This window comes from Petromyzon marinus, chromosome 76 (assembly GCF_048934315.1).
Source record: "Petromyzon marinus isolate PM22_M1 ecotype Great Lakes invasive population chromosome 76, UKy_Petmar_22M1.pri1.0, whole genome shotgun sequence".
NCBI classification, from domain to species: domain Eukaryota; kingdom Metazoa; phylum Chordata; class Hyperoartia; order Petromyzontiformes; family Petromyzontidae; genus Petromyzon; species Petromyzon marinus.
In genome coordinates, this window is record NC_133742.1 from 5,840,397 (window position 1) to 5,912,485 (window position 72,089).

General features: G+C 54.6%; 1 protein-coding gene and 1 long non-coding RNA gene across 3 annotated transcripts; one reads left to right on the plus strand and one right to left on the minus strand.

The window, feature by feature from the left end:
* The first annotated feature begins 1,766 nt into the window (after nt 1–1,766).
* LOC142907263 (CCR4-NOT transcription complex subunit 7) lies at nt 1,767–30,745 on the plus strand. 2 transcript variants are annotated; one of them, XM_076056554.1, is made up of 7 exons: nt 1,767–2,057; nt 9,108–9,385; nt 20,041–20,234; nt 20,782–20,943; nt 26,153–26,297; nt 28,639–28,749; nt 29,985–30,745. In XM_076056554.1, the coding sequence occupies exons 2-7, from the start codon at nt 9,269–9,271 to the stop codon at nt 30,150–30,152; spliced, it is 897 nt and encodes a 298-aa protein (XP_075912669.1). In that variant the 5' UTR covers nt 1,767–2,057; nt 9,108–9,268; the 3' UTR covers nt 30,153–30,745. The 2 variants fall into 2 exon arrangements, with proteins under 2 accessions (XP_075912669.1, XP_075912670.1); XM_076056555.1 differs by having other exon boundaries at nt 9,114–9,385.
* Nucleotides 30,746–32,440: 1,695 nt separating this feature from the next.
* On the minus strand, nt 32,441–33,446 carry LOC142907264 (uncharacterized). The gene is made up of 2 exons (XR_012930896.1): nt 32,974–33,446; nt 32,441–32,902 (listed from the first exon to the last, which is right to left on the minus strand). It is a non-coding gene; the product is annotated as an uncharacterized LOC142907264 (long non-coding RNA).
* Between the last annotated feature and the right edge of the window lie 38,643 nt (nt 33,447–72,089).

Below are 72,089 nucleotides of genomic sequence, written 5' to 3' on the forward strand. Positions count from 1 at the left end.
TCTCCGTGTCTCTTCTTCTCTCTCTACTAATATGTCTGTTTTTTGTGGCTCAACTTAACCTATAATTTAGCAACCTTTGAACTAACGTAATCAGCCAGACCATGCGTTCATTGTGTTTTGACCCACCCTCTGTGTCGCATTATATTGTTTCCAAATTTTACTAAATCTTGTTCGATTTGATGTGCTTCTCCATCTCTCTGTGTCTCCCCCTATATGCTAAGGCCTCTCTCTGTGTCCCATACGTTGTGTCTCTCTTTGTCTCTGTGCTAACTCCCTCTAATTAGGTGTCTGTATATATATCTGCGGTTCTGTGTTTCCTCTCTCTCTTAAATTTAGCTCTTCTGTGCCTGATGATGATTGCTTGCGTTGCAATCGAAACGCAGTACGCTATTATGTAATTTTATTATTGTTTCTATTTTTCTACGTGACTTTACCGAAAAAAATAAAGAGTAATTCCTGCATATTCTTAGCTCTTTCGGTAAAGTCACGTTGAAGGGAAACAATACAATAATTATATATATATAAAACAATAAAAAATAATTCCTGTAGTAACGAAAGCGCCAAATCAAGTTTAATGAAAAATTATTGTTGTCGATACCAATAAAGTTATTGACAATCCCTCAGGAGAGTACCAATAAAGTTATTGACAATCCCTCGGGATAGTACCAATAAAGTTACTCACAATCTCTCAGGATAGTACCAATAAAGTTACTCACAATCTCAGGATAGTGCCAATAAAGTTATTCACAAATCTCTTCGTAAGGTTACTAATAAAGCTATACGACAAGTGTGTTACATTTGATTGAAAGCTTTTTTTATATTATTGTTTCCCTTATACGTGACTTTACCGAAAGAACCAAGAATAAGTGTGCTACTTATAAAGCTATACAATAAGTGTGTAGACTAATAAAGCTATTTCAAAAAGTGTGTTACTAATAAAGTTATCTCGAGTCACGTGGAGACTAATAAAGTTTTACTAAATTTTGATTTAAAGCTTTCGTGACTGCAGTAATTCATATTCTTAGTTTTTTTCTTCGGTAAAGTCACGTTGAAGAGAAACAACAAAATAATATAATATATATAAAACAATAAAAATTCTCACGACGTTTCGACCATAACTCAAACGGTCATCTTCAGGTGTGTTGGTTTGCATAAATTTATTTTTAAACGGCGCATTTTTTTATTGTTTCCCTTATACGTGACTTTACCGAAAGAACCAAGAATAAGTGTGCTACTAATAAAGCTATACAACAAGTGTGTAGACTAATAAAGCTATTACAACAAGTATGTTACTAATAAAGTTATTTCGTTGTCACGTGGAGACTAATAAAGTTTTACTAGTCACGTGGTGACTAATAAAGCTAAACAAGTGTGCAGACTAATAAAGCTATACAAATAAAGCTATACAACACAAGTGTGCTACTAATAAAGTTATACTAATACAGTTATATAGCGTCACGTGCTACTAATAAAGTTATACAGAGTCACGTGTTACTAATATAGCTATACAACAAGTGTGTAAAATTGTGATTTAAAGCTTTCGTGACTGCAGAGATTCATGTTCTTGGTTCTTTCGGTAAAGTCACGTAGAAGGGAAACAATAAAATAATAAAAAAATATATTTAAAAATTCTCAATGAGAATTTTATTGTTTTTTATTTATTATTCTCACTGAAAATTTTATTGTTTCATATTTTTATTATTTATTGTTTCCCTTCTACGTGACTTTACCGAAAGAACCAAGAATATAACAGAGTGGGTAGACGAGCAAAGCTATACAAAATTACACAACACAAGTGTGCTACTAATAAAGTTTGTACAGCGTCACATGGTACTAATAAAGTTATACAGAGTCACGTGTTACTAATAAAGTTATTGAGGGGCGGTGCGCGCGCCAGGCGACTCGGGCCTTGCTGAGGCCTTGCTCGCGTCCGCAGTCAGCAAGGAGCTCGCCACCACCACAACATCAACAACAACATCATCAACAACAACAACATCAACAACAACAACATCAACAACAACAGGAGGAGCGAGAGAGCACCAAGAGTGTGAGGCGAGGTGCGTGAGGGAGACGCAGGGGCGGATTCGGGTTCATCTCTCGCTGTGTCTCTCTGTCTCACTCTGTCTCTCTCTGTGTCACTCTGTCTCGTCACTCTGTCTCTCTCTGTCTCACTCTGTCTCGTTATTCTGTCTCTGTCTCACTCTGTCTCTCTCTGTGTCACTCTGTCTCGTCACTCTGTCTCTCTCTGTCTCTCTCTGTGTCACTCTGTCTCACTCTGTCTCTCTCTGTCTCACTCCGTCTCTCTCTCTGTCTCTCTCTGTGTCACTCTGTCTCGTCACTCTGTCTCTCTCTGTCTCTCTCTGTGTCACTCTGTCTCTCTCTGTGTCACTCTGTCTCTCTCTGTCTCTCTCTGTCTCGTTATTCTGTCTCTGTCTCACTCTGTCTCTCTCTGTGTCACTCTGTCTCGTCACTCTGTCTCTCTCTGTCTCACTCTGTCTCGTTATTCTGTCTCTGTCTCACTCTGTCTCTCTCTGTCTCTCTCTGTGTCACTCTGTCTCGTCACTCTGTCTCTCTCTGTCTCACTCTGTCTCGTTATTCTGTCTCTGTCTCACTCTGTCTCTCTCTGTGTCACTCTGTCTCGTCACTCTGTCTCTCTCTGTCTCACTCTGTCTCGTTATTCTGTCTCTGTCTCACTCTGTCTCTCTCTGTGTCACTCTGTCTCGTCACTCTGTCTCTCTCTGTCTCACTCTGTCTCGTTATTCTGTCTCTGTCTCACTCTGTCTCTCTCTGTGTCACTCTGTCTCGTTACTCTGTCTCTCTCTGTCTCACTCTGTCTCGTCACTCTGTCTCTCTCTGTCTCTCTCTGTGTCACTCTGTCTCGTTACTCTGTCTCACTCTGTCTCGTCACTCTGTCTCTCTCTGTCTCTCTCTGTGTCTCTCTGTCTCACTCTGTCTCGTTACTCTGTCTCACTCTGTCTCTCTCTGTCTCTGTGTCACTCTGTCTCGTTACTCTGTCTCACTCTGTCTCTCTCTGTGTCACTCTGTCTCGTCACTCTGTCTCTCTCTGTGTCACTCTGTCTCGTTACTCTGTCTCACTCCGTCTCTCTCTCTGTCTCTCTCTGTGTCACTCTGTCTCGTTACTCTGTCTCTCTCTGTGTCACTCTGTCTCGTTACTCTGTCTCTCTCTGTCTCACTCTGTCTCGTTACTCTGTCTCTGTCTCTCTCTGTCTCTCTCTGTGTCACTCTGTCTCACTCTGTCTCTCTGTCTCTCTCTGTCTCACTGTGTCTCTCTGTCTCTCTCTGTCTCACTGTGTCTCTCTCTCTGTCTCTCTGTCTCACTCTGTCTCGTTACTCTGTCTCTGTCTCACTCTGTCTCTCTGTCTCTCTCTGTGTCACTCTGTCTCGTCACTCTGTCTCTCTGTCTCACTCTGTCTCGTTACTCTGTCTCTGTCTCACTCTGTCTCTCTCTGTCTCTGTCTCACTCTGTCTCTCTCTGTCTCTCTCTGTGTCACTCTGTCTCGTCACTCTGTCTCTCTCTGTCTCACTCTGTCTCTCTCTGTCTCTCTCTGTCTTACTCTGTCTCTCTCTGTCTCTGTGTCACTCTGTCTCGTTACTCTGTCTCACTCTGTCTCTCTCTGTCTCTCTCTGTTTTACTCTGTCTCGTCACTCTGTCTCTCTCTGTGTCACTCTGTCTCGTTACTCTGTCTCACTCTGTCTCTCTCTGTCTCTCTCTGTCTCACTCTGTCTCACTCTGTCTCGTCACTCTGTCTCTCTCTGTCTCACTCTGTCTCGTTACTCTGTCTCTGTCTCACTCTGTCTCTCTCTGTCTCTCTCTGTGTCACTCTGTCTCGTCACTCTGTCTCGTTACTCTGTCTCACTCTGTCTCGTCACTCTGTCTCGTTACTCTGTGTCTCTCTGTCTCACTCTGTCTCTCTCTGTCTCTCTCTGTGTCTCTCTGTCTCACTCTGTCTCTCTGTCTCTCTCTGTCTCACTGTGTCTCTCTGTCTCTCTCTGTCTCACTGTGTCTCTCTCTCTGTCTCTCTGTCTCACTCTGTCTCGTTACTCTGTCTCTGTCTCACTCTGTCTCTCTGTCTCTCTGTGTCTCTCTGTCTCTCTCTGTCTCACTGTGTCTCTCTCTCTGTCTCTCTGTCTCACTCTGTCTCGTTACTCTGTCTCTGTCTCACTCTGTCTCTCTGTCTCTCTCTGTGTCACTCTGTCTCGTCACTCTGTCTCTCTGTCTCACTCTGTCTCGTTACTCTGTCTCTGTCTCACTCTGTCTCTCTCTGTCTCTGTCTCACTCTGTCTCTCTCTGTCTCTCTCTGTGTCACTCTGTCTCGTCACTCTGTCTCTCTCTGTCTCACTCTGTCTCTCTCTGTCTCTCTCTGTCTTACTCTGTCTCTCTCTGTCTCTGTGTCACTCTGTCTCGTTACTCTGTCTCACTCTGTCTCTCTCTGTCTCTCTCTGTTTTACTCTGTCTCGTCACTCTGTCTCTCTCTGTGTCACTCTGTCTCGTTACTCTGTCTCACTCTGTCTCTCTCTGTCTCTCTCTGTCTCACTCTGTCTCACTCTGTCTCTCTCTGTCTCTCTCTGTGTCTCTCTGTCTCACTCTGTCTCGTTACTCTGTCTCACTCTGTCTCTCTCTGTCTCTCTCTGTGTCACTCTGTCTCTCTCTGTGTCTCTCTGTCTCACTCTGTCTCGTTACTCTGTCTCACTCTGTCTCTCTCTCTGTATCTGTGTCACTCTGTCTCGTTACTCTGTCTCACTCTGTCTCTCTCTGTCTCTCTCTCTCTCTCTCTGTGTCACTCTGTCTCGTCACTCTGTCTCTCTCTGTGTCACTCTGTCTCGTTACTCTGTCTCTGTCTCACTCTGTCTCTCTCTGTGTCACTCTGTCTCGTCACTCTGTCTCACTCTGTCTCTGTCTCGTCACTCTGTCTCTCTCTGTCTCACTCTGTCTCTCTCTGTCTCTCTCTGTGTCTCTCTGTCTCACTCTGTCTCGCTCTGTGTCTCTCTGTCTCACTCTGTCTCTCTGTCTCACTCTGTCTCTCTGTCTCTCTCTGTCTCACTGTGTCTATCTGTCTCTCTCTGTCTCACTGTGTCTCTCTGTCTCTCTCTGTCTCACTGTGTCTCTCTCTGTCTCACTGTGTCTCTCTCTGTCTCTCTGTCTCACTCTCTCTCTGTCTCTCTGTATCACTCTGTCTCTCTCTGTCTCGTCTCTCTGTCTCTCTGTCTCACAGTCTCACTGTGTCTCTGTCTCTCTCTGTCTCACTCTGTCTCTCTGTCTCACTCTGTCTTGTGTCTCTTCCCTGTGTCTCACTCTCTCTCTTTCTCTCTCGTGTCTCTCTTGTATCTCTATCTTGTCTGTCTTTGTCTCTCTGCTGTCTTTGTCAACCACCCACCAAACTACCCAACCACCCACCCACCCATCCACTCACTCACCCAACCACTCACCCACTCACCCAACCACCCAACCACTCACCCACTCACCCATCCACCCACTCCCCCATCCACCCACTCACCCATCCACCCACTCACCCATCCACCCACTCCCCCATCCACCCACTCACTCACCCAACCACTCACCCACTCACCCAACCACTCACCCACTCACCCAACCACCCACCCACTCACCCAACCACCCACCCACTCACCCAACCACTCACCCATCCACCCACACCCCCATCCACCCACTCCCCCATCCACCCACTCACCCATCCACCCACTCACCCATCCACCCACTCACCCATCCACCCACTCACCCAACCACTCACCCACTCACCCAACCACCCACTCACCCAACCACCCACTCACCCAACCACTCACCCACTCACCCAACCACTCACCCAACCACCCACCCACTCACCCATCCACCCACTCACCCACTCACCCAATCATCCACGCACCCAACCACTCACCCACTCACCCAACCACCCACCCACTCACCCAACCATCCACTCACCCAACCACTCACCCACTCAGCCAACCACTCACCCAACTACCCACCCACTCACCAACCCAGTCACCCACCCAACCACCCACTCACCCACCCACTCATCCACTCGCCCACCCACTCACCCAACCACCTACCCACTCACCCAACGACCGACCTTCTCACCCACCCACTCACCCACCTACTCACCCACCTACTCACTCACCGACCCACTCACCGACCCACTCAACCACCCACTCACCCACCCACTCACCGACCCACTCACCAACCCACTCAACCACCCACCCACTCACCCACCCACTCACCGACCCACTCATCCACCCACTCACCCACCTACCCACTCACCCACCCAACCACTCACCCACTCACCCACCCCCCTACCCACACACCCACCCACTCACCTACCCACCCACTCACCCACCCGCTCACCCACCCACTCACCCACCCCCCTACCCACTCACCCACCCACTCACCCACCCCCCTACCCACTCACCCACCCACTCACCCACCCACTCACCTACCCACTCACCCACCCACTCACCCACCCCCCTACCCACTCACCCACCCACTCACCCACCCCCCTACCCACTCACCCAGCCACTCACCCACCCCCCTACCCACTCACCCACCCACTCACCTACCCACTCACCCACCCACTCACCCACCCCCCTACCCACTCACCCACCCACTCACACACCCACTCACCTACCCACTCACCCACCCACTCACCCACCCCCCTACCCACTCACCCACCCACTCACCCACCCCCCTACCCACTCACCCACCCACTCACCTACCCACTCACCCACCCACTCACCCACCCCCCTACCCACTCACCCACCCACTCACCCACCCACTCACCTACCCACTCACCCACCCACTCACCCACCTCCCTACCCACTCACCCACCCACTCACCCACCCCCCTACCCACTCACCCACCCACTCACCCACCCCGCTACCCACTCACCCACCCACTCACCTACCCACCCACCCACCCACTCACCCACCCCCCTACCCACTCACCCACCCACTCACCTACCCACTCACCCACCCACTCACCCACCCCCCTACCCACTCACCCACCCACTCACCCACCCACTCACCTACCCACTCACCCACCCCCCTACCCACTCACCCACCCACTCACCCACCCACTCACCCACCCACTCACCCACCCACTCACCTACCCACCCACCCACCCACTCACCCACCCCCCTACCCACTCACCCACCCACTCACCTACCCACTCACCCACCCACTCACCCACCCCCCTACCCACTCACCCACCCACTCACCCACCCACTCACCCACCCACTCACCCACCCACTCACCTACCCACTCACCCACCCACTCACCTACCCACCCACTCACCCACCCCCCTACCCACTCACCCACCCACCCCCCTACCCACTCACCCACCCACTCACCCACCCCCCTACCCACTCACCCACCCACTCACCTACCCACCCACCCACCCACTCACCCACCCCCCTACCCACTCACCCACCCACTCACCTACCCACTCACCCACCCACTCACCCACCCCCCTACCCACTCACCCACCCACTCACCCACCCACTCACCTACCCACCCACTCACCCACCCCCCTACCCACTCACCCACCCACTCACCTACCCACTCACCCACCCACTCACCCACCCCCCTACCCACTCACCCACCCACTCACCCACCCACTCACCTACCCACTCACCCACTCACCCAACCACCCACCCACTCACCCAACCATCCACTCACCCAACCACTCACCCACTCAGCCAACCACTCACCCAACTACCCACCCACTCACCAACCCAGTCACCCACCCAACCACCCACTCACCCACCCACTCATCCACTCGCCCACCCACTCACCCAACCACCTACCCACTCACCCAACGACCGACCTTCTCACCCACCCACTCACCCACCTACTCACCCACCTACTCACTCACCGACCCACTCACCGACCCACTCAACCACCCACTCACCCACCCACTCACCGACCCACTCACCAACCCACTCAACCACCCACCCACTCACCCACCCACTCACCGACCCACTCATCCACCCACTCACCCACCTACCCACTCACCCACCCAACCACTCACCCACTCACCCACCCCCCTACCCACACACCCACCCACTCACCTACCCACCCACTCACCCACCCGCTCACCCACCCACTCACCCACCCCCCTACCCACTCACCCACCCACTCACTCACCCCCCTACCCACTCACCCACCCACTCACCCACCCACTCACCTACCCACTCACCCACCCACTCACCCACCCCCCTACCCACTCACCCACCCACTCACCCACCCCCCTACCCACTCACCCAGCCACTCACCCACCCCCATACCCACTCACCCACCCACTCACCTACCCACTCACCCACCCACTCACCCACCCCCCTACCCACTCACCCACCCACTCACACACCCACTCACCTACCCACTCACCCACCCACTCACCCACCCCCCTACCCACTCACCCACCCACTCACCCACCCCCCTACCCACTCACCCACCCACTCACCTACCCACTCACCCACCCACTCACCCACCCCCTACCCACTCACCCACCCACTCACCCACCCACTCACCTACCCACTCACCTACCCACTCACCCACCCACTCACCCACCTCCCTACCCACTCACCCACCCACTCACCCACCCCCCTACCCACTCACCCACCCACTCACCTACCCACTCACCCACCCACTCACCCACCCCCCTACCCACTCACCCACCCACTCACCCACCCACTCACCCACCCAACCACCCACTCACCTACCCACTCACCCACCGACTCACCTACCCACCAACTCACCCACCCCCCGACCCACTCACCCACCCAATCCCCTACCCACTCTCCCACCCACTCAACCACCCCCCTACCCACTCACCCACCCACTCACCTACCCACCCACCCACCCACTCACCCACCCCCCTACCCACTCACCCACCCACTCACCTACCCACTCACCCACCCACTCACCCACCCCCCTACCCACTCACCCACCCACTCACCCACCCACTCACCTACCCACTCACCCACCCACTCACCTACCCACCCACTCACCCACCCCCCTACCCACTCACCCACCCACTCACCTACCCACTCACCCACCCACCCACCCGTCGTGTGCTCAAGACACAGCTGTGCCGCGTGGAGCAGCGGCCCGTCGTGTCGTCACCGCGCTGGCGATATTTGGCTCCGCATCGGCGGGGAGCGGCGGTGGCGGCGGCGGCGGCGGTGGTGGTGGTGGTGGAGGAGGTGGTGGTGGTGGTGGTGGTGGAGGAGGTGGTGGAACCATGCCGGCTGCCAGCAGCGACTTCGGGCAAAGGATCTGTGAGGTGTGGGCCTTCAACCTCGACGACGAGATGAGGAGGATCCGGCAAGTGATACGCAAGTACAACTACGTCGCCATGGTGAGCCGACCGAGTGTGTGAGTGTGGGGGGTGTGTGTAGGTGTGTGGGTGTGTGTGTAGGTGTGTGTGGCGTCTGTGACCACCGCAGTGGCTAAACGTGGGCTCTGGACGGGTGCGAGGGGCTGGTAACCCCTCCACCTTCAATTAATTACCACTAAACTACGACTAAAATATGTAACTAATAAGCTTGTGCCGGAGGCCCCGGGGGGCCAGGCGTCTATGACGTCTCCTGGCCAAACCCCAATTGGTGGAGCCAGGAGATTGAATCTCTACCCTCGGGGCTCCTCCAGAAACAACGAAAAGCCACCACGGATGGCCACGTGGAACGATCGAACGCTCACTGCGGAGGAGAGGCTGCCACTCCTCTGTCGGGAGCTGGACCGGTACCTCCTGGATCTATGTGGCATTCAGGAGGTCCGGTGGACCGGTTCTGCCTCCTGCCACCATGAGGGGTGGACAGTTCTCTACTCTGGACAGCAGTGTGCCAAACAACAGGGTGTGGCTCTTCTTTTGAACAAAAGAATGAAGGGGGCGTGGGAGCGTTGCGGTGAGGTGTGGGAAGCTATAAGCCCCAGGCTACTTTGGGCTCACCTTCCCATCAACCGGAGGCGAGGAGTGGTGGTCGTGGTTATTTATGCCCCCCCCAAAAAGACGAACATCCGTGGAGGGATGCAGGCAAAGCCGATGAGTCAGATGCCTTCTATGACCTCCAGTCACAGTTGCTGGCTAAAGTGGCACCTCGGGATAGAGTCATCATGTTGGGTGACTTCAATGCCCGAGTTGGTCATGATGCTGGCACCTGGTCTGGAGTGATTGGAGGGCATGGGCCAGATCAGCTCAATAACAACGGTCGGAGGCTGCTAGATTTTTGTGCAGCCCATGGGCTTGTAATTACCAACACGCTGTTCCGGCATCGGCGCATCCACACAACATCATGGATGCATGCCGGTTCCAAGCAAGAACATCTGCTGGACTACATAGTGACGGACCAGCGGATGCGAGCCCATGTCCTTGACAAAAGGATCTACCGTGGAGCTGATCTGCCCTCTGACCATCGACTAGTCATCTGTAAGATGTGCCTGCCATTCTTCCACTCAGGTGGTGGGTGTACACCCAGGACCCCATTCCAACCTAAAGTGGCCTGGTCTCAGCTCATAAAAGTTTCAAGCGAGAATTTCATCATCGCTTGCGGCTGGGGTTGGCATCGTCCCCCACTCCTCCTGATGTCGAGGGTAAATTGGCGAGGTTTAGGACTGTGACTCATGCAGCTGCAATGGCTGCTTTGGGTACGCGGTCCAGACCTCCCCAGAGACCCTGGCTGACAGGAGGTGTTCAGGATGGTTGAGAAAAAGCGACAGGCCCACTGTCATCAGCTACAGAATTCCACGTCAGAGAATGAGGAGGCTTACCGCAACTTTCGTTCGGAGGTTCGGAGAGCCGTGAGGCGCTGCAAGGATGGGTGGTGGTCGCGGGTTGCTGAGGAGATGGAGTCTGCCTCAGTGGCCTGCGATCACAAATCTCTATTTAACTCCATCAAAAAAGTAACCTGCAGCGCCACACCTATTACCGTCATTAGGGGAAAAAACAGTGATCCAATCTCCGACCCCCAGGAACAGGTTTGCAGATTTGCTGAGCATTTCTGTGAGGTCCTGGGGGAGGGGAAATCCCACAGCCAGGAAAACATCGTGGCGCAAAGTGGGGATGACTCTGCTGAGGCTGCAATGCCTCAAATATTGGAAGAAGTCACCCCCTGTGAGTGGCTGGCTGAGGTGCCATCTGTTGAGGAAGTACTGAAGGCGATCCGGAGTCTCAGACCAAGAAAGGCACCGGGTAGAGACGATCTCCCAAGCGAAACGCTGAGGGAGGGTGGCGATTGTGCACAGACTGCCCTATATTACATCATAACAACAATTTGGACCACTGGACGGGTTTCGCAGGATTGGAAGGATGCCCTGGTGGTCCCCCTCTTTAAGAAGGGGGACCGCAAGACTATAACATCTACAGGGGCATCTCCCTCCTCAGTGTGCCGGGAAAGGTCCTGGCAAGGATTATTCAACATCGCCTTGCTAGGCACGCTGAGGAGAGGCTTGCGGTGCCCCAATGCGGTTTCAGGAAAGGGCGGTGCTGCACACATGCCATATTTTCTGTCCATCTGCTACAGCAGAGGTGTAGGGAATTCCAGCAAGACCTACATCTCTGCTTTATTGACCTGGTCAAGGCCTATGATACCATCAGTAGGCCTGGGCTCTGGGTTGTTCTTCGTGCTTTTGGAGTCCCTGACCCTCTGCTCACGATCATTAAGGACCTTCATGATGGTGAGCGGGCCCGGGTAAAACTACGTGGCCGGGAGTCGGAGCCATTCCCTTGGGGTGCGACAGGGATGTCCTCTGGCTCCCACATTATTTAACATCTATTTTTGACCACATAGTTCGTAAAGCCTTCAATAGCTGTACTGGGGGAATCTCCATTTGGTACAGATATAATGGGAGGCTGATCGATGCCCGGGTGCGGTCAAGGGATGGCTCCCTATTGCTCAACCACGTTATGTATGCCGATGATTTGGTAATAGCTGGTCATTCAGAGGAGTTGGAGATGCTGCTGCTGAGATTGGAGCATGCCACCAAGAGATGGGGCCTTACCATCAGCCCCACCAAAACTAAGCACCTGCCTGGGTGTTTTGTACCATCGGTCCGATCAACCCAACAACTCCAAATCGGTGATGGGGCAGTTGTTGAGCAAGTGGAGAGTTTCCCATACCTGGGCAGTGTGCTTATGACCGGCTCCAGTTTAACAGCAGAGGTCTCACTCCGAATCAGTCTAGCGGCAATATCTTTTTATCGATTGCGTAACGCTGTTTGGAAGCTACCTGGTCTGTCGCTCCGCACTAAGCTTCAGGTCTTCTCGGCCACGGTCACTCCCTCCCTTCTCTACGGTTGCGAAACGTGGACCCCCTTAATGGAGCATCTTCGCCGGTTGGAAACATTTAGGCTGGCCTGCCTACGATCCATCCTGGGTTTAACCAGGCTGGATTGTGTGAGGAGCTCACAAATTTTTGAAAGATGTGTTCAAGGTCCCATCGGTGAGCTCCTCCGTCAGGCAAGGCTGCGTTGGCTGGGTCATGTAGCCCACTTGCCAAGCCACCGCATGCCGAAACCGCTTTTGTTCCGCCTGATCGAGGGGGCTAAACGGGCGCGGCACGGGCTCGAGAAGAGATGGAGTGATGTGGTACAGGAGGACGTGGAGCTGAGTGGACTTAACTGGTACCAGCGGTGTCAAGATCGGCCTCTGTGGAGGAGGCTCGTGAAGGACGCTATTGGGCAGTTGGAGGCAGTCGCCCTCCAACAACAACGGAGGGCGGAGGAGCGACGCTTACAACAACGAGCGGAGCGCCGGGTGGCTAATGCACAGCAGGTTGGCACAGTAGGGGGCACAGGTGGTGTATCAGCCAGTCATCTCAGTCATCTTAGCCAGTCAACCAGTGGCACTTGGGTCTGCCCCGTGACCTCCTGCCCCCGGGCGTTCGACACTTCACGTGGCCTCAAGGTGCACATGGCCTGGCACAAGCGTCGTGGTGACGTCACCGCCACTTACTGGCGAATGGCGGTTGTTCTTGTTGTTGTGTGTGTAGGTACAGTGAGGGAAAAATGTATTTGATCCCCTGCTGATTTTGTACGTTTGCCTCCTGACAAAGAAATGATCAGTCTATAATTTTAATGGTAGGTTTATTGGAACAGTGAGAGACAGAATAACAACAACAAAATCCGGAAAAACATGTCAGAAATGTTATAAATTGATTTGCATTTTAATGAGGGAAATAAGTATTTGACCCCTCTGCAAAACATAACTAAGTACTTGGTGGCAAAACCCTTGTTGGCAATCACAGAGGTCAGATGTTTCTTGTAGTTGGCCACCAGATTTGCACACATCTCAGGAGGGATTTTGTCCCACTCCTCTTTGCAGATCTTCTCCAAGTCATTAAGGTTTCGAGGCTGATGTTTGGAAACTCGAACCTGCAGCTCCCTCCACAGATTTTCTATGGTATTAATGTCTGGAGATTGGCTAGGCCACTCCAGGAACTTAATGTGCTTCTTCTTGAGCCACTCCTTTGTTGCCTTGGCCGTGTATTTTGGGTCATTGTCATGCTGGAATACCCAGCCATGACCCATTTTCAATGCCCTGGCTGAGGGAAGGAGGTTCTCACCCAAGATTTGACGGTACATGGCCCCGTCCATCGTCCCTTTGATGCGGTGAAGTTGTCCTGTCCCCTTAGCAGGAAAACACCCCCAAAGCATGATGTTTCCACCTCCATGTTTGACGGTGGGGATGGTGTTCTTGGGGACATAGGCAGCATTCCTCCTCCTCCAAGCACGGCGAGTTGAGTTGATGCCAAAGAGCTCCATTTTGGTCTCATCTGACCACAACACTTTCACTCAGTTGTCCTCTGAATCATTCAGATGTTCATTGGCAAACTTCAGACGGGCATGTATATGTGCTTTCTTGAGCAGGGGGTCCTTGCGGGCGCTGCAGGATTTCAGTCATTCACGGCGTAGTGTGTTACCAATTGTTTTCTTGGTGACTATGGTCCCAGCTGCCTTGAGATCATTGACAACATCCTCCCGTGTAGTTCTGGCCTGATTCCTCACCGTTCTCATGATCATTGCAGCTCCACGAGGTGAGATCTTGCATGGAGCCCCAGGCCGAGGGAGATTGACAGTTCTTTTGTGTTTCTTCCATTTGCGAATAATCGCACCAACTGTTGTTACCTTCTCACCAAGCTGCTTGGCAATGGTCTTGTAGCCCATTCCAGCCTTGTGTAGGTCTACAATCTTGTCCCTGACATCCTTGGAGAGCTCTTTGGTCTTGGCCATGGTGGAGAGTTTGGAATCTGATTGATTGCTTCTGTGCACAGGTGTCTTTTATACAGGTAACAAGCTGAGATTAGGAGCACTCCCTTTAAGAGTGTGCTCCTAAGCTCATAGTTTAATAGTTTAATTTTTTTGGTATAGCCCTGTGAGCCATTCGGTTCTTGAATCGGGTGCAACCGCAACAAGCAAAAAACAAAAACATGAACAAGAAAACATCTTAAAGTGACTATGTGACTGTGCAAACAGAAAATCCAGGAAAAAAACATCAATATATTCCTGAAATAGCACCGTACACCAACGCTGTGTGCAAAAATCCCAGTGGGATGCAAGTCAAACAACAACAACAACCACAAGACAACTACGATTAAGGCCATCAGTCTAACTCCGTACTACAATAAACAAAAACATGGCCAAACCAAAAAACTTTTCGAAATCACCATTATTTCCCTCATTAAAATGCAAATAAATTTATAACATTTTTGACATGCGTTTTTCTGGATTTTCTTCTTGTTATTCTGTCTCTCACTGTTCAAATAAACCTACCATTAAAATTATAGACTGATCATTTCTTTGTCAGTGGGCAAACGTAGAAAATCAGCAGGGGATCAAATACTTTTTTCCCTCACTGTATGTGTGTGTGGGGACCTCCCCTAATGGAACATCTCTGCCGGTTAGGAACATTTAGGCTGGCCTGTCTACAATCCATCCTGGGTTTAACCAGACTGGATTGTGTGAGGAGCTTACATATCCCTGAAAGATCTGGACAAAGTCCCATTGGTGAGCTCCTCCGGCAGGCCAGGCTGCGTTGGCTGGGTCATGTAGCCCGCATGCCCAGCCACCGCATGCATAAACAGCTTTTGTTCGGCCGAATCGAGGGGGCTAAACGGGCGCGGCACGGGCTAGAGAAGAGATAGAGTGATGAGGTACAGGAGGACGTGGAGCTGAGTGGACTTGCCGATGACTGGTACCAGCGGTGTCAAGATCGGCCTCTGTGGAGGAGACTCGTGAAGGACGCTACTGGGCAGTTAGAGGCAGTCGCCCTCCAACAACAACGGAGGGCGGAGGAGCGACGCTCACAACAACGAGCGGAGCGCCGGGTGGCTAAAGCACAGCAAGTTTGCACAGTAGGGGGCACAGGTGGTGCATCAGTCAATCGACCCGTGGCACTTGGGTCTGCCCCGTGACCTCTTGCTAGCGGGCGTTCGACACTTCACGTGGCCTCAAGGTGCACATAGCCTGGCACATTCGCCGTGGTGATGTCACCGCCACTTAGTGGCGAATGGCAGTTGTTGTGTCTGTAGGTGTGTATGTGTATCGGTGTATCTCCTTGTTGGTGCCGGATGGTAACGCTGTGGTGAGCAGTACCATGGGGGGAGGGCCAACTTGAATTGGCCATTCCCCTCATGGCATTTGTAACCACCACAGCGGCCAAATGGGGGCTCTGGATGGGTTCGAAGGGCTGGTAACCCCTCCACCTTCAATTAATTACCACAAAACCACGTCTAAAATATCTAATGATTAAGCTTGTGCCGGAGGCCCCGGGGGGACAGGCGTCTATGACGTCTCCTGGCCAAACCCCATTATGCGGAGCCAGGAGACTGAATTCTTACCCTCGGGGCTCCTCCAGAAACAACAAAAAAACACTGCGGGTGGCCACATGGAATGTTCGGACGCTCACTGCGGAGGAGAGGCTGCTACTCCTCTGTCGGGAGCTGGACCGGTACCGCCTGGATCTCTGTGGCATTCAGGAGGTCCGGTGGACCGGCTCTGGCTGCTGCAACCATGAGGGGTGGACAGTCCTCTATTCAGGGCAGGAGACTGCCAAACAACAGGGAGTGGCTCATAGTGATGGAACAGCGGATGCGGGCCCATGTCCTAGACACCAGGACCTACCGTGGAGTTGATCTGCCCACTGACCATCGACTTGTCATCTGTAAGATGCGCCTGCCATTCTTCTACTCCGGTGGTGGGTGTACATCCAGGACCCCATTCAAACCCAAAGTGGCCTAGTCTCAGCTAGCTGATGAAAGTTGCAAGTGGGAATTTCATCATCGCTTGCGGCTGGGGTTAGCATCTCCCCCCACTCCTCCTGATGTCGAGGGGAAATGGGCGAGGTTTAAGACTGTGGCTCATGCAGCTACAATGACTGCTTTGGGTACACGGTCCAGACCTCCCCAGAGACCCTGGCTGACAGAGGAGTTGTTCAGGCTGGCTGAGAAAAGTGACAAGCCCACTCTCATCATCTACAGCATCCCACGTCAGAGAATGAGGAGGCTAACCACGGCCTTCACTCGGAGGTTCGGAGAGCCGTGAGGCACTGCAAGGATGGGTGGTGGTCGCGGGTTGCTGAGGAGATGGAGTCTGCCTCAGTGGCCCACGATCACAAATCACTCTTTATCTCCTGTCAGAAAAGTTACTTGCAGCGCTACACCTATCTCCATAATTAGTGGAAAGAATGGTGATCCATTCTCTGACCCCCAGAAACAGGTTTGCAGATTTTCTGAGCATTTCTGTGAGGTCTTGGGGGAGGGAAAATCCCTCGGCCTGGAAAACATTGTGGGGTAAAGTGGGGATGACCCTGCTGAGGCTGCGGTGCCTCAAATATTGGAGGAGGATGTCACCCCCTGTGAGTGGCTGGCTGAGGTGCCATCTGTTGAGGAAGTACTGAAGGCGATCCGGAGTCTGAGACCAGGAAAGGCACAGGGCAGAGATGATCTCCCAAGCGAAATGCTGAGGGAGGGTGGCGTTTGTCAACAGACTGCCCTACATGACATAATAACAACAGTCTGGACCACTGGACGGGTTCCGCAGGACTGGAAGGATGTCCTGGTGGTCCCCCTCTTTAAGAAGGGGGACTGCACAGACTGTAGCAACTACAGGGGCATCTCACTCCTCAATGTGCCGAGAAAGGTCCTGGCAAGAATTATTCAACATCGCCTTGCCAGGCTCGCTGAGGAGAGGCTTGTGGAGCCCTAATGCGATTTCAGGAAAGGGAGGTCCTACACAGATGCCATATTTTCTGTCCGTCTGCTACAGCAGAGGTGTAGGGATTTCCAACAAGACCTACATCTCTGCTTTATTGACCTGGTCAAGGCCTATGATACCATCAGTAGGCCTGGGCTCTGGGTTGTTCTTTGTGCTCTCAGAATCTGTGACCCTCTGCTCACGATCATTAAGGACCTTCATGATGGTGAGCGGGCCTGGGGAAAAACTACGTGGCCGGGAGTCAAAACCATTCCCTGTTCACCTTGGGGTGCGACAGGGATGTCCACTGGCTCCCACATTATTTAACATCATCTTCGACCACGTAGTTCGTGAAGCCTTTGATGGCTGTACTGGAGGAATTTCCATCTGGTACAGATACAATGGGAGGCTGATCGATGCCCCGGTGCGGGCAAGGGATGGTTCCCTATTGCTCACCCACGTTACAGTGAGGGAAAAAAGTATTTGATCCCCTGCTGACTTTGTATGTTTGCCCATTGACAAAGAAATGATCAGTCTATTATTGTAATGGTAGGTTTATTTGAACAGTGAGAGACAGAATAACAACAACAAAATCCGGAAAAATGCATGTCAAAAATGTTATAAATTGATTTGCATTTTAATGAGGGAAATAAGTATTTGAGCCCCTCTCAATCAGAAAGATTTCTGGCTCCCAGGTGTCTTTTATACAGGTAACGAGCTGAGATTAGGAGCACACTCTTAAAGGGAGTACTCCTAATCTCGGCTTGTTACCTGTATAAAAGACACTTGTCCACAGAAGCAGTCAATAAATCAGATTCCAAACTCTCCACCATGCCCAAGACCAAAGAGCTCTCCAAGGATGTCAGGGACAAGATTGTAGACCTACACAAGGCTGGAATGGGCTACAAGACCATTGCCAAGCAGCTTGGTGAGAAGGTGACAACAGTTGGTGCGATTATTCGCAAATGGAAGAAACACAAAAGAACTGTCAATCTCCCTCGGCCTGGGGCTCCATGCAAGATCTCACCTCGTGGAGTTGCCATGATCATGAGAACAGTGAGGAATCGGCCCAGAACTACATGGGAGGATCTTGTCAATGATCTCAAGGCAGCTGGGACCATAATCACCAAGAAAACAATTGGTAACACACTGCGCCGTGAAGGACTGAAATCCTGCAGCACCCGCAAGGTCCCCCTGCTCAAGAAGCACATATACATGCCCGTCTGAGCTTGCCAATGAACATCTGAATTATTCAGAGGACAACTGAGTGAAAGTGTTGTGGTCAGATGAGACCAAAATGGAGCTCTTTGGCATCAACTCAACTCGCCGTGTTTGGAGGAGGAATGCTGCCTATGACCCCAATAACACCATCCCCACCGTCAAACATGGAGGTGGAAACATGTTTTGGGGGTGTTTTTCTGCTAACGGGACAGGACAACTTCACCGCATCAAAGGGACGATGGACAAGGCCATGTACCATCAAATCTTGGGTGAGAACCTCCTTCCCTCAGCCAGGGCATTGAACATGGGTCGTGGATGGGTATTCCAGCATGACAATGACCCAAAATACATGGCCAAGGCAACAAAGGAGTAGCTCAAGAAGAAGCACATTAAGGTCCTGGAGTGGCCTTGCCAGTCTCCAGACCTTAATCCCATAGAAAATCTGTGGAGGGAGCTGAAGGTTCAAGTTGCCAAACGTCAGCCTCCAAACCTTAATGACTTGGAGAAGATCTGCAAAGAGGAGTGGGACAAAATCCCTCCTGAGATGTGTGCAAACCTGGTGGCCAACTACAAGAAACGTCTGACCTCTGTGATTGCCAACAAGGGTTTTGCCACCAAGGGCTAAGTCATGTTTTGCAGAGGGGTCAAATACTTTTTTCCCTCATTAAAATGCATTTTTGACATGCGTTTTCCGGATTTTGTTGTTGTTATTATTCTGTCTCTCTGTTCAAATAAACCTACCATTAAAATTTTAGACTGATTATTACTTTGTCAGTGGGCAAACGTACAAAATCAGCAGGGGATCAAATACTTTTTTCTCTCACTGTATGTATGCCGATGATTTGGTAATAGCTGCTCATTCAGAGGAGGAGTTGGAGACGCTGCTGAGACTGGAGCGTGCCACTATGAGATGGGGCATTACCATCAGCCCCACCAAAACTAAGCACCTGCCTGGGTATTTTGTACCATCGGACACTCCACCCCCACAACTCCCAATCGGTGATGGGGCAGTTGTGGAGAGAGTGGAGAGTTTCCCATACCTGGGCAGTGTGCTTATGACTGGCTCCAGTTTAACAGCAGAGGTCTCACTCCGAATCAGTCGAGCGGCAATATCTTTTCCTCGGTTGCGTAACGCTGTGTGGAAGCTACCTGGTCTGTCGCTCCGCACTAAGCTTCAGGTCTTCTCGGCCACGGTCATTCCCTCCCTTCTCTACGCTTGCTAAACGTGGACCCCTCCCTAATCGAACATCTTCGCCGGTTAGAAACAACGACGGAGGGGGGGGGGGAGGAGCGACGCTCGCAACAACGAGCGGAGCGCCGGGTGGCTAAAACACAACAAGTTGCCACAGTATGGGGCACAGGTGGTGCATCAGCCACCCACTCACTAACCCGCTCAACCACTTGCCCACTCGCTCAACCACCCGCCCGTACGCCCACTCGCCCACCCACCTACTCGTCCACCCATCCGCCCACCCACTCACTTACCCGCTCGCTCGCCCGCCCGCTCTCCCGCTCACTCGCCCACCCGCTCGCCCGATTGCCCACCCGCCCACTCACCCACTCGTTCGCCCGCCCGCCCGCCCGTCCGCTCCCCCACCACGCCAGGACACGGAGTTCCCCGGCGTGGTGGCTCGGCCCATCGGAGAGTTCCGCAGCACGGCCGAGTACCAGTACCAGCTGCTACGCTGCAACGTCGACCTGCTCAAGATCATCCAGCTGGGCCTCACCTTCATGGACGAGCTGGGGGAGTATCCCCACGGGACCTCCACCTGGCAGTTCAACTTCAAGTTTAACCTCACGTGAGGCTGCTGACCAACGCCGCTGCTGATCCACGCTGCTACTGACCACCGCAGCTGCTGATCAACGCCGCTGCTGATCAACGCTGCTGCTGATCAACGCTGCTACTGACCACCGCCGCTACTGACCACCACCACTGCTACTGACCACCGCTGCTACTGACCACCACCACTGCTACTGACCACCGCTGCTACTGACCACCACCGCTGCTGATCAACACTGCTACTGACCACCGCTGCTACTGACCACAGCTACTGATCACCACCACTGCTACTGACCACCACCGCTGCTACTGACCACCACCACTGCTACTGACCACCACCGCTACTGACCACCACCGCTGCTACTGACCACCGCTGCTACTGACCACCACTGCTACTGACCACCACCGCTACTGACCACCACCACTACTGACCACCGCTGCTACTGACCACCGCTGCTACTGACCACCGCTGCTACTGACCACCACCGCTGCTACTGACCACCGCCGCTACTGACCACCGCCGCCGCTACTGACCACCGCCGCTACTGACCCCCCGTGCCCCCCAGGGAAGACATGTACGCCCAGGACTCGATCGACCTGCTGCAGAACTCGGGGCTGCAGTTCAAGAAGCACGAGGAGGAGGGCATCGACACGGCCTGCTTCGCCGAGGTGCTCATGACCTCCGGCGTGGTGCTGTGCGACGGGGTCAAGTGGCTCTCCTTCCACAGGCACGGCACTCACGGCTAGAGAGCGTGTACACACAGCTGCACCGCGCGTACACCCGGGTACACGGCACGGCACAACACGGGACGATGAGGCTGACGCTGGCGATGCTGACGACGACGATGATGACTATGACGCTGACGACTATGACCCTGATGCTGATGATGATGCTGACGACTATGACGCTGACGACTATGACACTGCTGATGATGATGCTGAAGGCGATGTTGACGACTATGACGCTGATGACTATGACGCTGATGGTGACGACGATGCTGACGACGATGCTGACGACTATGACACTGCTGATGATGATACTAAAGGCGATGCTGACGACTATGATGCTGACGACTATGACGCTGACGACTATGACGCTAATGACTATGACGCTGACGACTATGACGCTGATGACTATGACGCTGACGACTATGACGCTGATGACTGTGACGCTGATGACTATGACGCTGACGACTATGACGGTGATGACTATGACGCTGACGACTATGACGCTGACGACTATGACGCTGACGACTATGACGCTGATGACTGTGACGCTGATGACTATGACGCTGACGACTATGACGGTGATGACTATGACGCTGACGACTATGACGCTAATGACTATGACGCTGATGACTATGACGCTGATGACTATGATGCTGACGACTATGACGCTGATGACTGTGACGCTGATGACTGATGCTGACGACTATGACGCTGATGACTATGACGCTGACGACTATGATGCTGATGACTATGATGCTGACGACTATGACGCTGACGACTATGACGCTGATGACTATGACGCTGATGACTATGACGCTGATGACTGATGCTGACGACTATGACGCTGATGACTATGACGCTGACGACTATGACGCTGATGACTATGACGCTGACGACTGAGGCTGATGACTATGACGCTGACGACTATGACGCTGACGACTATGACGCTGATGACTATGACGCTGACGACTATGACGCTGATGACTATGACGCTGACGACTATGACACTGATGACTATGACGCTGATGACTATGACGCTGACGACTATGACGCTAATGACTATGACGCTGATGACTATGACGCTGATGACTATGATGCTGACGACTATGACGCTGATGACTGTGACGCTGATGACTGATGCTGACGACTATGACGCTGATGACTATGACGCTGACGACTATGATGCTGATGACTATGATGCTGACGACTATGACGCTGACGACTATGACGCTGATGACTATGACGCTGATGACTATGACGCTGATGACTGATGCTGACGACTATGACGCTGATGACTATGACGCTGACGACTATGACGCTGATGACTATGACGCTGACGACTGAGGCTGATGACTATGACGCTGACGACTATGACGCTGACGACTATGACGCTGATGACTATGACGCTGACGACTATGATGCTGATGATGATGCTGACGACTATGACGCTGACGACTATGACGCTGATGACTATGACGCTGACGACTATGACGCTGACGACTATGACGCTGACGACTATGATGCTGACGACTATGACGCTGACGACTATGACGCTGACGACTATGACGCTGATGACTATGACGCTGATGACTGATGCTGACGACTATGACGCTGATGACTATGACGCTGACGACTATGATGCTGATGACTATGATGCTGACGACTATGACGCTGATGACTATGATGCTGACGACTATGACGCTGATGACTATGACACTGACGACTATGATGCTGACGACTATGACGCTGATGACTATGACGCTGATGACTATGACGCTGACGACTATGACGCTGACGACTATGACGCTGACGACTATGACGCTGACGACTATGACGCTGATGACTATGACGCTGATGACTATGACACTGACGGCTATGACGCTGATGACTATGACGCTGACGACTATGACGCTAACGACTATGATGCTGATGACTATGACGCTGACGACTATGACGCTGACGACTATGACGCTGACGACTATGACGCTGATGACTATGACGCTGATGACTATGACACTGACGGCTATGACGCTGATGACTATGACGCTGACGACTATGACGCTGACGACTATGACGCTGATGACTATGATGCTGATGACTATGACGCTGATGACTATGATGCTGATGACTATGACGCTGATGACTATGATGCTGATGACTATGACGCTGATGACTATGACGCTGATGACTATGACGCTGACGACTATGACGCTGACGACTATGACGCTGATGACTATGACGCTGATGACTATGATGCTGACGACTATGACGCTGATGACTGTGACGCTGACGACTATGACGCTGATGACTATGACGCTGATGACTATGATGCTGATGACTATGACGCTGATGACTATGACGCTGATGACTATGACGCTGACGACTATGACGCTGACGACTATGACGCTGACGACTGTGATGCTGACGACTATGACGCTGATGACTATGATGCTGACGACTATGACGCTGATGACTATGATGCTGATGACTATGACGCTGATGACTATGACGCTGATGACTATGACGCTGATGACTATGACGCTGACGACTATGACACTGATGACTATGACGCTGATGACTATGACGCTGACGACTATGACCCTGACGACTATGACGCTGATGACTATGACGCTGACGACTGTGATGCTGACGACTATGACGCTGATGACTATGACGCTGACGACTATGACGCTGACGCTGACGACTATGATGCTGATGACTATGACGCTGACGACTATGACGCTGATGACTATGACGCTGATGACTATGACCCTGACGACTATGACGCTGATGACTATGACGCTGATGACTATGACGCTGACGACTATGACGCTGACGACTATGACGCTGACGACTATGACGCTGATGACTATGATGCTGACGACTATGATGCTGACGACGATGACGCTGATGACTATGATGCTGATGACTATGACGCTGACGACTATGACGCTGACGACTATGACGCTGATGACTATGATGCTGATGACTATGACGCTGACGACTATGACGCTGACGACTATGACGCTGATGACTATGACGCTGACGACTATGACGCTGATGACTATGACGCTGACGACTATGACGCTGATGACTATGATGCTGATGACTATGACGCTGACGACTATGACGCTGACGACTATGACGCTGATGACTATGATGCTGATGACTATGACACTGACGACTATGACGCTGACGACTATGACGCTGACGACTATGACGCTGATGACTATGATGCTGATGACTATGACACTGACGACTATGACGCTGATGACTATGATGCTGATGACTATGACGCTGACGACTATGACGCTGATGACTATGACGCTGACGACTATGACGCTGACGACTATGACGCTGACGACTATGACGCTGACGACTATGACGCTGACGACTGTGACGCTGACGACTATGACGCTGACGACTGTGACGCTGACGACTATGACGCTGATGACTATGATGCTGATGACTATGACGCTGATGACTATGACGCTGATGACTATGACGCTGATGACTATGATGCTGATGACTATGACGCTGACGACTATGACGCTGACGACTATGACGCTGACGACTATGACGCTGACGACTATGACGCTGACGACTATGATGCTGATGACTATGACACTGATGACTATGACGCTGATGACTATGACGACTGTGACGCTGATGACTATGACGCTGATGACTATGACGCTGACGACTATGACGCTGACGACTATGACGCTGACGACTATGACGCTGATGACTATGACGCTGATGACTATGATGCTGACGACTATGACGCTGACGACTATGACACTGACGACTATGACGCTGACGACTATGACGCTGACGACTATGACGCTGATGACTATGATGCTGATGACTATGACGCTGACGACTATGACGCTGACGACTATGACGCTGACGACTATGACGCTGACGACTGTGACGCTGACGACTGTGACGCTGACGACTATGACGCTGACGACTATGACGCTGACGACTATGACGCTGATGACTATGACGCTGATGACTGTGACGCTGATGACTATGACGCTGATGACTATGACGCTGATGACTGTGACGCTGATGACTATGACGCTGATGACTGTGACGCTGATGACTATGATGCTGACGACTATGACGCTGACGACTATGATGCTGACGACTATGACGCTGATGACTGTGACGCTGACGACTATGACGCTGATGACTGTGACGCTGACGACTATGACGCTGCTGATGATGACGCTGATGACTATGACGCTGACGACTATGACGCTGCTGATGATGATGATGCTGCAGGCGATGCTGATGACTATGATGCTGATGACTATGACGCTGATGACTATGACGCTGACGACTATGATGCTGATGACTATGACGCTGACGACTATGACGCTGATGACTATGATGCTGATGACTATGATGCTGATGACTATGATGCTGATGACTATGACGCTGACGACTATGATGCTGACGACTATGACGCTGATGACTATGACGCTGATGACTATGACGCTGACCACTATGATGCTGACGACTATGACGCTGATGACTATGACGCTGATGACTATGACGCTGACGACTATGATGCTGACGACTATGATGCTGCTGACGACTATGACGCTGACGACTATGACGCTGATGACTATGACGCTGATGACTATGACGCTGACGACTATGACGCTGATGACTATGACACTGATGACTGTGACGCTGACGACTATGACGCTGACGACTATGACGCTGACGACTATGACGCTGACGACTATGACGCTGATGACTATGACGCTGACGACTATGACGCTGACGACTATGACGCTGATGACTATGACGCTGATGACTATGACGCTGACGACTATGACGCTGACGACTATGACGCTGACGACTATGACGCTGACGACTATGACGCTGACGACTATGACGCTGATGACTATGACGCTGATGACTATGACGCTGATGACTATGACGCTGATGACTATGACGCTGACGACTATGACGCTGACGACTATGACGCTGACGACTATGACGCTGACGACTATGACGCTGACGACTATGACGCTGATGACTATGACGCTGACGACTATGATGCTGATGACTATGACGCTGACGACTATGACGCTGATGACTATGACGCTGATGACTATGACGCTGATGACTATGACGCTGATCACTATGACGCTGATGCTGAAGGCGATGTTGGCGTTGGGTGCTGTGCAGTGGCTACGACTTTGGCTACCTCATCAAGGTGCTCACCGCGTCCCATCTCCCCGAGGAGGAGTCGGACTTCTTCGACATCCTGCGCATCTTCTTTCCCACTATCTACGATGTGAAGTACCTCATGAAGAGCTGCAAGAACCTCAAGGTACACCATGGCCAGGTCTCGCTAGGGGGTTCAGGTGTCACTAGGGGGTTCAGGTGTCACTGGGGGGTTCATGTGTCACTGGGGGGTTCAGGTCTCGCTAGGGGGTTCAGGTCTCTCTAGGGGGTTCAGGTGTCACTGGGGGGTTCAGGTCTCGCTAGGGGGTTCAGGTGTCACTGGGGGGTTCAGGTCTCGCTAGGGGGTTCAGGTCTCACTCGGGGGTTCAGGTCTCGCTAGCGGGTTCAGGTCTCTCTAGAGGGTTCAGGTCTCTCTAGGGGGTTCAGGTGTCACTGGGGGGTTCAGGTCTCACTGAGGGGTTCAGGGGTCACTGGGGGGTTCAGGTGTCACTGGGGGGTTCAGGTCTCACTGGGGGGTTCAGGTCTCTCTAGGGGGTTCAGGTCTCACTGGGGAGTTCAGGCCTCACTGGGGGGTTCAGGTGTCACTGGGGGGTTCAGGGGTCACTGGGGGGTTCAGGTCTCACTGGGGGGTTCAGGTCTCACTGGGGGGTTCAGGTGTCACTGGGGGGTTCAGGTCTCGCTGGGGGGTTCAGGTCTCTCTAGGGGGTTCAGGTGTCACTAGGGGGTTCAGGTGTCACTGGGGGGTTCAGGTCTCACTGGGGGTTCAGGTCTCTCTAGGGGGTTCAGGTGTCACTGGGGGGTCCAGGTCTCACTGGGGGGTTCAGGTGTCACTGGGGGGTTCAGGTGTCACTGGGGGGTTCAGGTCTCTCTAGGGGGTTCAGGTCTCACTGGGGGGTTCAGGTGTCACTGGGGGGTTCAGGTCTCACTGGGGGTTCAGGTCTCTCTAGGGGGTTCAGGTGTCACTGGGGGGTCCAGGTCTCACTGGGGGGTTCAGGTGTCACTGGGGGGTTCAGGTGTCACTGGGGGGTTCAGGTGTCACTGGGGGGTTCAGGTGTCACTGGGGGGTTCAGGTGTCACTGGGGGGTTCAGGTGTCACTGGGGGGTTCAGGTCTCACTGGGGGGTTCAGGTGTCACTGGGGGTTCAGGTATCACTGGGGGGTTCAGGTGTCACTAGGGGGTTCAGGTCTCACTCGGGGGTTCAGGTGTCACTGGGGGTTCAGGTGTCACTGGGGGGTTCAAGTCTCTCTAGGGGGTTCAGGTGTCACTGGGGGTTCAGGTCCCACTGGGGGGTTCAGGTGTCACTGGGGGTTCAGGTCTCTCTAGGGGGTTCAGGTGTCACTAGGGGGTTCAGGTGTCACTGGGGGGTTCAGGTGTCACTGGGGGTTCAGGTGTCACTGGGGGGTTCAGGTGTCACTGGGGGTTCAGGTCTCTCTAGGGGGTTCAGGTGTCACTAGGGGGTTCAGGTGTCACTGGGGGGTTCAGGTGTCACTGGGGGTTCAGGTGTCACTGGGGGTTCAGGTGTCACTGGGGGGTTCAGGTGTCACTGGGGGTTCAGGTCTCACTGGGGGGTTCAGGTGTCACTGGGGGGTTCAGGTGTCACTGGGGGGTTCAGGTGTCACTGGGGGGTTCAGGTGTCACTGGGGGGTTCAGGTGTCACTGGGGGGTTCAGGTGTCACTGGGGGTTCAGGTCTCTCTAGGGGGTTCAGGTGTCACTGGGGGTTCAGGTGTCACTGGGGGGTTCAGGTCTCGCTGGGGGGTTCAGGTGTCACTGGGGGTTCAGATGTCACTGGGGGGTTCAGGTCTCACCAAGGGGTTCAGGTCTCACTAAGGGGTTCAGGTGTCACTGTGGGGTTCAGGTGTCACTGGGGGGTTCAGGTCTCTCTGGGGGGTTCAGGTGTCACTGGGGGGTTCAGGTCTCTAGGGGGTTCATGTGTCACTGGGGGGTTCAGGTCTCTCTGGGGGGTTCAGGTGTCACTGGGGGGTTCAGGTCTCTCTGGGGGGTTCAGGTGTCACTGGGGGTTCAGGTCTCACTGGGGGGTTCAGGTGTCACTGGGGGGTTCAGGTGTCACTGGGGGGTTCAGGTGTCACTGGGGGGTTCAGGTGTCACTGGGGGGTTCAGGTCTCGCTGGGGGGTTCAGGTCTCTCTAGGGGGTTCAGGTGTCACTGGGGGGTTCAGGTCTCTAGGGGGTTCATGTGTGGCTGACGCGTGTGGTTGCTATGTGCGGTTGCTATGTGTGGTTGCTACGTGCGGTTGCTACGTGGGGTTGCTATGTGCGGTTACTATATGTGGTTGCTATGTGTGGTTGATATGTGCGGTTACTATATACGGTTGCTATGTGCGGTTGCTATGTGCGATTGCTGTATGTGGTTGCTATGTGCGGTTGCTATGCGCGGTTACTATATGTGGTTGCTATGTGCGGTTGCTATGTGCGGTTGCTACATGCGGTTGCTATGCGTGGTTGCTATGCGTGGTTGCCACGCGTCAGGGCGGGCTGCAGGAGGTTGCCGAGCAGCTGGAGCTGGAGAGGATCGGTCCCCAGCACCAGGCCGGCTCGGACTCCCTGCTCACCGGGATGACCTTCTTCCGCATGCGCGAGGTGGGGGGCCCGGGGGGTGGGGGGCCCGGGGGGTGGGGGGGCACGGGTGGAAGGGGTGGAGCTTGGCACCCCGGAGTACCCAAAATAATCCCAAAATTGTCCGAGTCAATGCAACACTTTATTTTTATTTCTGGGGACGCCGTGTTTGTTTGTTTGTTTGTCTTTGCCAGCGGTGTTACTCGACTCGGCTCCCCCCCCCGGCCACGAGGGGGTGGGGGTGTGGGGGGGGGGGTGGGGGTGTGGGGGGGGGTGGGGGTGGGGGGTGGGGGTGGGGGGTGTCAGTCGATCCGAAGCCGCTGCCGACTCGGCGATGGCGACACGCCAGACGGCGGCGTCACGATTGACGCGTCCTCGGGGAAGAAAAACAAATCAACTTCGCGGGGGTTTCGTCGTGCGCGGCTCGTCGAGACGAGTTCGGGGGTTGCCACGGTAACCCCCGGGGGGTGCCACGGTAACCCCCGGGGGTTGCCACGGTGACCCCCGGGGGTTGCCACGGTAACCCCCGGGGGTTACCACAGTGACCCCCGGGAGTTGCCACGGTAACCCCCGGGGGGTGCCACGGTAACCCCCGGGGGTTACCACAACTGCTACATCCACCACGGTAACCCCGAGGTTACCACGGTAACCCCGAGGTTACCACGGTAACCCCCGGGGATTACCACGGTAACCCCCGGGGGTTACCGCCACGAGGCTCAAATTGTGGGCGTGCAATGGCTACCCTCGTGTCTGTGTCGTTAACGCTACCGCCCCGCCCCCTGCCCCGCCCCCTTTCCCCCCGCCCCCTTTCCCCCCGCCCCCCCGCCCCCTTTCCCCCTGCCCCGCCCCCCTGGCTCGCCCCCCTGCCCCGCCCCCCTGCCCCACCCCCTGCCCCGCCCTCTGCCCCGCCCCCTTTCCCCTGCCCCGCCCCCCTGCCCTACCCCGCCCTCTGCCCTGCCCCCTTTCCCCCTGCCCCGCCCCCCTGCACCGCCCCCCTTGCCCCGCCCTCTGCCCCGCCCCCTGCCCCGCCCCCTTTCCCCCTGCCCCACCCCCTGCCCTGCCCCCTTTCCCCCTGCCCTGCCCACCCTGCCCCGCCCCCCCTGCCCGGCCCCCCCTGCCCGGCCCTCTGACCCGCCCCCCCTGCCCCGCCCTTTCCCCCTGCCCCGCCCCCCCTGCCCCGCCCTTTGCCACGCCCCCTGCCCCGCCCCCCTGCCCCCGCCCCATGCCCCGCCCCCTGCCCCGCCCCCCCCGCGGACCAGATGTTCTTTGAGGATCACATTGACGACGCCAAGTACTGCGGCCACCTCTACGGCCTGGGCCTTTCCTACGTGCAGAACGGCACGGGGAACCCCTACGACGAGGAGGGCGGCGGCGGCGGCGGTGGTGGCGGCGGTGGTGGCGGTGGTGGTGCCAAGGCCCAGGCCTGAGGCACAACAACTACCACAACAACAACTACCACCATCACAACAACAACCACCGCCACCACAACTCCTACAACGGGGAGGACGGCGGCGGCGGTGGTGGTGGTGGTGGCGGCGGCGGTGGCGGTGGTGGCGGTGGTGCCAAGGCCCAGGCCTGAGACACAACAACTACCACAACAACCACAACTATCGCCACCACTACTTCCCCCACCACGACCACAACCACCACAACTGCTACATCCACCACAACAGTGGCGAAGCGGGTGATGGTGGTGATGGTGATGGTGGTGATGATGGTGGTGGTGGTGGTGATGGTGGTGGTGGTAGTGATGGTGGTGGTGGTGATGATGGTGGTGGTGGTGGTGGTGATGATGGTGGTGGTGATGGTGGTGGTGATGGTGGTGGTGGTGGTGATGGTGGTGGTGGTGATGGTGGTGGTGATGGTGATGATGTTGATTGTACCAGAGAGCATCTGAAGGGAAACTAGAGTTTCAACCCACTCACCCACCCACCAACTCTTACACTTGTTAAACCACTCGCCTACCCACTCGCCTACCCAGTCAGCCACCAACCCACCCGCCAACTCGCCCACCCACCAACTCACCCACCCACCAACTCACCCATCCACCAACTCACCCACCCACCAACCCACCCACCAACTCGCCCACCAAATCACCTGCCCACTCACCCGCCCACTCGCCCAGCCATCGACTTACCAACCCACCCACCCACTCACCCAGCCACCCACTCACTCACCCAACCACCCACTCACCCACCCATCCACCCAGCCACCCACTCACTCACCCACCCACCCACTCACCCAACCACCCACTCACCCAACCACCCACTCACCCACCCACCCAGCCACCCACCCACCCACTCACCCACTCACCCACCCAGCCACTCACTCACCCACCCAACCACCCACTCACTCACCCACCCAACCACCCACTCACTCACTCACCCACCCACCCAACCACCCACTCACCCACCCAGCCACTCACTCACCCACCCACCCAACCACCCACCCAAACACCCACTCACCCAACCACCCACTCACTCACTCACCCACCCACCCACCCAACCACCCACTCACCCACCCAGCCACTCACTCACCCACCCACCCAACCACCCACCCAAACACCCACTCACCCAACCACCCACCCACCCAACCACCCACCCACTCACCCACCCAGCCACCCACCCTTTGCCCCAAGTCTCTGTCGCGATGCGATGTGGCGGCGGTGGTGGTGGCGGTGGTGACGGTTGTGGTGGTGGTGGCACCACCGGTTCCATGTGTTGCCGGCGATGCCAGTGTGGGGTGTAGTTATGGTGACGGTGATCGCGGTGCAGGCTGGCGTGCCACAAGTGTTTTACTGTTGGAGTCTTGGTTTAGTTTTTAGCTCCGTCTTGAACTCTTTGGGGGGAGATGGGGGAGGGAGGGGGGGGGAGGAAAGCGGAGGGGAGTGAGGGGAGGGATGGGAGTGGAGGGAGGGGAGTGAGGGGAGGGGAGGGATGGGAGTGTGTGGAGGGGAGGGATGGGAGTGAGTGGAGGGGATGGATGGGAGTGAGTGGAGGGAGTGACTGGAGGGGAGGGAGTGTAGAGCAAGCAGTGTGGTTAAAACCAAAAACAGAGGTGGTGCGGTGATGACCCCCGGTCAGCCCCCCGTGACCCCCGGTCAGCCCCCCATAACCCCTTAAACCCGTGACCCCCGGTCCGCCCGACTGACCCCTAAACCCGCGACCTCTAAATCCGTGACCCCTAAACCCGTGACCCCTACCCCCCCTCCGGCTTCGCCCGAGCCGAAAAAAACCTCATCCCAAATCTCTCACCCCGATCCCAAAGTCCAACCCACAAACCCCAAACCCGACTACCCCGAGCCCCTAGCCCCCTAACCCCTGACCCTATAAACCCTTACCCCTAACCATAGACCCTAACCCCTAAACCATAGTCCTAAACCTACTCCACTCCCTAACCCCTATCTCTACCCTTGTATGTGCGTGTGTGTCTGTGTGTATGTATGTGTCTGTATGTCTGTGTATGTATGTCTGTGTGTGTGTATGTATGTATGTCTGTGTGTATGTGTGTGTGTATGTATGTGTGTGTCTGTGTGTGTGTGTATATGTGTCTGTATGTGTGTCTGTGTGTGTATGTATGTCTGTGTGTGTGTGTGTGTCTGTGTGTTTCTGTGTGTCTGTGTGTGTATGTATGTCTGTGTGTGTGTGTTTCTCTGTGTGTCTGTGTGTGTATGTATGTCTGTGTGTGTGTTTCTCTGTGTGTGTATGTGTCTCTGTGTGTGTCTCTGTGTGTGTGTGGCTCTGTGTGTGTCTGTGTGTGTGTCTCTGTGTGTGTGTCTGTGCCGTGCGCGTGTCTCCGCGGTGTAGCTGTTACCGCGCCACGAACCCGACCGACGCGAGTTCGATCCCCGCTCACGGCCACCAAACGGCGGCCGCCGGCGACGGCGACTGTCCGAACCGCTCCTGGGCCCTCTACTCGGGTCGACTCTGACGCAGCCGCCCGGTCGCAGCGTCGCTCGCGGAGCCCCTGGGGAGGCCGCCCCCCAACCCCTGAGCCGCACGCCGTGACCGCTCCCTCGCTCGCTCCCTCGCTCGCTCCCTCGCTCGCTCTGCGGGTCGCCGGCGAACGCCCCCCTCCACCCACGCGCACACTCGCACCGGGGGGCACTGGCCAGTCCGGGATGGCCAGCCCGAGATAGCCAACCAAGATACCAGCCAGATACCAGCCAGGTACCAGCCTAGATACCAGCCAGATAGCCAGCAGGACAGCCAACCAAGATACCAGCCAGATACCAGGCAGACAGCCAGCCTAGATACCAGCCAGATAGCCAGCAGGACAGCCAGCCAAGATACCAGCCTAGATACCAGGCAGATAGCCAGCCTAGATACCAGCCAGATACCAGCCTAGATACCAGCCGGACAGCCAGCCAAGATACCAGCCAGATACCAGGCAGACAGCCAGCCTAGATACCAGCCAGATAGCCAGCAGGACAGCCAGCCAAGATACCAGCCTAGATACCAGGCAGATAGCCAGCCTAGATACCAGCCAGATACCAGCCTAGATACCAGCCGGACAGCCAGCCTAGATACCAGCCAGATAGCCAGCCTAGATACCAGCCAGACAGCCAGCCTAGATACCAGCCAGATAGCCAGCCCGGGATAGCCAGCCTGGATACCAGTCAGATAGCAAGCCTAGATACCAGGAAGATAGCCAGCCTAGATACCAGCCGGATAGCCAGCCTAGATACCAGGCAGATAGCCAGCTTAGATACCAGCCGGATAGCCAGCCTAGATACCAGACGGACAGCCAGCCTAGATACCAGGTGGACAGCTAGCCTAGATACCAGCCGGATAGCCAGCCTAGATACCAGCGGATAGGGGTGCCGGCTGGTAGCTGGTGGGCGAATGGGTGAACGGGTGGGCGAGCGCGTGAGTGGGTGACGGTGAGCGTGTGAGTGGGTGAGGGTGAGCGTGTGGGCGTGGAGCTTGTCTGGGTTTTAGTCACTGTGAGAGAATTGTTTTATCCGCTTTGTAAATAAAAACACTTCCTGTGTCCTGTCATGGCCACCCGGCCCCAGCGAGTGACTCTTCTGTCGTCGGCGAGGGATGTAGGAGAGAGGACTAATCTCCATCTGTTCCATCTCACTCCACCATCTACACCGTGTGTGGACTAATATCCATCTGTTCCATCTCACTCCACCTTGCCAGCCCGAGATAGCCAGCCAAGATCCCAGCCTAGATACCAGGCAGATAGCCAGCCGGACAGCTAGCCTAGATACCAGCTGGACAGCCAGCCTAGATACCAGCCGGATAGCCAGCCTAGTTACCAACCGGACAGCCAGCCTAGATACCTGCCAGACAGCCAGCCTAGATACCAGCCAGATAGCTAGCCTAGATACCATCCAGATAGCTAGCCTAGATACCAGCCAGATAGCCAGCTTAGATACCAACCAGATAGCCAGCCTACATACCAGCCGGACAGCCAGCCTAGATACCAGCCAGACAGCCAGCCTAGATACCAGCCAGATAGCTAGCCTAGATACCAGCCAGATAGCTAGCCTAGATACCAGCCAGATAGCCAGCCTATTTACCAGCCAGATAGCCAGCCTAGATACCAACCGGATAGCCAGCCAAGATACCAGCCGGATAGCCAGCCTAGATACCAGCTGGATAGCCAGCCTAGATACCAGCCGGACAGCCAGCCTAGATATTGCCTAGATACGAGCCAGACAGCCAGCCTACATACCAGCCAGACAGCCAGCCTAGACACCAGCCAGATTGCCAGCCTAGATTCCAGCCGGACAGCCAGCCTAGATACCAGCCACATAGCCAGCCTAGATACCAGCCAGATAGCAAGTCAGATAGCCAGCCTAGATACCAGCCAGACAGCCAGCCTAGATACCAGCCAGATAGCCAGCCTAAATACGAGCCAGATAGCCAGCCTAGATACCAGCCAGATCGCCAGCCTAGATACCAGCCGGACAGCCAGCCTAGATACCAGCCAGATAGCCAGCCTAGATTCCAGCCAGATAGCCAGCCTAGATACCAGCCAGATAGCCAGCCTAGATACCAGCCTAGATCCCCAGCCAGATAGCAAGACTAGATACCAGCCAGATAGCTAGCCTAGATACCAGCCGGATAGCCAGCCTAGATACCAGCCGGATAGGGGTGCCAGCTGGTAGCTGGTGGGCGAATGGGTGAACGGGTGGGCGAGCGCGTGAGTGGGTGACGGTGAGCGTGTGAGTGGGTGAGGGTGATAGTGTGGGCGTGGAGCTTGTCTGGGTTTTAGTCACTGTGAGAGAATTGTTTTGTCCGCTTTGTAAATAAAAACACTTCCTGTGTCCTGTCATGGCCACCCGGCCCCAGCGAGTGACTCTTCTGTCGTCGGCGAGGGATGTAGGAGAGAGGACTAATCTCTATCTGTTCCATCTCACTCCACCATCTACACCGTGTGTGGACTGATATCCATCTGTTCCATCTCACTCCACCTAGCCAGCCCGAGATAGCCAGCCAAGATACCAGCCTAGATACCAGGCAGATAGCCAGCTGGACAGCCAGCCTAGATACCAGCCGGACAGCCAGCCTAGATACCAGCCAGACAGCCAGCCTAGATACCAGCCGGATAGCTAGCCTAGATACCAGCCAGATAGCTAGCCTAGATACCAGCCAGATAGCTAGCCTAGATACCAGCCAGATAGCCAGCCTATATACCAGCCAGATAGCCAGCCTAGATATCAACCGGATAGCCAGCCAAGATACCAGCCGGATAGCCAGCCTAGATACCAGCCGGATAGCCAGCCTAGATACCAGCCGGACAGCCAGCCTAGATATTGCCTAGATACCAGCCAGACAGCCAGCCTACATACCAGCCAGATAGCCAGCCTAGATACCAGCCAGATAGCCAGCTTAGATACCAACCAGATAGCCAGCCTACATACCAGCCGGACAGCCAGCCTAGATACCAGCCAGACAGCCAGCCTAGATACCAGCCAGATAGCTAGCCTAGATACCAGCCAGATAGCTAGCCTAGATACCAGCCAGATAGCCAGCCTAGATTCCAGCCAGATAGCCAGCCTATTTACCAGCCAGATAGCAAGCCTAGATACCAACCGGATAGCCAGCCAAGATACCAGCCGGATAGCCAGCCTAGATACCAGCTGGATAGCCAGCCTAGATACCAGCCGGACAGCCAGCCTAGATATTGCCTAGATACGAGCCAGACAGCCACCCTACATACCAGCCAGACAGCCAGCCTAGATACCAGCCAGATTGCCAGCCTAGATTCCAGCCGGACAGCCAGCCTAGATACCAGCCACATAGCCAGCCTAGATACCAGCCAGATAGCAAGTCAGATAGCCAGCCTAGATACCAGCCAGATAGCCAGCCTAGATACCAACCAGATAGCCAGCATAGATACCAGCCGGATAGCCATCCTAGATACCAGCCAGATAGCCAGCCTAGATACCAGCCAGACAGCCAGCCTAGATACCAGCCAGATAGCCAGCCTAAATACGAGCCAGATAGCCAGCCTAGATACCAGCCAGACAGCCAGCCTAGATACCAGCTAGACAGCCAGCCTAGATACCAGCCGGATAGCCAGCCTAGATACCAGCCGGATCGCCAGCCTAGATACCAGCCGGATATCCAGCCTAGATACCAGCCAGATAGCCAGCCTAGATTCCAGCCAGATAGCCAGCCTAGATACCAGCCAGATAGCCAGCCTAGATACCAGCCTAGATACCAGCCAGATAGCAAGACTAGATACCAGCCAGATAGCTAGCCTAGATACCAGCCAGATAGCCAGCCTAGATACCAGCCAGACAGCCAGCCTAGATACCAGCCAGATAGCTAGCCTAGATAACAGCCGGACAGCTAGCTTAGATACCAGCCAGATAGCCAGCCTAGATACCAGCCGGACAGCTAGCCTAGGTACCAGCCAGATAGCCAGCCTAGATACCAGCCGGATAGCTAGCCTAGATAGCAGCCAGTTAGCCAGCCTAGACAACAGCCAGATAGCCAGCCTAGATACCAGCCGGTCAGCCAGCCTAGGTACCGGCCGGATAGCTAGCCTAGATACCAGACGGACAGCCAGCCTAGATACCAGCCAGATAGCCAGCCTAGATACCAGCCAGATAGCCAGCCTAGATACGAGCCGGACAACCAGCCTAGATACCAGCCACATAGCCAGCCTAGATACCAGCCAGATAGCCAGCCAGATAGCCAGCGTAGATACCAGCCGGATAGCCAGCCTAGATACCAGCCAGATAGCCAGCCTAGATACCAGCCAATTAGCCAGCCTAGATTCCAGCCAGATAGCCAGCCTAGATACCAGCCGGACAGCCAGCCTAGATACCAGCCGGACAGGCAGCCTACATACCAGCCAGATAGCCAGCCTAGATACCAGATGGCCAGCCTGGATACCAGCCAGATAGCCAGCCGGGATACCAGTCAAATAGCCAGCCTGGATACCAGTCAAATAGCCTAGATACCAGCCGGACAGCCAGCCTAGATACCAGCCAGATAGCCAGCCTAGATACCAGCCAGATAGCCAGCCCGGGATAGCCAGCCCGCGATAGCCAGCCTGGATACCAGGCAGATAGCCAGCCTAGATACCAGCCGGATAGCCAGCCTAGATACCAACCGGATAGGGGTGCCGGCTGGTAGCTGGTGGGCGAATAGGTGAACGGGTGGGCGAGCGCGTGAGTGGGTGAGGGTGAGCGTGTGAGTGGGTGAGGGTGATAGTGTGGGCGTGGAGCTTGTCTGGGTTTTAGTCACTGTGAGAGAATTGTTTTATCCGCTTTGTAAATAAAAACACTTCCTGTGTCCTGTCATGGCCACCCGGCCCCAGCGAGTGACTCTTCTGTCGTCGGCGAGGGATGTAGGAGAGAGGACTAATATCCATCTGTTCCATCTCACTCCACCATCTACACCGTGTGTGGACTGATATCCATCTGTTCCATCTCACTCCACCTAGCCAGCCCGAGATAGCCAGCCAAGATACCAGCCTAGATACCAGGCAGATAGCCAGCTGGACAGCCAGCCTAGATACCAGCCGGACAGCCAGCCTAGATACCAGCCAGACAGCCAGCCTAGATACCAGCCGGATAGCTAGCCTAGATACCAGCCAGATAGCTAGCCTAGATACCAGCCAGATAGCTAGCCTAGATACCAGCCAGATAGCCAGCCTATATACCAGCCAGATAGCCAGCCTAGATATCAACCGGATAGCCAGCCAAGATACCAGCCGGATAGCCAGCCTAGATACCAGCCGGATAGCCAGCCTAGATACCAGCCGGACAGCCAGCCTAGATATTGCCTAGATACCAGCCAGACAGCCAGCCTACATACCAGCCAGATAGCCAGCCTAGATACCAGCCAGATAGCCAGCTTAGATACCAACCAGATAGCCAGCCTACATACCAGCCGGACAGCCAGCCTAGATACCAGCCAGACAGCCAGCCTAGATACCAGCCAGATAGCTAGCCTAGATACCAGCCAGATAGCTAGCCTAGATACCAGCCAGATAGCCAGCCTAGATTCCAGCCAGATAGCCAGCCTATTTACCAGCCAGATAGCAAGCCTAGATACCAACCGGATAGCCAGCCAAGATACCAGCCGGATAGCCAGCCCAGATACCAGCTGGATAGCCAGCCTAGATACCAGCCGGACAGCCAGCCTAGTTATTGCCTAGATACGAGCCAGACAGCCACCCTACATACCAGCCAGACAGCCAGCCTAGATACCAGCCAGATTGCCAGCCTAGATTCCAGCCGGACAGCCAGCCTAGATACCAGCCACATAGCCAGCCTAGATACCAGCCAGATAGCAAGTCAGATAGCCAGCCTAGATACCAGCCAGATAGCCAGCCTAGATACCAACCAGATAGCCAGCATAGATACCAGCCGGATAGCCATCCTAGATACCAGCCAGATAGCCAGCCTAGATACCAGCCAGACAGCCAGCCTAGATACCAGCCAGATAGCCAGCCTAAATACGAGCCAGATAGCCAGCCTAGATACCAGCCAGACAGCCAGCCTAGATACCAGCTAGACAGCCAGCCTAGATACCAGCCGGATAGCCAGCCTAGATACCAGCCGGATCGCCAGCCTAGATACCAGCCGGATATCCAGCCTAGATACCAGCCAGATAGCCAGCCTAGATTCCAGCCAGATAGCCAGCCTAGATACCAGCCAGATAGCCAGCCTAGATACCAGCCTAGATACCAGCCAGATAGCAAGACTAGATACCAGCCAGATAGCTAGCCTAGATACCAGCCAGATAGCCAGCCTAGATACCAGCCAGACAGCCAGCCTAGATACCAGCCAGATAGCTAGCCTAGATAACAGCCGGACAGCTAGCTTAGATACCAGCCAGATAGCCAGCCTAGATACCAGCCGGACAGCTAGCCTAGGTACCAGCCAGATAGCCAGCCTAGATACCAGCCGGATAGCTAGCCTAGATAGCAGCCAGTTAGCCAGCCTAGACAACAGCCAGATAGCCAGCCTAGATACCAGCCGGTCAGCCAGCCTAGGTACCGGTCGGATAGCTAGCCTAGATACCAGACGGACAGCCAGCCTAGATACCAGCCAGATAGCCAGCCTAGATACCAGCCAGATAGCCAGCCTAGATACGAGCCGGACAACCAGCCTAGATACCAGCCACATAGCCAGCCTAGATACCAGCCAGATAGCCAGCCAGATAGCCAGCGTAGATACCAGCCGGATAGCCAGCCTAGATACCAGCCAGATAGCCAGCCTAGATACCAGCCAATTAGCCAGCCTAGATTCCAGCCAGATAGCCAGCCTAGATACCAGCCGGACAGCCAGCCTAGATACCAGCCGGACAGGCAGCCTAGATACCAGCCAGATAGCCAGCCTAGATACCAGATGGCCAGCCTGGATACCAGCCAGATAGCCAGCCGGGATACCAGTCAAATAGCCAGCCTGGATACCAGTCAAATAGCCTAGATACCAGCCGGACAGCCAGCCTAGATACCAGCCAGATAGCCAGCCTAGATACCAGCCAGATAGCCAGCCCGGGATAGCCAGCCCGCGATAGCCAGCCTGGATACCAGGCAGATAGCCAGCCTAGATACCAGCCGGATAGCCAGCCTAGATACCAACCGGATAGGGGTGCCGGCTGGTAGCTGGTGGGCGAATAGGTGAACGGGTGGGCGAGCGCGTGAGTGGGTGAGGGTGAGCGTGTGAGTGGGTGAGGGTGATAGTGTGGGCGTGGAGCTTGTCTGGGTTTTAGTCACTGTGAGAGAATTGTTTTATCCGCTTTGTAAATAAAAACACTTCCTGTGTCCTGTCATGGCCACCCGGCCCCAGCGAGTGACTCTTCTGTCGTCGGCGAGGGATGTAGGAGAGAGGACTAATCTCCATCTGTTCCATCTCACTCCACCATCTACACCGTGTGTGGACTAATATCCATCTGTTCCATCTCACTCCACCTAGCCAGCCCGAGATAGCCAGCCAAGATACCAGCCTAGATACCAGGCAGATAGCCAGCCGGACAGCCAGCCTAGATACCAGCCAGACAGCCAGCCTAGATACCAGCCAGACAGCCAGCCTAGATACCAGCCGGATAGCTAGCCTAGATACCAGCCAGATAGCTAGCCTAGATACCAGCCAGATAGCTAGCCTAGATACCAGCCAGATAGCCAGCCTATATACCAGCCAGATAACCAGCCTAGATATCAACCGGATAGCCAGCCAAGATACCAGCCGGATAGCCAGCCTAGATACCAGCCGGATAGCCAGCCTAGATACCAGCCGGACAGCCAGCCTAGATATAGCCTAGATACCAGCCAGACAGCCAGCCTACATACCGGCCAGATAGCCAGCCTAGATACCAGCCAGATAGCCAGCCTAGATACCAGCCAGATAGCCAGCCTAGATACCAGCCGGACAGCCAGCTTAGATACCAGCCGGACAGCCAGCCTAGATACCAGCCACATAGCCAGCCTAGATACCAGCCAGATAGCCACCTAGATACCAGCCAGATAGCCAGCCTAGATACCAGCCGGATAGCCAGCATAGATACCAGCCGGATAGCCAGCCTAGATACCAGCCAGATAGCCAGCCTAGATACTAGTCAGCCAGCCTAGATACCAGCCCGATAGCCAGCCTAGATACCAGCCGGACAGCCAGCCTAGATACCAGCCAGACAGCCAGCCTAGATAACAGCCAGGCAGCCAGCCTACATACCAGCCAGACAGCCAGCCTAGATACCAGCCAGATAGCCAGCCTAGATACCAGCCAGATAGCCAGCCTAGATAGCAGTCACATAGCCAGCTTAGATACCAGCCAGAAAGCCAGCCAGATAGCCAGACTAGATACCAACCAGATAGCCAGCCTAGATACCAACCAGATAGCCAGCCTAGATACCAGCCAGATAGCCAGCCTAAATACGAGCCAGATAGCCAGCCTAGATACCAGACAGATAGCCAGCATAGATACCAGCCGGATAGCCAGCCTAGATACTAGTCAGCCAGCCGAGATACCAGCCGGACAGCCAGCCTAGATACCAGCCAGACAGCCAGCCTACATACCAGCCAGACAGCCAGCCTAGATACCAGGCAGATAGCCAGCCTAGATACCAGTCAGATAGCCAGCCTAGATCCCAGCTGGACAGCCAGCCTAGATACCAGCCACATAGCCAGCTTAGATACCAGCCAGATAGCCAGCCAGATAGCCAGCCTAGATACCAACCAGATAGCCAGCTTAGATACCAGCCAGATAGCCAGCCTAGATACCAGACAGATAGCCAGCCTAGATACCAGCCAAATAGGTAGCCTAGATACCAGCCGGACAGCTAGCCTAGAAACCAGCCAGAGAGCCAGCCTCGATACCAGCCGGATAGCCAGCCAAGATACCAGCCAGATAGCCAGCCTAGATACCAGCCGGACAGCCAGCCTAGATACCAGCCACATAGCCAGCCTAGATACTAGCCAGATAGCCAGCCACATAGCCTGCGTAGATACCAGCCGGATAGCCAGCCTAGATACCAGCCAGACAGCCAGCCTAGATACCAGCCGGACAGCCAGCCTAGATATTGCCTAGATACCAGCCAGACAGCCAGCCTACATACCAGCCAGATAGCCAGCCTAGATACCAGCCAGATAGCCAGCCTAGATACCAGCCAGATAGCCAGCCTAGATACCAGCCAGATAGCAAGCCTAGATACCAGCCGGACAGCCAGCTTAGATACCAGCCGGACAGCCAGCCTAGATACCAGCCACATAGCCAGCCTAGATACCAGCCAGATAGCCAGCCTAGATACCAGCCAGATAGCCAGCCTAGATACCAGGCGGATAGCCAGCATAGATACCAGCCGGATAGCCAGCCTAGATACCAGCCAGATAGCCAGCCTAGATACTAGTCAGCCAGCCTAGATACCAGCCCGATAGCCAGCCTAGATACCAGCCGGACAGCCAGCCTAGATACCAGCCAGACAGCCAGCCTAGATAACAGCCAGGCAGCCAGCCTACATACCAGCCAGACAGCCAGCCTAGATACCAGCCAGATAGCCAGCCTAGATACCAGCCAGATAGCCAGCCTAGATAGCAGTCACATAGCCAGCTTAGATACCAGCCAGATAGCCAGCCAGATAGCCAGCCTAGATACCAACCAGATAGCCAGCCTAGATACCAACCAGATAGCCAGCCTAGATACCAGCCAGATAGCCAGCCTAAATACGAGCCAGATAGCCAGCCTAGATACCAGACAGATAGCCAGCATAGATACCAGCCGGATAGCCAGGCTAGATACTAGTCAGCCAGCCTAGATACCAGCCGGACAGCCAGCCTAGATACCAGCCAGACAGCCAGCCTACATACCAGCCAGACAGCCAGCCTAGATACCAGCCAGATAGCCAGCCTAGATACCAGTCAGATAGCCAGCCTAGATCCCAGCTGGACAGCCAGCCTAGATACCAGCCACATAGCCAGCTTAGATACCAGCCAGATAGCCAGCCAGATAGCCAGCCTAGATACCAACCAGATAGCCAGCCTAGATACCAGCCAGATAGCCAGCCTAGATACCAGACAGATAGCCAGCCTAGATACCAGCCAGATAGGTAGCCTAGATACCAGCCGGACAGCTAGACTAGAAACCAGCCAGAGAGCCAGCCTCGATACCAGCCGGATAGCCAGCCTAGATACCAGCCAGATAGCCATCCTAGATACCAGCCGGACAGCCAGCCTAGATACCAGCCACATAGCCAGCCTAGATACTAGCCAGATAGCCAGCCAGATAGCCTGCGTAGATACCAGCCGGATAGCCAGCCTAGATACCAGCCAGACAGCCAGCCTAGATACCAGCCGGAGAGCCAGCCTAGATACCAGCCAGATAGCCAGCCTAGATACCAGCCAGATAGCCAGCCTAGATACTAGCCAGATAGCCAGCCTAGATACCAGCCAGATAGCCAGCCTAGATACCAGCCAAATAGCCTGCCTAGATACCAGCCAGATAGACAACCTAGATACCAGCCAGATAGATAGCCTAGATAACAGCCAGATAGCTAGCCTAGATACCAGCCAGATAGCTAGCCTAGATACCAGCCGGATAGCTAGCCTAGATACCTGCCGGACAGCTAGCCTAGATACCAGCCAGATAGCCAGCCTAGATACCAGCCGGATGGCTAGCCAAGATACCAGCCAGATAGCCAGCCTAGATACCAGCCGGAGAGCTAGCCTAGATACCAGCCAGACAGCTAGCTTAGATACCAGCCGGATAGCCGGCCTAGATACCAGGCAGATAGCCAGGCTAGATACCAGCTGGACAGCCAGCCTAGATACCAGCCGGACAGCCAGCCTAGATACCAGGCAGATAGCCAGGCTAGATACCAGCCAGACAGCTAGCCTAGATACCAGCCTGACAGCCAGCCTAGATACCAGCCAGATAGCCAGCCTAGATACCAGCCAGATAGCCAGCCTAGATAGCAGCCAATTAGCCAGCCTAGATTCCAGCCAGATAGCCAGCCTAGATACCAGCTGGACAGCCAGCCTAGATACCAGCCGGAGAGCCAGCCTAGATACCAGCCGGACAGCCAGCCCAGATACCAGCCGAACAGCCAGCCTAGATACCAGCCACATAGCCAGCTTAGATACCAGCCAGATAGCCAGCCAGATAGCCAGCCTAGATACCAACCAGATAGCCAGCCTAGATACCAGCCAGATAGCCAGCCTCAATACCAGCCGGATAGCCAGCCTAGATACCAGCCAGATAGCTAGCCTAGATACCAGCCGGACAGCTAGCCTAGATACCAGCCAGAGAGCCAGCCTCAATACCAGCCGGATAGCCAGCCTAGATACCAGACAGACAGCCAGCCTAGATACCAGCCAGACAGCCAGCCTAGATACCAGCCACATAGCCAGCCTAGATACTAGCCAGATAGCCAGCCAGATCGCCAGCGTAGATACCAGCCGGATAGCCAGCCTAGATACCAGCCAGACAGCCAGCCTAGATACCAGCCGGAGAGCCAGCCTAGATACCAGCCCGATAGCCAGCCTAGATACCAGCCAGAGAGCCAGCCTAGATACTAGCCAGATAGCCAGCCTAGATACCATCCAGATAGCCAGCCTAGATACCAGCCAAATAGCCAGCCTAGATACCAGCCAGATAGACAACCTAGATACCAGCCAGATAGCTATACTAGATAACAGCCAGATAGCCAGCCTAGATACCAGCCAGATAGCCAGCCTCAATACCAGCCGGATAGCCAGCCTAGATACCAGCCAGATAGCCAGCCTAGATACCAGCCGGACAGCTAGCCTAGATACCAGCCAGAGAGCCAGCCTCAATACCAGCCGGATAGCCAGCCTAGATACCAGCCAGACAGCCAGCCTAGATACCAACCAGACAGCCAGCCTAGATACCAGCCACATAGCCAGCCTAGATACTAGCCAGATAGCCAGCCAGATCGGCAGCGTAGATACCAGCCGGATAGCCAGCCTAGATACCAGCCAGACAGCCAGCCTAGATACCAGCCGGAGAGCCAGCCTAGATACCAGCCAGATAGCCAGCCTAGATACCAGCCAGAGAGCCAGCCTAGATACTAGCCAGATAGCCAGCCTAGATACCAGCCAGATAGCCAGCCTAGATACCAGCCAAATAGCCAGCCTAGATACCAGCCAGATAGACAACCTAGATACCAGCCAGATAGCTATCCTAGATAACAGCCAGATAGCTAGCCTAGATACCAGCCAGATAGCTAGCCTAGATACCAACCGGATAGCTAGCCTAGATACCAGCCGGACAGCTAGCCTAGATACCAGCCAGATAGCCAGCCTAGATACCAGCCGGATGGCTAGCCAAGATACCAGCCGGATTGCCAGCCTAGATACCAGCCGGAGAGCTAGCCTGGATACCAGCGAGACAGCTAGCCTAGATACCAGCCGGATAGCCAGCCTAGATACCAGGCAGATAGCCAGGCTAGATACCAGCCGGACAGCCAGCCTAGATACCAGCCGGACAGCCAGACTAGATTCCAGCCAGATAGCCAGCCTAGATACCAGCCGGACAACCAGCCTAGATACAAGCCGGACAGCCAGCCTTGATAACAGCCGAACAGCCAGCCTAGATACCAGCCACATAGCCAGCTTAGATACCAGCCAGATAGCCAGCCAGATAGCCAGCCTAGATACAAACCAGATAGCCAGCCTAGATACCAGCAAGATAGCTAGCCTAGATACCAGCCGGACAGCTAGCCTAGATACCAGCCAGAGAGCCAGCCTCGATACCAGCTGGATAGCCAGCCTAGATACCAGCCAGATAGCCAGCCTAGATACCAGCCAGACAGCCAGCCTAGACACCAGCCACATAGCCAGCCTAGATACTAGTCAGATAGCCAGCCAGATCGCCAGCGTAGATACCAGCCGGATAGCCAGCCTAGATACCAGCCAGACAGCCAGCCTAGATACCAGCCGGATAGCTAGCCTAGATACCAGCCGGACAGCTAGCCTAGATACCAGCCAGATAGCCAGCCTAGATACTAGCCGGATAGCTAGCCAAGATGCCAGCTGGAGAGCTAGCCTAGATACCAGCGAGACAGCTAGCCTAGATACCAGCCGGATAGCCAGCCTAGATACCAGGCAGATAGCCAGGCTAGATAACAGCCGGACAGCCAGCCTAGATACCAGCCGGACAGCCAGCCTAGATTCCAGCCAGATAGCCAGCCTAGATACCAGCCGGACAACCAGCCTAGATACAAGCCGGACAGCCAGCCTAGATACCAGCCGAACAGCCAGCCTAGATACCAGCCACATAGCCAGCCTAGATACCAGCCAGATAGCCAGCCAGATAGCCAGCCTAGATACAAACCAGATAGCCAGCCTAGATACCAGCAAGATAGCTAGCCTAGATACCAGCCGGACAGCTAGCCTAGATACCAGCCAGAGAGCCAGCCTCGATACCAGCCGGATAGCCAGTCTAGATACCAGCCAGATAGCCAGCCTAGATACCAGCAAGACAGCCAGCCTAGATACCAGCCACATAGCCAGCCTAGATACCAGCCAGATAGCCAGCCATAACGCCAGCGTAGATACCAGCCGGATAGCCAACCTAGATACCAGCCAGACAGCCAGCCTAGATACCAGCCGGAGAGCCAGCCTAGATACCAGCCAGATAGCCAGCCTAGATACCAGCCAGATAGCCAGCCTAGATACTAGCCAGATAGCCAGCCTAGATACCAGCCAGATAGCCAGCCTAGATACCAGCCAGACAGCCAGCCTAGATACCAGCCGGAGAGCCAGCCTAGATACCAGCCAGATAGCCAGCCTAGATACCAGCCAGATAGCCAGCCTAGATACTAGCCAGATAGCCAGCCTAGATACCAGCCAGATAGCCAGCCTAGATACCAGCCAAATAGCCAGCCTAGATACCAGCCAGATAGACAACCTAGATACCAGCCAGATAGCTAGCCTAGATAACAGCCAGATAGCTAGCCTAGACACCAGCCAGATAGCTGGCCTAGATACCAGCCGGATAGCTAGCCTAGATACCAGCCGGACAGCTAGCCTAGATACCAGCCAGATAGCCAGCCTAGATACTAGCCGGATGGATAGCCAAGATTCCAGCCGGATAGCCAGCCTAGATACCAGGCAGATAGCCAGGCTAGATACCAGCCAGACAGCTAGCCTAGATACCAGCCGGACAGCCAGCCTAGATACCAGCCGGATAGCCAGCCTGGATACCAGCCAGATAGCCAGCCTAGATGCCAGCCGGATAGCTAGCCTAGATACCAGCCAGATAGCTGGCCTAGATACCAGCCAGATAGCTAGCCTAGATTCCAGCCAGATAGCCAGCCTAGATTCCAGCCAGATATCCAGCCTATATACCAGCCAGATAGCCAGCCTAGATATCAACCGGATAGCCAGCCAAGATACCAGCCGGATAGCCAGCCTAGATACCAGCCACATAGCCAGCTTAGATACCAGCCAGATAGCCAGCCAGATAGGCAGCCTAGATACCAACCAGATAGCTAGCCTAGATACCAGCCGGATAGCCAGCCTAGATACCAGCCAGATAGCCAGCCTAGATACCAGCCAGACAGCCAGCCTAGATACCAGCCACATATCCAGCCTAGATACTAGCCAGATAGCCAGCCAGATCGCCAGCGTAGATACCAGCCGTATAGCCAGCCTAGATACCAGCCAGACAGCCAGCCTAGATACCAGCCAGATAGCCAGCATAGATACCAGCCGGATAGCCAGCCTAGATACCAGCCAGATAGCCAGCCTAGATACCAGCCAGATAGCCAGACTAGATACCAGCCAGATAGCCAGCATAGATACCAGCCGGATAGCCAGCCTAGATACCAGCCAGATAGCCAGCCTAGATACTAGTCAGCCAGCCTAGATACCAGCCAGATAGCCATCCTAGATACCAGCCGGACAGCCAGCCTAGATACCAGCCAGACAGCCAGCCTACATACCAGCCAGACAGCCAGCCTAGATACCAGCCAGATAGCCAGCCTAGATACCAGCCAGATAGCCAGCCTAGATAGCAGTCACATAGCCAGTTTAGATACCAGCCAGATAGCCAGCCAGATAGCCAGCCTAGATACCAGCCAGATAGCCAGCCTAAATACGAGCCAGATAGCCAGCCTAGATACCAGACAGATAGCCAGCATAGATACCAGCCGGATAGCCAGCCTAGATACCAGCCAGATAGCCAGCCTAGATACTAGTCAGCCAGCCTAGGTACCAGCCGGATCGCCAGCCTAGATACCAGCCGGACAGCCAGCCTAGATACCAGCCAGACAGCCAGCCTACATACCAGCCAGACAGCCAGCCTAGATACCAGCCAGATAGGGAGCCTAGATACCAGCCAGATAGCCAGCCTAGATCCCAGCCGGACAGCCAGCCTAGATACCAGCCACATTGCCAGCTTAGATACCAGCCAGATAGCCAGCCAGATAGCCAGCCTAGATACCAACCAGATAGCCAGCCTAGATACCAGCCAGATAGCCAGCCTAGATACCAGACAGATAGCCAGCCTAGATACCAGCCAGATAGGTAGCCTAGATATCAGCCGGACAGCTAGCCTAGAAACCAGCCAGAGAGCCAACCTCGATACCAGCCGGATAGCCTGCCTAGATACCAGCCAGATAGCCAGCCTAGATACCAGCCGGACAGCCAGCCTAGATACCAGCCACATAGCCAGCCTAGATACTAGCCAGATAGCCAGCCAGATAGCCTGCGTAGATACCAGCCGGATAGCCAGCCTAGATACCAGCCAGACAGCCAGCCTAGATACAAGCCGGAGAGCCAGCCTAGACACCAGCCAGATAGCCAGCCTAGATACCAGCCAGATAGCCAGCCTAGATACTAGCCAGATAGCCAGCCTAGATACCAGCCAGATAGCCAGCCTAGATACCAGCCAAATAGCCAGCCTAGATACCAGCCAGATAGACAACCTAGATACCAGCCAGATAGCTAGCCTAGATAACAGCCAGATAGCTAGCCTAGATACCAGCCAGATAGCTAGCCTAGAAACCAGCCGGATAGCTAGCCTAGATACCAGCCGGACAGCTAGCCTAGATACCAGCCAGATAGCCAGCCTAGATACCAGCCGGATGGCTAGCCAAGATACCAGCCGGATAGCCAGCCTAGATACCAGCCAGAGAGCTAACCTAGATACCAGCCAGACAGCTAGCCTAGATACCAGCCGGATATCCGGCCTAGATACAAGCCGGACAGCCAGCCTAGATACCAGGCAGATAGCCAGGCTAGATACCAGCCAGACAGCTAGCCTAGATACCAGCCGGACAGCCAGCCTAGATACCAGCCGGACAGCCAGCCTAGATACCAGCCGGACAGCCAGCCTAGATACCAGGCAGATAGCCAGGCTAGATACCAGCCAGACAGCTAGCCTAGATACCAGCCGGACAGCCAGCCTAGATACCAGCCGGATAGCCAGCCTGGATACCAGCCAGATAGCCAGCCTAGATACCAGCCAGATAGCCAGCCTAGATAACAGCCAATTAGCCAGCCTAGATTCCAGCCAGATAGCCAGCCTAGATACCAGCCGGACAACCAGCCTAGATACAAGCCGGACAGCCAGCCTAGATACCAGCCGGACAGCCAGCCTAGATACCAGCCACATGGCCAGCTTAGATACCAGCCAGATAGCCAGCCAGATAGCCAGCCTAGATACCAACCAGATAGCCAGCCTAGATACCAGCAAGATAGCCAGCCTAAATACGAGCCAGATAGCCAGCCAAGATAGCAGACAGATAACCAGCCTAGATACCAGCCAGATAGCTAGCCTAGATACTAGCCGGACAGCTAGCCTAGATACCAGCCAGAGAGCAGCCTTGAAACCAGCTGGATAGCCAGCCTAGATACCAGCCAGATAGCTAGCCTAGATACCAACCAGATAGCCAGCCTAGATACCAGCCGGATAGCTAGCCTAGATACCAGCCAGATAGCCAGCCTAGATCCCAGCCGGACAGCCAGCCTAGATACCAGCCACATAGCCAGCTTAGATACCAGCCAGATAGCCAGCCAAATAGCCAGCCTAGATACCAACCAGATAGCCAGCCTAGATACCAGCCAGATAGCCATCCTAGATACCAGCCGGACAGCCAGCCTAGATACCAGCCAGACAGCCAGCCTACATACCAGCCAGACAGCCAGCCTAGATACCAGCCAGATAGCCAGCCTAGATACCAGCCAGATAGCCAGCCTAGATAGCAGTCACATAGCCAGCTTAGATACCAGCCAGATAGCCAGCCAGATAGCCAGCCTAGATACCAGCCAGATAGCCAGCCTAAATACGAGCCAGATAGCCAGCCTAGATACCAGACAGATAGCCAGCATAGATACCAGCCGGATAGCCAGCCTAGATACCAGCCAGATAGCCAGCCTAGATACTAGTCAGCCAGCCTAGGTACCAGCCAGATCACCAGCCTAGATACCAGCCGGACAGCCAGCCTAGATACCAGCCAGACAGCCAGCTTACATACCAGCCAGACAGCCAGCCTAGATACCAGCCAGATAGCCAGCCTAGATACCAGCCAGATAGCCAGCCTAGATCCCAGCCGGACAGCCAGCCTAGATACCAGCCACATAGCCAGCTTAGATACCAGCCAGATAGCCAGCCAGATAGCCAGCCTAGATACCAACCAGATAGCCAGCCTAGATACCAGCCAGATAGCCAGCCTAGATACCAGACAGATAGCCAGCCTAGATACCAGCCAGATAGGTAGCCTAGATAGCAGCCGGACAGCTAGCCTAGAAACCAGCCAGAGAGCCAGCCTCGATACCAGCCGGATAGCCAGCCTAGATACCAGCCAGATAGCCAGCCTAGATACCAGCCGGACAGCCAGCCTAGATACCAGCCACATAGCCAGCCTAGATACTAGCCAGATAGCCAGCCAGATAGCCTGCGTAGATACCAGCCGGATAGCCAGCCTAGATACCAGCCAGACAGCCAGCCTAGATACAAGCCGGAGAGCCAGCCTAGATACCAGCCAGATAGCCAGCCTAGATACCAGCCAGATAGCCAGCCTAGATACCAACCAGATAGCCAGCCTAGATACCAGCAAGATAGCCAGCCTAAATACGAGCCAGATAGCCAGCCAAGATAGCAGACAGATAACCAGCCTAGATACCAGCCAGATAGCTAGCCTAGATACTAGCCGGACAGCTAGCCTAGATTCCAGCCAGAGAGCAGCCTTGATACCAGCTGGATAGCCAGCCTAGATACCAGCCAGATAGCTAGCCTAGATACCAACCAGATAGCCAGCCTAGATACCAGCCGGATAGCTAGCCTAGATACCAGCCAGATAGCTGGCCTAGATACCAGCCAGATAGCTAGCCTAGATTCCAGCCAGATAGCCAGCCTATATACCAGCCAGATAGCCAGCCTAGATATCAACCGGATTGTCAGCCAAGATACCAGCCGGATAGCCAGCCTAGATACCAGCCGGATAGCCAGCCTAGATACCAGCCGGACAGCCAGTCTAGATATTGGCTAAATAGCCAGCCTAGATACCAGCCAGATAGCCAGCCTAGATACCAGCCGGACAGCCAGCCTAGATACCAGCCACATAGCCAGCTTAGATACCAGCCAGATAGCCAGCCAGATAGCCAGCCTAGATACCAACCAGATAGCCAGCCTAGATACCAGCCAGATAGCCAGCCTAAATACGAGCCAGATAGGCAGCCTAGATACCAGCCAGATAGCCAGCCTAGATACCAGCCAGATAGCCAGCCTAGATACCAGCCGGACAGCTAGCCTAGATACCAGCCAGAGAGCCAGCCTCAATACCAGCCGGATAGCCAGCCTAGATACCAGCCAGATAGCCAGCCTAGATACCAGCCAGATAGCCAGCCTAGATACCAGCCACATAGCCAGCCTAGATACTAGCCAGATAGCCAGCCAGATCGCAAGCGTAGATACCAGCCGGATAGCCAGCCTAGATACCAGCCAGACAGCCAGCCTAGATACCAGCCGGAGAGTCAGCCTAGATACCAGCCAGATAGCCAGCCTAGATACCAGCCAGATAGACAACCTAGATACCAGCCAGATAGACAACCTAGATAACAGCCAGATAGCTATCCTAGATAACAGCCAGATAGCTAGCCTAGGTAGCAGCCAGATAGCTAGCCTAGATACCAGCCGGATAGCTAGCCTAGATACCAGCCGGACAGCTAGCCTAGATACCAGCCAGATAGCCAGCCTAGATACCAGCCGGATGGCTAGCCAAGATACCAGCCGGATTGCCAGCCTAGATACCAGCCGGAGAGCTAGCCTAGATACCAGCGAGACAGCTAGCCTAGAAACCAGCCGGATAGCCAGCCTAGATACCAGGCAGATAGCCAGGCTAGATACCAGCCGGACAGCCAGCCTAGATACCAGCCGGACAGACAGCCTAGATACCAGCCAGATAGCCAGCCTAGATACCAGCCGGACAACCCGCCTAGATACAAGCCGGACAGCCAGCCTAGATACCAGCCGAACAGCCAGCCTAGATACCAGCCACATAGCCAGCTTAGATACCAGCTAGATAGCCAGCCAGATAGCCAGCCTTGATACAAACCAGATAGCCAGCCTAGATACCAGCAAGATAGCTAGCCTAGATACCAGCCGGACAGCTAGCCTAGATACCAGCCAGAGAGCCAGCCTTGATACCAGCCAGATAGCCAGCCTAGATACCAGCCAGATAGCCAGCCTAGATACCAGCCAGACAGCCAGCCTAGATACCAGCCACATAGCCAGCCTAGATACTAGCCAGATAGCCAGCCAGATCGCCAGCGTAGATACCAGCCGGATAGCCAGCCTAGATACCAGCCAGATAGCCAGCCTAGATACTAGCCAGATAGCCAGCCTAGATACCAGCCAGATAGCCAGCCTAGATACCAGCCAAATAGCCAGCCTAGATACCAGCCAGATAGACAACCTAGATACCAGCCAGATAGCTAGCCTAGATAACAGCCAGATAGCTAGCCTAGACACCAGCCGGACAGCCAGCCTAGATACCAGCCGGACAGCCAGCCTAGATACCAGGCAGATAGCCAGGCTAGATACCAGCCAGACAGCTAGCCTAGATACCAGCCGGACAGCCAGCCTAGATACCAGCCGGATAGCCAGCCTGGATACCAGCCAGATAGCCAGCCTAGATACCAGCCAGATAGCCAGCCTAGATAACAGCCAATTAGCCAGCCTAGATTCCAGCCAGATAGCCAGCCTAGATACAAGCCGGACAGCCAGCCTAGATACCAGCCGGACAGCCAGCCTAGATACCAGCCACATGGCCAGCTTAGATACCAGCCAGATAGCCAGCCAGATAGCCAGCCTAGATACCAACCAGATAGCCAGCCTAGATACCAGCAAGATAGCCAGCCTAAATACGAGCCAGATAGCCAGCCAAGATAGCAGACAGATAACCAGCCTAGATACCAGCCAGATAGCTAGCCTAGATACTAGCCGGACAGCTAGCCTAGATACCAGCCAGAGAGCAGCCTTGATACCAGCTGGATAGCCAGCCTAGATACCAGCCAGATAGCTAGCCTAGATACCAACCAGATAGCCAGCCTAGATACCAGCCGGATAGCTAGCCTAGATACCAGCCAGATAGCCAGCCTATATCCCAGCCGGACAGCCAGCCTAGATACCAGCCACATAGCCAGCTTAGATACCAGCCAGATAGCCAGCCAGATAGCCAGCCTAGATACCAACCAGATAGCCAGCCTAGATACCAGCCAGATAGCCATCCTAGATACCAGCCGGACAGCCAGCCTAAATACCAGCCAGACAGCCAGCCTACATACCAGCCAGACAGCCAGCCTAGATACCAGCCAGATAGCCAGCCTAGATACCAGCCAGATAGCCAGCCTAGATAGCAGTCACATAGCCAGCTTAGATACCAGCCAGATAGCCAGCCAGATAGCCAGCCTAGATACCAGCCAGATAGCCAGCCTAAATACGAGCCAGATAGCCAGTCTAGATACCAGACAGATAGCCAGCATAGATACCAGCCGGATAGCCAGCCTAGATACCAGCCAGATAGCCAGCCTAGATACTAGTCAGCCAGCCTAGGTACCAGCCGGATCGCCAGCCTAGAAACCAGCCGGACAGCCAGCCTAGATACCAGCCAGACAGCCAGCCTACATACCAGCCAGACAGCCAGCCTAGATACCAGCCAGATAGCCAGCCTAGATACCAGCCAGATAGCCAGCCTAGATCCCAGCCGGACAGCCAGCCTAGATACTAGCCACACAGCCAGCTTAGATACCAGCCAGATAGCCAGCCAGATAGCCAGCCTAGATACCAACCAGATAGCCAGCCTAGATACCAGCCAGATAGCCAGCCTAGATACCAGACAGATAGCCAGCCTAGATACCAGCCAGATAGGTAGCCTAGATAGCAGCCGGACAGCTAGCCTAGAAACCAGCCAGAGAGCCAGCCTCGATACCAGCCAGATAGCCAGCCTAGATACCAGCCGGACAGCCAGCCTAGATACCAGCCACATAGCCAGCCTAGATACTAGCCAGATAGCCAGCCAGATAGCCTGCGTAGATACCAGCCGGATAGCCAGCCTAGATACCAGCCAGACAGCCAGCCTAGATACAAGCCGGAGAGCCAGCCTAGATACCAGCCAGATAGCCAGCCTAGATACCAGCCAGATAGCCAGCCTAGATACTAGCCAGATAGCCAGCCTAGATACCAGCCAGATAGCCAGCCTAGATACCAGCCAAATAGCCAGCCTAGATACCAGCCAGATAGATAACCTAGATACCAGCCAGATAGCTAGCCTAGATAACAGCCAGATAGCTAGCCTAGATACCAGCCAGATAGCTAGCCTAGAAACCAGCCGGATAGCTAGCCTAGATACCAGCCGGACAGCTAGCCTAGATACCAGCCAGATAGCCAGCCTAGATACCAGCCGGATGGCTAGCCAAGATACCAGCCGGATAGCCAGCCTAGATACCAGCCAGAGAGCTAACCTAGATACCAGCCAGACAGCTAGCCTAGATACCAGCCGGATATCCGGCCTAGATACCAGGCAGATAGCCAGGCTAGACACCAGCCGGACAGCCAGCCTAGATACCAGCCGGACAGCCAGCCTAGATACCAGGCAGATTGCCAGGCTAGATACCAGCCAGACAGCTAGCCTAGATACCAGCCGGACAGCCAGCCTAGATACCAGCCGGATAGCCAGCCTGGATACCAGCCAGATAGCCAGCCTAGATACCAGCCAGATAGCCAGCCTAGATAACAGCCAATTAGCCAGCCTAGATTCCAGCCAGATAGCCAGCCTAGATACCAGCCGGACAACCAGCCTAGATACAAGCCGGACAGCCAGCCTAGATACCAGCCGGACAGCCAGCCTAGATACCAGCCACATGGCCAGCTTAGATACCAGCCAGATAGCCAGCCAGATAGCCAGCCTAGATACCAACCAGATAGCCAGCCTAGATACCAGCAAGATAGCCAGCCTAAATACGAGCCAGATAGCCAGCCAAGATAGCAGACAGATAACCAGCCTAGATACCAGCCAGATAGCTAGCCTAGATACTAGCCGGACAGCTAGCCTAGATACCAGCCAGAGAGCAGCCTTGATACCAGCTGGATAGCCAGCCTAGATACCAGCCAGATAGCTAGCCTAGATACCAACCAGATAGCCAGCCTAGATACCAGCCGGATAGCTAGCCTAGATACCAGCCAGATAGCCAGCCTAGATCCCAGCCGGACAGCCAGCCTAGATACCAGCCACATAGCCAGCTTAGATACCAGCCAGATAGCCAGCCAGATAGCCAGCCTAGATACCAACCAGATAGCCAGCCTAGATACCAGCCAGATAGCCATCCTAGATACCAGCCGGACAGCCAGCCTAGATACCAGCCAGACAGCCAGCCTACATACCAGCCAGACAGCCAGCCTAGATACCAGCCAGATAGCCAGCCTAGATACCAGCCAGATAGCCAGCCTAGATAGCAGTCACATAGCCAGCTTAGATACCAGCCAGATAGCCAGCCAGATAGCCAGCCTAGATACCAGCCAGATAGCCAGCCTAAATACGAGCCAGATAGCCAGCCTAGATACCAGACAGATAGCCAGCATAGATACCAGCCGGATAGCCAGCCTAGATACCAGCCAGATAGCCAGACTAGATACTAGTCAGCCAGCCTAGGTACCAGCCGGATCGCCAGCCTAGATACCAGCCGGACAGCCAGCCTAGATACCAGCCAGACAGCCAGCCTACATACCAGCCAGACAGCCAGCCTAGATACCAGCCAGATAGCCAGCCTAGATACCAGCCAGATAGCCAGCCTAGATCCCAGCCGGACAGCCAGCCTAGATACCAGCCACATAGCCAGCTTAGATACCAGCCAGATAGCCAGCCAGATAGCCAGCCTAGATACCAACCAGATAGCCAGCCTAGATACCAGCCAGATAGCCAGCCTAGATACCAGACAGATAGCCAGCCTAGATACCAGCCAGATAGCCAGCCTAGATACCAGCCGGAGAGCCAGCCTCGATACCAGCCGGAAAGCCAGCCTAGATACCAGCCAGATAGCCAGCCTAGATACCAGCCGGACAGCCAGCCTAGATACCAGCCACATAGCCAGCCTAGATACTAGCCAGATAGCCAGCCAGATAGCCTGCGTAGATACCAGCCGGATAGCCAGCCTAGATACCAGCCAGACAGCCAGCCTAGATACAAGCCGGAGAGCCAGCCTAGATACCAGCCAGATAGCCAGCCTAGATACCAGCCAGATAGCCAGCCTAGATACCAACCAGATAGCCAGCCTAGATACCAGCAAGATAGCCAGCCTAAATACGAGCCAGATAGCCAGCCAAGATAGCAGACAGATAACCAGCCTAGATACCAGCCAGATAGCTAGCCTAGATACTAGCCGGACAGCTAGCCTAGATACCAGCCAGAGAGCAGCCTTGATACCAGCTGGATAGCCAGCCTAGATACCAGCCAGATAGCTAGCCTAGATACCAACCAGATAGCCAGCCTAGATACCAGCCAGATAGCTAGCCTAGATACCAGCCAGATAGCTGGCCTAGATACCAGCCAGATAGCTAGCCTAGATTCCAGCCAGATAGCCAGCCTATATACCAGCCAGATAGCCAGCCTAGATATCAACCGGATTGTCAGCCAAGATACCAGCCGGATAGCCAGCCTAGATACCAGCCAGATAGCCAGCCTAGATACCAGCCGGACAGCCAGTCTAGATATTGGCTAAATAGCCAGCCTAGATACCAGCCAGATAGCCAGCCTAGATACCAGCCGGACAGCCAGCCTAGATACCAGCCACATAGCCAGCTTAGATACCAGCCAGATAGCCAGCCAGATAGCCAGCCTAGATACCAACCAGATAGCCAGCCTAGATACCAGCCAGATAGCCAGCCTAAATACGAGCCAGATAGGCAGCCTAGATACCAGCCAGATAGCCAGCCTAGATACCAGCCAGATAGCCAGCCTAGATACCAGCCGGACAGCCAGCCTAGATACCAGCCAGAGAGCCAGCCTCAATACCAGCCGGATAGCCAGCCTAGATACCAGCCAGATAGCCAGCCTAGATACCAGCCAGACAGCCAGCCTAGATACCAGCCACATAGCCAGCCTAGATACTAGCCAGATAGCCAGCCAGTTCGCCAGCGTAGATACCAGCCGGATAGCCAGCCTAGATACCAGCCAGACAGCCAGCCTAGATACCAGCCGGAGAGCCAGCCTAGATACCAGCCAGATAGCCAGCCTAGATACCAGCCAGATAGACAACCTAGATACCAGCCAGATAGACAACCTAGATACCAGCCAGATAGCTATCCTAGATAACAGCCAGATAGCTAGCCTAGGTACCAGCCAGATAGCTAGCCTAGATACCAGCCGGATAGCTAGCCTAGATACCAGCCGGACAGCTAGCCTAGATACCAGCCAGATAGCCAGCCTAGATACCAGCCGGATGGCTAGCCAAGATACCAGCCGGATTGCCAGCCTAGATACCAGCCGGAGAGCTAGCCTAGATACCAGCGAGACAGCTAGCCTAGATACCAGCCGGATAGCCAGCCTAGATACCAGGCAGATAGCCAGGCTAGATACCAGCCGGACAGCCAGCCAAGATACCAGCCGGACAGCCAGCCTAGATTCCAGCCAGATAGCCAGCCTAGATACCAGCCGGACAACCAGCCTAGATACAAGCCGGACAGCCAGCCTAGATACCAGCCGAACAGCCAGCCTAGATACCAGCCACATAGCCAGCTTAGATACCAGCTAGATAGCCAGCCAGATAGCCAGCCTAGATACAAACCAGATAGCCAGCCTAGATACCAGCAAGATAGCTAGCCTAGATACCAGCCGGACAACTAGCCTAGATACCAGCCAGAGAGCCAGCCTCGATACCAGCCGGATAGCCAGCCTAAATACCAGCCAGATAGCCAGCCTAGATACCAGCCAGACAGCCAGCCTAGATACCAGCCACATAGCCAGCCTAGATACTAGCCAGATAGCCAGCCAGATCGCCAGCGTAGATACCAGCCGGATAGCCAGCCTAGATACCAGCCAGATAGCCAGCCTAGATACTAGCCAGATAGCCAGCCTAGATACCAGCCAGATAGCCAGCCTAGATACCAGCCAAATAGCCAGCCTAGATACCAGCCAGATAGACAACCTAGATACCAGCCAGATAGCTAGCCTAGATAACAGCCAGATAGCTAGCCTAGATACCAGCCAGATAGCTAGCCTAGAAACCAGCCGGATAGCTAGCCTAGATACCAGCCGGACAGCTAGCCTAGATACCAGCCAGATAGCCAGCCTAGATACCAGCCGGATGGCTAGCCAAGATACCAGCCGGATAGCCAGCCTAGATACCAGCCAGAGAGCTAGCCTAGATACCAGCCAGACAGCTAGCCTAGATACCAGCCGGATATCCGGCCTAGATACCAGGCAGATAGCCAGGCTAGACACCAGCCGGACAGCCAGCCTAGATACCAGCCGGGCAGCCAGCCTAGATACCAGGCAGATAGCCAGGCTAGATACCAGCCAGACAGCTAGCCTAGATACCAGCCGGACAGCCAGCCTAGATACCAGCCGGATAGCCAGCCTGGATACCAGCCAGATAGCCAGCCTAGATACCAGCCAGATAGCCAGCCTAGATAACAGCCAATTAGCCAGCCTAGATTCCAGCCAGATAGCCAGCCTAGATACCAGCCGGACAACCAGCCTAGATACAAGCCGGACAGCCAGCCTAGATACCAGCCGGACAGCCAGCCTAGATACCAGCCACATGGCCAGCTTAGATACCAGCCAGATAGCCAGCCAGATAGCCAGCCTAGATACCAACCAGATAGCCAGCCTAGATACCAGCAAGATAGCGAGCCTAAATACGAGCCAGATAGCCAGCCAAGATAGCAGACAGATAACCAGCCTAGATACCAGCCAGATAGCTAGCCTAGATACTAGCCGGACAGCTAGCCTAGATCCCAGCCACATAGCCAGCTTAGATACCAGCCAGATAGCCAGCCAGATAGCCAGCCTAGATACCAACCAGATAGCCAGCCTAGATACCAGCCAGATAGCCATCCTAGATACCAGCCGGACAGCCAGCCTAGATACCAGCCGGATAGCCAGCCTAGATACCAGCCAGATAGCCAGCCTAGATACCAGCCAGACAGCCAGCCTAGATACCAGCCACATAGCCAGCCTAGATACTAGCCAGATAGCCAGCCAGATAGCCTGCGTAGATACCAGCCGGATAGCCAGCCTAGATACCAGCCAGACAGCCAGCCTAGATACAAGCCGGAGAGCCAGCCTAGATACCAGCCAGATAGCCAGCCTAGATACCAGCCAGATAGCCAGCCTAGATACCAACCAGATAGCCAGCCTAGATACCAGCAAGATAGCCAGCCTAAATACGAGCCAGATAGCCAGCCAAGATAGCAGACAGATAACCAGCCTAGATACCAGCCAGATAGCTAGCCTAGATACTAGCCGGACAGCTAGCCTAGATACCAGCCAGAGAGCAGCCTTGATACCAGCTGGATAGCCAGCCTAGATACCAGCGAGATAGCTAGCCTAGATACCAACCAGATAGCCAGCCTAGATACCAGCCGGATAGTTAGCCTAGATACCAGCCAGATAGCTGGCCTAGATACCAGCCAGATAGCTATCCTAGATTCCAGCCAGATAGCCAGCCTATATACCAGCCAGATAGCCAGCCTAGATATCAACCGGATTGTCAGCCAAGATACCAGCCGGATAGCCAGCCTAGATACCAGCCGGATGGCTAGCCAAGATACCAGCCGGATAGCCAGCCTAGATACCAGCCAGAGAGCTAACCTAGATACCAGCCAGACAGCTAGCCTAGATACCAGCCGGATATCCGGCCTAGATACCAGGCAGATAGCCAGGCTAGACACCAGCCGGACAGCCAGCCTAGATACCAGCCGGACAGCCAGCCTAGATACCAGGCAGATAGCCAGGCTAGATACCAGCCAGACAGCTAGCCTAGATACCAGCCGGACAGCCAGCCTAGATACCAGCCGGATAGCCAGCCTGGATACCAGCCAGATAGCCAGCCTAGATACCAGCCAGATAGCCAGCCTACATAACAGCCAATTAGCCAGCCTAGATTCCAGCCAGATAGCCAGCCTAGATACCAGCCGGACAACCAGCCTAGATACAAGCCGGACAGCCAGCCTAGATACCAGCTGGACAGCCAGCCTACATACCAGCCACATGGCAGGCTTAGATACCAGCCAGATAGCCAGCCAGATAGCCAGCCTAGATACCAACCAGATAGCCAGCCTAGATACCAGCAAGATAGCCAGCCTAAATACGAGCCAGATAGCCAGCCAAGATAGCAGACAGATAACCAGCCTAGATACCAGCCAGATAGCTAGCCTAGATACTAGCCGGACAGCTAGCCTAGATACCAGCCAGAGAGCAGCCTTGATACCAGCTGGATAGCCAGCCTAGATACCAGCCAGATAGCTAGCCTAGATACCAACCAGATAGCCAGCCTAGATACCAGCCGGATAGCTAGCCTAGATACCAGCCAGATAGCCAGCCTAGATCCCAGCCGGACAGCCAGCCTAGATACCAGCCACATAGCCAGCTTAGATACCAGCCAGATAGCCAGCCAGATAGCCAGCCTAGATACCAACCAGATAGCCAGCCTAGATACCAGCCAGATAGCCATCCTAGATACCAGCCGGACAGCCAGCCTAGATACCAGCCAGACAGCCAGCCTACATACCAGCCAGACAGCCAGCCTAGATACCAGCCAGATAGCCAGCCTAGATACCAGCCAGATAGCCAGCCTAGATAGCAGTCACATAGCCAGCTTAGATACCAACCAGATAGCCAGCCAGATAGCCAGCCTAGATACCAGCCAGATAGCCAGCCTAAATACGAGCCAGATAGCCAGCCTAGATACCAGACAGATAGCCAGCATAGATACCAGCCGGATAGCCAGCCTAGATACCAGCCAGATAGCCAGCCTAGATACTAGTCAGCCAGCCTAGGTACCAGCCGGATCGCCGGCCTAGATACCAGCCGGACAGCCAGCCTAGATACCAGCCAGACAGCCAGCCTACATACCAGCCAGACAGCCAGCCTAGATACCAGCCAGATAGCCAGCCTAGATACCAGCCAGATAGCCAGCCTAGATCCCAGCCGGACAGCCAGCCTAGATACCAGCCACATAGCCAGCTTAGATACCAGCCAGATAGCCAGCCAGATAGCCAGCCTAGATACCAGCCAGATAGGTAGCCTAGATACCAGCCGGACAGCTAGCCTAGAAACCAGCCAGAGAGCCAGCCTCGATACCAGCCGGATAGCCAGCCTAGATACCAGCCAGATAGCCAGCCTAGATACCAGCCGGACAGCCAGCCTAGATACCAGCCACATAGCCAGCCTAGATACTAGCCAGATAGCCAGCCAGATAGCCTGCATAGATACCAGCCGGATAACCAGCCTAGATACCAGCCAGACAGCCAGCCTAGATACAAGCCGGAGAGCCAGCCTAGATACCAGCCAGATAGCCAGCCTAGATACCAGCCAGATAGCCAGCCTAGATACCAACCAGATAGCCAGCCTAGATACCAGCAAGATAGCCAGCCTAAATACGAGCCAGATAGCCAGCCAAGATAGCAGGCACATAACCAGCCTAGATACCAGCCAGATAGCTAGCCTAGATACTAGCCGGACAGCTAGCCTAGATAGCAGCCAGAGAGCAGCCTTGATACCAGCTGGATAGCCAGCCTAGATACCAGCCAGATAGCTAGCCTAGATACCAGCCAGATAGCCAGCCTAGATACCAGCCAGACAGCCAGCCTAGATACCAGCCACATAGCCAGCCTAGATACTAGCCAGATAGCCAGCCAGATCACCAGCGTAGATACCAGCCGGATAGCCAGCCTAGATACCAGCCAGACAGCCAGCCTAGATACCAGCCGGAGAGCCAGCCTAGATACCAGCCAGATAGCCAGCCTAGATACCAGCCAGATAGACAACCTAGATACCAGCCAGATAGACAACCTAGATACCAGCCAGATAGCTATCCTAGATAACAGCCAGATAGCTAGCCTAGGTACCAGCCAGATAGCTAGCCTAGATACCAGCCGGAGAGCTAGCCTAGATACCAGCCGGACAGCTAGCCTAGATACCAGCCAGATAGCCAGCCTAGATACCAGCCGGATGGCTAGCCAAGATACCAGCCGGATTGCCAGCCTAGATACCAGCCGGAGAGCTAGCCTAGATACCAGCGAGACAGCCAGCCTAGATACCAGCCGGATAACCAGCCTAGATACCAGGCAGATAGCCAGGCTAGATACCAGCCGGACAGCCAGCCTAGATACCAGCCGGACAGCCAGCCTAGATTCCAGCCAGATAGCCAGCCTAGATACCAGCCGGACAACCAGCCTAGATACAAGCCGGACAGCCAGCCTAGATACCAGCCGAACAGCCAGCCTAGATACCAGCCACATAGCCAGCTTAGATACCAGCTAGATAGCCAGCCAGATAGCCAGCCTAGATACAAACCAGATAGCCAGCCTAGATACCAGCAAGATAGCTAGCCTAGATACCAGCCGGACAACTAGCCTAGATACCAGCCAGAGAGCCAGCCTCGATACCAGCCGGATAGCCAGCCTAGATACCAGCCAGATAGCCAGCCTAGATACCAGCCAGACAGCCAGCCTAGATACCAGCCACATAGCCAGCCTAGATACTAGCCAGATAGCCAGCCAGATCGCCAGCGTAGATACCAGCCGGATAGCCAGCCTAGATACCAGCCAGATAGCCAGCCTAGATACTAGCCAGATAGCCAGCCTAGATACCAGCCAGATAGCCAGCCTAGATACCAGCCAAATAGCCAGCATAGATACCAGCCAGATAGACAACCTAGATACCAGCCAGATAGCTAGCCTAGATAACAGCCAGATAGCTAGCCTAGATACCAGCCAGATAGCTAGCCTAGAAACCAGCCGGATAGCTAGCCTAGATACCAGCCAGACAGCTAGCCTAGATACCAGCCAGATAGCCAGCCTAGATACCAGCCGGATGGCTAGCCAAGATACCAGCCGGATAGCCAGCCTAGATACCAGCCAGAGAGCTAACCTAGATACCAGCCAGACAGCTAGCCTAGATACCAGCCGGATATACGGCCTAGATACCAGGCAGATAGCCAGGCTAGACACCAGCCGGACAGCCAGCCTAGATACCAGCCGGACAGCCAGCCTAGATACCAGGCAGATAGCCAGGCTAGATACCAGCCAGACAGCTAGCCTAGATACCAGCCGGACAGCCAGCCTAGATACCAGCTGGATAGCCAGCCTGGATACCAGCCAGATAGCCAGCCTAGATACCAGCCAGATAGCCAGCCTAGATAACAGCCAATTAGCCAGCCTAGATTACAGCCAGATAGCCAGCCTAGATACCAGCCGGACAACCAGCCTAGATACAAGCCGGACAGCCAGCCTAGATACCAGCCGGACAGCCAGCCTAGATACCAGCCACAAAGCCAGCTTAGATACCAGCCAGATAGCCAGCCAGATAGCCAGCCTAGATACCAACCAGATAGCCAGCCTAGATACCAGCAAGATAGCCAGCCTAAATACGAGCCAGATAGCCAGCCAAGATAGCAGACAGATAACCAGCCTAGATACCAGCCAGATAGCTAGCCTAGATACTAGCCGGACAGCTAGCCTAGATACCAGCCAGAGAGCAGCCTTGATACCAGCTGGATAGCCAGCCTAGATACCAGCCAGATAGCTAGCCTAGATACCAACCAGATAGCCAGCCTAGATACCAGCCGGATAGCTAGCCTAGATACCAGCCAGATAGCCAGCCTAGATGCCAGCCAGATAGCCAGCCAGATAGCCAGCCTAGATACCAACCAGATAGCCAGCCTAGATACCAGCCAGATAGCCATCCTAGATACCAGCCGGACAGCCAGCCTAGATACCAGCCAGACAGCCAGCCTACATACCAGCCAGACAGCCAGCCTAGATGCCAGCCAGATAGCCAGCCTAGATACCAGCCAGATAGCCAGCCTAGATAGCAGTCACATAGCCAGCTTAGATACCAGCCAGATAGCCAGCCAGATAGCCAGCCTAGATACCAGCCAGATAGCCAGCCTAAATACGAGCCAGATAGCCAGCCTAGATACCAGACAGATAGCCAGCATAGATACCAGCCGGATAGCCAGCCTAGATACCAGCCACATAGCCAGCCTAGATACTAGTCAGCCAGCCTAGGTACCAGCCGGATCGCCAGCCTAGATACCAGCCGGACAGCCAGCCTAGATACCAGCCAGACAGCCAGCCTACATACCAGCCAGACAGCCAGCCTAGATACCAGCCAGATAGCCAGCCTAGATACCAGCCAGATAGCCAGCCTAGATCCCAGCCAGACAGCCAGCCTAGATACCAGCCACATAGCCAGCTTAGATACCAGCCAGATAGCCAGCCAGATAGCCAGCCTAGATACCAACCAGATAGCCAGCCTAGATACCAGCCAGATAGCCAGCCTAGATACCAGACAGATAGCCAGCCTAGATACCAGCCAGATAGGTAGCCTAGATACCAGCCGGACAGCTAGCCTAGAAACCAGCCAGAGAGCCAGCCTCGATACCAGCCGGATAGCCAGCCTAGATACCAGCCAGATAGCCAGCCTAGATACCAGCCGGACAGCCAGCCTAGATACCAGCCACATAGCCAGCCTAGATACTAGCCAGATAGCCAGCCAGATAGCCTGCGTAGATACCAGCCGGATAACCAGCCTAGATACCAGCCAGACAGCCAGCCTAGATACAAGCCCGAGAGCCAGCCTAGATACCAGCCAGATAGCCAGCCTAGATACCAGCCAGATAGCCAGCCTAGATACCAACCAGATAGCCAGCCTAGATACCAGCAAGATAGCCAGCCTAAATACGAGCCAGATAGCCAGCCAAGATAGCAGACAGATAACCAGCCTAGATATCAGCCAGATAGCTAGCCTAGATACTAGCCAGACAGCTAGCCTAGATACCAGCCAGAGAGCAGCCTTGATACCAGCTGGATAGCCAGCCTAGATACCAGCCAGATAGCTAGCCTAGATACCAACCAGATAGCCAGCCTAGATACCAGCCGGATAGCTAGCCTAGATACCAGCCAGATAGCTGGCCTAGATACCAGCCAGATAGCTAGCCTAGATTCCAGCCAGATAGCCAGCCTATATACCAGCCAGATAGCCAGCCTAGATATCAACCGGATTGTCAGCCAAGATACCAGCCGGATAGCCAGCCTAGATACCAGCCGGATAGCCAGCCTAGATACCAGCCGGACAGCCAGTCTAAATATTGGCTAAATAGCCAGCCTACATACCAGCCAGATAGCCAGCCTAGATACCAGCCGGACAGCCAGCCTAGATACCAGCCACATAGCCAGCTTAGATACCAGCCAGATAGCCAGCCAGATAGCCAGCCTAGATACCAACCAGATAGCCAGCCTAGATACCAGAGAGATAGCCAGCCTAGATACCAGCCGGACAGCTAGCCTAGATACCAGCCAGAGAGCCAGCCTCAATACCAGCCGGATAGCCAGCCTAGATACCAGCCAGATAGCCAGCCTAGATACCAGCCAGACAGCCAGCCTAGATACCAGCCACATAGCCAGCCTAGATACTAGCCAGATAGCCAGCCAGATCGCCAGCGTAGATACCAGCCGGATAGCCAGCCTAGATACCAGCCAGACAGCCAGCCTAGATACCAGCCGGAGAGCCAGCCTAGATACCAGCCAGATAGCCAGCCTAGATACCAGCCAGATAGACAACCTAGATACCAGCCAGATAGACAACCTAGATACCAGCCAGATAGCTATCCTAGATAACAGCCAGATAGCTAGCCTAGGTACCAGCCAGATAGCTAGCCTAGATACCAGCCGGATAGCTAGCCTAGATACCAGCCGGACAGCTAGCCTAGATACCAGCCAGATAGCCAGCCTAGATACCAGCCGGATGGCTAGCCAAGATACCAGCCGGATTGCCAGCCTAGATACCAGCCGGAGAGCTAGCCTAGATACCAGCGAGACAGCTAGCCTAGATACCAGCCGGATAGCCAGCCTAGATACCAGGCAGATAGCCAGGCTAGATACCAGCCGGACAGCCAGCCTAGATACCAGCCGGACAGCCAGCCTAGATTCCAGCCAGATAGCCAGCCTAGATACCAGCCGGACAACCAGCCTAGATACAAGCCGGACAGCCAGCCTAGATACCAGCCGAACAGCCAGCCTAGATACCAGCCACATAGCCAGCTTAGATACCAGCTAGATAGCCAGCCAGATAGCCAGCCTAGATACAAACCAGATAGCCAGCCTAGATACCAGCAAGATAGCTAGCCTAGATACCAGCCGGACAGCTAGCCTAGATACCAGCCAGAGAGCCAGCCTCGATACCAGCCGGATAGCCAGCCTAGATACCAGCCAGATAGCCAGCCTAGATACCAGCCAGACAGCCAGCCTAGATACCAGCCACATAGCCAGCCTAGATACTAGCCAGATAGCCAGCCAGATCGCCAGCGTAGATACCAGCCGGATAGCCAGCCTAGATACCAGCCAGACAGCCAGACTAGATACCAGCCAGATAGCTAGCCTAGATACCAGCCGGACAGCTAGCCTAGATACCAGCCAGATAGCCAGCCTAGATACCAGCCGGATGGCTAGCCAAGATACCAGCCGGATTGCCAGCCTAGATACCAGCCGGAGAGTTAGCCTAGATACCAGCGAGACAGCTAGCCTAGATACCAGCCGGATAGCCAGCCTAGATACCAGGCAGATAGCCAGGCTAGATACCAGCCGGACAGCCAGCCTAGATACCAGCCGGACAGCCAGCCTAGATTCCAGCCAGATAGCCAGCCTAGATACCAGCCGGACAACCAGCCTAGATACAAGCCGGACAGCCAGCCTAGATACCAGCCGAACAGCCAGCCTAGATACCAGCCACATAGCCAGCCTAGATACCAGCCAGATAGCCAGCCAGATAGCCAGCCTAGATACAAACCAGATAGCCAGCCTAGATACCAGCAAGATAGCTAGCCTAGATACCAGCCGGACAGCTAGCCTAGATACCAGCCAGAGAGCCAGCCTCGATACCAGCCGGATAGACAGCCTAGATACCAGCCAGACAGCCAGCCTAGATACCAGCCACATAGCCAGCCTAGATACTAGCCAGATAGCCAGCCAGAACGCCAGCGTAGATACCAGCCGGATAGCCAGCCTAGATACCAGCCAGACAGCCAGCCTAGATACCAGCCGGAGAGCCTGCCTGGATACCAGCCAGATAGCCAGCCTAGATACCAGCCAGATAGCCAGCCTAGATACTAGTCAGATAGCCAGCCTAGATACCAGCCAGATAGGTGCCTAGATACCAGCCGGACAGCTAGCCTAGAAACCAGCCAGAGAGCCAGCCTCGGTACCATCCGGATAGCCAGCCTAGATACCAGCCAGATAGCCAGCCTAGATACCAGCCGGACAGCCAGCCTAGATACCAGCCACATAGCCAACCTAGATACTAGCCAGATAGCCAGCCAGATAGCCTGTGTAGATACCAGCCGGATAGCCAGCCTAGATACCAGCCAGACAGCCAGCCTAGATACAAGCCGGAGAGCCAGCCTAGATACCAGCCAGATAGCCAGTCTAGATACCAGCCAGTTAGCCAGGCTAGATACTAGCCAGATAGCCAGCCTAGATACCAGCCAGATAGCCAGCCTAGATACCAGCCAAATAGCCAGCCTAGATACCAGCCAGATAGACAACCTAGATACCAGCCAGATAGCTAGCCTAGATACCAGCCAGATAGCTAGCCTAGATACCAGCCAGATAGCTAGCCTAGAAACCAGCCGGATAGCTAGCCTAGATACCAGCCGGACAGCTAGCCTAGATACCAGCCAGAGAGCCAGCCTAGATACCAGCCGAATGGCTAGCCAAGATACCAGCCGGATAGCCAGCCTAGATACCAGCCAGAGAGCTAACCTAGATACCAGCCAGACAGCTAGCCTAGATACCAGCCGGATATCCGGCCTAGATACCAGGCAGATAGCCAGGCTAGACACCAGCCGGACAGCCAGCCTAGATACCAGCCGGACAGCCAGCCTAGATACCAGCCGGATAGCCAGCCTAGATACCAGCCAGATAGCCAGCCTAGATACCAGCCGGACAGCCAGCCTAGATACCAGCCACATAGCCAACCTAGATACTAGCCAGATAGCCAGCCAGATAGCCTGCGTAGATACCAGCCGGATAGCCAGCCTAGATACCAGCCAGACAGCCAGCCTAGATACAAGCCGGAGAGCCAGCCTAGATACCAGCCAGATAGCCAGCCTAGATACCAGCCAGATAGCCAGCCTAGATACTAGCCAGATAGCCAGCCTAGATACCAGCCAGATAGCCAGCCTAGATACCAGCCAGATAGACAACCTAGATACCAGCCAGATAGCTAGCCTAGATAACAGCCAGATAGCTAGCCTAGATACCAGCCAGATAGCTAGCCTAGAAACCAGCCGGATAGCTAGCCTAGATACCAGCCGGACAGCTAGCCTAGATACCAGCCAGAGAGCCAGCCTAGATACCAGCCGAATGGCTAGCCAAGATACCAGCCGGATAGCCAGCCTAGATACCAGCCAGAGAGCTAACCTAGATACCAGCCAGACAGCTAGCCTAGATACCAGCCGGATATCCGGCCTAGATACCAGGCAGATAGCCAGGCTAGACACCAGCCGGACAGCCAGCCTAGATACCAGCCGGACAGCCAGCCTAGATACCAGGCAGATAGCCAGGCTAGATACCAGCCAGACAGCTAGCCTAGATACCAGCCGGACAGCCAGCCTAGATACCAGCCGGATAGCCAGCCTGGGTACCAGCCAGATAGCCAGCCTAGATACCAGCCAGATAGCCAGCCTAGATAACAGCCAATTAGCCAGCCGAGATTCCAGCCAGATAGCCAGCCTAGATACCAGCCGGACAACCAGCCTAGATACAAGCCGGACAGCCAGCCTAGATACCAGCCGGACAGCCAGCCTAGATACCAGCCACATGGCCAGCTTAGATACCAGCCAGATAGCCAGCCAGATAGCCATCCTAGATACCAACCAGATAGCCAGCCTAGATACCAGCAAGATAGCCAGCCTAAATACGAGCCAGATAGCCAGCCAAGATAGCAGACAGATAACCAGCCTAGATACCAGCCAGATAGCTAGCCTAGATACTAGCCGGACAGCTAGCTTAGATACCAGCCAGAGAGCAGCCTTGATACCAGCTGGATAGCCAGCCTAGATACCAGCCAGATAGCTAGCCTAGATACCAACCAGATAGCCAGCCTAGATACCAGCCGGATAGCTAGCCTAGATACCAGCCAGATAGCTGGCCTAGATACCAGCCAGATAGCTAGCCTAGATTCCAGCCAGATAGCCAGCCTATATACCAGCCAGATAGCCAGCCTAGATATCAACCGGATTGTCAGCCAAGATACCAGCCGGATAGCCAGCCTAGATACCAGCCGGATAGCCAGCCTAGATACCAGCCGGACAGCCAGTCTAGATATTGGCTAAATAGCCAGCCTAGATACCAGCCAGATAGCCAGCCTAGATACCAGCCGGACAGCCAGCCTAGATACCAGCCACATAGCCAGCTTAGATACCAGCCAGATAGCCAGCCAGATAGCCAGCCTAGATACCAACCAGATAGCCAGCCTAGATACCAGCCAGATAGCCAGCCTAAATACGAGCCAGATGGGCAGCCTAGATACCAGCCAGATAGCCAGCCTAGATACCAGCCAGATAGCCAGCCTAGATACCAGCCGGACAGCTAGCTTAGATACCAGCCAGAGAGCCAGCCTCAATACCAGCCGGATAGCCAGCCTAGATACCAGCCAGATAGCCAGCCTAGATACCAGCCAGACAGCCAGCCTAGATACCAGCCACATAGCCAGCCTAGAAACTAGCCAGATAGCCAGCCAGATCGCCAGCGTAGATACCAGCCGGATAGCCAGCCTAGATACCAGCCAGACAGCCAGCCTAGATACCAGCCGGAGAGCCAGCCTAGATACCAGCCAGATAGCCAGCCTAGATACCAGCCAGATAGACAACCTAGATACCAGCCAGATAGACAACCTAGATACCAGCCAGATAGCTATCCTAGATAACAGCCAGATAGCTAGCCTAGGTACCAGCCAGATAGCTAGCCTAGATACCAGCCGGATAGCTAGCCTAGATACCAGCCGGACAGCTAGCCTAGATACCAGCCAGATAGCCAGCCTAGATACCAGCCGGGTGGCTAGCCAAGATACCAGCCGGATTGCCAGCCTAGATACCAGCCGGAGAGCTAGCCTAGATACCAGCGAGACAGCTAGCCTAGATACCAGCCGGATAGCCAGCCTAGATACCAGCCGGATAGCCAGCCTAGATACCAGCCGGACAGCCAGTCTAGATATTGGCTAAATAGCCAGCCTAGATACCAGCCAGATAGCCAGCCTAGATACCAGCCGGACAGCCAGCCTAGATACCAGCCACATAGCCAGCTTAGATACCAGCCAGATAGCCAGCCAGATAGCCAGCCTAGATACCATCCAGATAGCCAGCCTAGATACCAGCCAGATAGCCAGGCTAAATACAAGCCAGATGCGCAGCCTAGATACCAGCCAGATAGCCAGCCTAGATACCAGCCAGATAGCCAGCCTAGATACCAGCCGGACAGCTAGCCTAGATACCAGCCAGAGAGCCAGCCTCAATACCAGCCGGATAGCCAGCCTAGATACCAGCCAGATAGCCAGCCTAGATACCAGCCAGACAGCCAGCCTAGATACCAGCCACATAGCCAGCCTAGATACTAGCCAGATAGCCAGCCAGATCGCCAGCGTAGATACCAGCCGGATAGCCAGCCTAGATAACAGCCAGACAGCCAGCCTAGATACCAGCCGGAGAGCCAGCCTAGATACCAGTAGGATAGCCAGCCTAGATACCAGCCAGATAGACAACCTAGATACCAGCCAGATAGACAACCTAGATACCAGCCAGATAGCTATCATAGATAACAGCCAGAGAGCTAGCCTAGGTACCAGCCAGATAGCTAGCCTAGATACCAGCCGGATAGCTAGCCTAGATACCAGCCGGACAGCTAGCCTAGATACCAGCCAGATAGCCAGCCTAGATACCAGCCGGATGGCTAGCCAAGATACCAGCCGGATTGCCAGCCTAGATACCAGCCGGAGAGCTAGCCTAGATACCAGCGAGACAGCTAGCCTAGATACCAGCCGGATAGCCAGCCTAGATACCAGGCAGAGAGCCAGGCTAGATACCAGCCGGACAGCCAGCCTAGATACCAGCCGGACAGCCAGCCTAGATTCCAGCCAGATAGCCAGCCTAGATACCAGCCGGACAACCAGCCTAGATACAAGCCGGACAGCCAGCCTAGATACCAGCCGAACAGCCAGCCTAGATACCAGCCACATAGCCAGCTTAGATACCAGCTAGATAGCCAGCCAGATAGCCAGCCTAGATACAAACCAGATAGCCAGCCTATATACCAGCAAGATAGCTAGCCTAGATACCAGCCGGACAGCTAGCCTAGATACCAGCCAGAGAGCCAGCCTCGATACCAGCCGGATAGCCAGCCTAGATACCAGCCAGATAGCCAGCCTAGATACCAGCCAGACAGCCAGCCTAGATACCAGCAACATAGCCAGCCTAGATACTAGCCAGATAGCCAGCCAGATCGCCAGCGTAGATACCAGCCGGATAGCCAGCCTAGATACCAGCCAGACAGCCAGCCTAGATACCAGCCGGATAGCTAGCCTAGATACCAGCCGGACAGCTAGCCTAGATACCAGCCAGATAGCCAGCCTAGATACCAGCCAGATGGCTAGCCAAGATACCAGCCGGATTGCCAGCCTAGATACCAGCCGGAGAGCTAGCCTAGATACCAGCGAGAC

Coding starts and splice junctions, on each gene's coding strand:
- LOC142907263 (XM_076056554.1), top strand. CDS start 9,269: ATGCCGGCTGCCAGCAGCGACTTCGGGCAAAGGATCTGTGAGGTGTGG. Junction 9,386..20,040: donor AGTACAACTACGTCGCCATG/GTGAGCCGACCG, acceptor CCACCACGCCAG/GACACGGAGTTCCCCGGCGT. Junction 20,235..20,781: donor AACTTCAAGTTTAACCTCAC/GTGAGGCTGCTG, acceptor CGTGCCCCCCAG/GGAAGACATGTACGCCCAGG.